The 62,203-nt window shown below is 33.5% G+C and overlaps 1 protein-coding gene across 2 annotated transcripts; it reads left to right on the top strand.

Moving 5' to 3' along the window:
- Window positions 1-27,529: 27,529 nt before the first annotated feature.
- On the top strand, window positions 27,530-61,953 carry LOC134241340 (thrombospondin type-1 domain-containing protein 4-like). Of its 2 annotated transcripts, XM_062723408.1 has the most exons (14): window positions 27,530-27,606; window positions 29,289-29,340; window positions 29,604-29,706; window positions 30,941-31,074; window positions 46,155-46,359; window positions 51,866-52,038; window positions 52,354-52,957; window positions 54,672-54,801; window positions 58,755-58,956; window positions 59,255-59,425; window positions 59,718-59,888; window positions 60,066-60,251; window positions 60,493-60,646; window positions 61,176-61,953. In XM_062723408.1, the coding sequence occupies exons 4-14, from the start codon at window positions 30,961-30,963 to the stop codon at window positions 61,310-61,312; spliced, it is 2,247 nt and encodes a 748-aa protein (XP_062579392.1). In that variant the 5' UTR covers window positions 27,530-27,606; window positions 29,289-29,340; window positions 29,604-29,706; window positions 30,941-30,960; the 3' UTR covers window positions 61,313-61,953. The 2 variants fall into 2 exon arrangements, with proteins under 2 accessions (XP_062579392.1, XP_062579393.1); XM_062723409.1 differs by lacking the exons at window positions 27,530-27,606; window positions 29,289-29,340; window positions 29,604-29,706; window positions 30,941-31,074 and adding an exon at window positions 40,583-40,926.
- The last annotated feature ends 250 nt before the right edge of the window (window positions 61,954-62,203 follow it).

Below are 62,203 nucleotides of genomic sequence, written 5' to 3'. Positions count from 1 at the left end.
TGCCACAGAATTGGTGGAAATTCCACTAAGAATAGGCATAGAAGCCTGAGGAACACTTCTCCGGTGTTCAGATTCTTGTTCCGCAATGCGGAGATAAGAGTTGGGGGTAGCTTGATCAGCGTGCCCCGCCATCTTCTGATGCTGGATTGGTGTCCCGAGCTCGATGTTGGAATTTGAAACGTTGTTTTCTTCTATATCCTTCACTTGTTCGATGATTATATATTGTTCCTTGATAGAATTGTCCATATTTTACACAAGAAAAAACGGGTAAAATAAATGATTCCGTGAAATAAAACTCAAACACACTGGGTTACGTAATTTGGTGGTCTATACTACGCGAGCACTGAATTAACTATGATGGGTAGTGGCGGGAAAACTTTTATTGTTTCTGTGAATTAGTGGTCATTATCTGCGCATGCGCTGGATACTGCATATTTAGCTATGAATGTACGTAAGAGGACGAAGGATAATTGATGCAATGTAGGTAGGTACTAATTGATGCAGCTGTGTGAAGTCTGACCTCCCCACATGATTAGATGGTGATAAGAGAATGGTTTATTAGTTACTGCAAATTTGTGAATAGGGCCAAACTAAGGAGAATTCTGTTTATGTTAATATTTTTTTTTCCTTAGAAATTAAGGCAACTTTATTTTTTTTTTTTGATTAAAAAAAATGTAAAGAGAAATTAAAAAAAGGAAAAATCAATACATTCGAACAATAATACATGTAATTTTATAATGAGGTAACACGTTTTCCTCTTTTATAACAATAAATACCCCCCCCCCCCCGGCCTCCCAAAAAATCCATGATAACCAATAAAGGATGGTTTTGGGTTACTGAACAATATATACTAAAACAATTACTCTCTGAATCATCAAACTCTTGTATTCAAAATCATGGCAAAAAACGTAGAATCCTCAAAGAAACGTCCACCAAATTTTAGACTTGAAATTCCAGGTGATGGAGAATTTAAAACTAAAATTCAAGGAAAACTCCAAGAGGTGAAAACATTTCTCACTTCAAAGCGCAATGCACCTGTAAACAATGCTGTTATTATTGAGGAACTTTTGGACTTTTGGCTAAAAAAACACTCAGAGGACCAAAGAGTGGAGCGGAATCAGACACAATTTCCATCAACATATCTTCAAGTCAGGAAGAGGGACGTAAATCAGAAAATGTTCGTTTGTGCAGAATCATCACTTCTGAATATATGTGAACTTTGTGAAGCTCATACCAAAACCTGTGATGGAAAATTGAAATTTTCAAAGAAAACTATGAAAGGACATGTCATCTCTTTGCGTCTCCAATGCTCCAAGGACAAAATGCATAGTTATTCCTGGTCATCATCACCATATCTACCCAATGATGAATATTTAGTCAACCACAGAATATGTCATGGTCTCATGTGTAGTGGAATGCTACCATCTCATTATACAAGATTCTCAAATGGAAGTGGATTAGGATGCATCAACTGGGCCAGGAGGAAACAATTTTTTGAAGAATATAAAAATTCTGTTGAGACCGAATATCAGGAATCCATTCAAGATGCTCTTCATGAAGAAATTGGAAGTTACGAAGATTTGGATGGAATTAACATTTTAACTGATGCTAGGCATGGATGGCGTAAAAACGCAAAAGACACATCTGTAGTGGCCATCGGTGAGAAATGTCATAAAGTTTTGGATTGTGTCCATGTCACAAAACAACAGGACCCAGTTTCTCAACGACATGAAAGAATTGGCACAGAAACCATTTATGAAAATTTCACCTCCCAAGACGTTACCGTCAAGATCCACTCTCACGACAGAAATCTCAGTATCAACAAATTCATCAAAGACTCACAAGAAACAACAAATCAAAACGACTTATGGCATTCAGTGAAAGCACTAAAAAAATCACTGAAAAATATTTCCAGTGGCAGTAAGAAGTCCGAGGGTTTTACCTGGAGTGAGCAGCTAGTTGACAAGACCGAACCAATTGCCACTCATATTCATTGGGCTGTTCGTCACTGTGAAGGACATCCAAAAAAACTACAAGAATTTATAGAGAATATAATTCCGCACTATGAAAACTTGCATGAAAAGTGCCATCCAGAGTCACGATGCAGAAAGGATGAAAAGTATGAACCTTCTCGAGTGGTGTTAACAAGTAAAATCGCCAAAAAACTTTTAGAAAATGCACTGAAAGGATCAGTAATCTATAAATATCCCGAGGATTATGTTTTAGGTAAAGATACTTTCTATGTAGAAAGTTTTAATAATGTCATGAAGATATTTCAAGACAAGAGAATAGTGTTTGGAGAAAACCAGTATAAACTCAGATCAAACTTAGCTGTGTGCCACTGGAATGAGAACGTTGACAGGGAGCACACCTCTGTGTATCATTCCAGGAATCCGAATGCCCCGAGAAACCAAAAAGGGAAGAAAGTGTACAAAAAACTAACATTTAGATACAGGGATAATATTTGGTGTAAATATGTAGAAAGCTTTTACTGAAATGAACTGTTATAATATTAATATTGAGTCCAGAAAATTTTGTACATATATGAAATATCAATATTATAATGTAATTGAAATAATTAATTTTTTTTTTATTTTAATCAGAATTTTATATAATCAATAATGTAATTAATCAATAAATCAGCAGTGTGTCTTGTAAATCCTGCTTTGTATTTGTTTATACTCTGTAAAGATTATCACAGTGGGCGACTTGTTTAGCCAAGTAACACATGTGCTGTCTTCTGTTATCAGCATGCTGGAGTTTATTTTTAACTTGGCTGCAGCAGTAAGCGCCGCCCTACACCAAATTTGCTTAATTGCACTACCACCGGATTTTCAAGTAGGTCAAGCTCGGCCTTTTACTTTCAATCTATGTCACTGGATTTCCCCCTCATTGGGGTGCCAAAAATATAAAATCTTGTAATGTTTATTCGAAGTGATTGCTCCTTTGTTTTTTTTGTATTCATAATTTCACAATATTGGTAAATTTAATGTTGGTGATCTTATTACTTCTAAAAAATCTAAACAAATTTTAAAAATCTCTCAAATTTGTAAAATTCAGTAATTATAAAACATAAGAAAATAATACTAGTATATGAAATTTTTATATATGTTTCAGTTTAAACGTACTCTGAATTGAAATCTACACGCCTATATGAATTAAAGAACGACAACTGCTGATGACGATACCATTCTAAATAGATAATGCAAGCTTATAATATCATACAAAGTATTTCAGAAAACACTTAAGCTTACTATATTTAAGAGTTTGATTCATATCATTAAAAGGTTTAACTTATTTTTATGCAGCAAAAATATTTTATACACTAGACAAAATTGCTAACGCACCACCTGTTAATTTTTATTTGTGACTTGAACATTTGCCGGATCAGTACTAGTCTATATAATATGCCATTATTTCCAAAACAGTGGAATTGACAAATATCTTGGTATCATGAAAAGACCCTTGAATGACCTTCTTGTCCGAAAACCAATTTCCAGCTGCATGTGCACTGCGCACCAATTTTGCACAGATTTGAAATTTTTGATCCCTAAAGGGGTCTGTGAGATTGCCACATGCAGGAGTAGTCCTCCAGTTAAAAATCAAATAACAGTCATTGACTCTCATATCTCCTAGTAATCATTTGATACCTTAGTGTCCATTCCAAATCCACTCCACCTCCGGTGGAACAATTTTCAACTTATTGTTTGCTGCTAACTTCATGCTGTGGTTATCTGTGGTAAACACTTTTATGTTTGTTAATCTATTTGGAACAATTTTTCATGAGTGTAATTCATAATGTATGAAATGCTCATAAACAGGTTTTTAAAAGTAAAATATTAATTCTCGTAGGAGGTGCGTTAGCAATTTTGTCTAGTGTACTAACATATATTACTTACATGTAAGAAATAACACATTTACTTATGTCAGCAGCTTTTTAATGCTGATATGAAAAAAAAAAATTGTTCAGGGTGGAAACGTTGCAATGAATTCCGTGGAAAAACTTGAATTAACGAGATGTGTTTGTGAAACACTAATGTCCCCGCATGGTCAAATAGTGAAGGTTAATTTTTTTAAAAATGCAAATCAAACATGTTTATATCCAAAGCAAGGCCTTCTCACAAGAAATACAAAAGATAAATATAAAACCCTAGCACCACTTGATCAAAAGTTATGCCCAAGGTTAACGTTTTTATAGGTAGGTCAAACTCTAGGGTCAAGGTCAAAGGGTCAATGGTGTTGGTTTCTAAAGAAAGGCCTTGTCACAGAGATTACTAGCTGCAGATCTGTAGCTCTCCGAAAAAAAATATATTGATAGACCGGTCTATCATATATATATATATATATATATATATATATATATATATATATATATATATATATATATATTTTTTTTTTTTTTTTTTTTTTTTTTTTTTTTTTTATATATATATATAATATATATATATATATATATATATATATATATATATATATATATATATATATATATATATATATATATATATATATATATATATATATATATATATATATATATATATATATATATATATATATATATATATATATATATATATATATATATATATATATATATATATATATATATATATATATATATATATATATATATATATATATATATATATATATATATATATATATATATATATATATATATATATATATATATATATATATATATATATATATATATATATATATATATATATATATATATATATATATATATATATATATATATATATATATATATATATATATATATATATATATATATATATATATATATATATATATATATATATATATATATATATATATATATATATATATATATATATATATATATATATATATATATATATATATATATATATATATATATATATATATATATATATATATATATATATATATATATATATATATATATATATATATATATATATATATATATATATATATATATATATATATATATATATATATATATATATATATATATATATATATATATATATATATATATATATATATATATATATATATATATATATATATATATATATATATATATATATATATATATATATATATATATATATATATATATATATATATATATATATATATATATATATATATATATATATATATATATATATATATATATATATATATATATATATATATATATATATATATATATATATATATATATATATATATATATATATATATATATATATATATATATATATATATATATATATATATATATATATATATATATATATTTTTTTTTTTTTTTTTTTTCCGGAGAGCTACAGCTCTGCAGCTGAAAGATTACATATGGGAACTTTGATAGCTGCAGAACTGTAGCTCTCCAAAACAAGAGGCCCACGGGCCTTATAGGTCACCTGAGTATTGTGCAACTACTTTCAAACAATTAAATTTGGTTCGTGTTTTTAACCAGAGGCCATGGAATTCACAATTTTGAAAGAGGCACCATTGCTTATCATAATCATTAACTTAGCATGCTTACTCTATTTACTTAATACCCAGAGGTAGATCAGAGTAACAAAGAGAAAATGCACTTCCACTTTATACCCAGTTATGCACCTCACCCCAAAGGAACCACTGACCCAAGGGCCACATATTTCAAAAATTTGCAAATTTTATCATAAAATGGTTGATTATTACCAAAGAGCAGATTTCAAAGCATTAATTTATTTTCAGACTATGTAACCACCCCTCCCCCCTCTGACCCAGGATGCATAAATAAACCACTTCGTCATAAATATATATACTTGGATCATTGGCATAAAACCCAGAAGCAAAAGAAAATATTTTCAAAGAATTATTGTATTTTTTGCTATATAATCAATAGAGCCCCACCCTAACACCAGAACCCCCTGACCCTGGGGCCATAAAATTCACAATTCTAGAAGAGGCACTCTTGCTCATCACTATTATCTACTTAGTTAGTTTATTTAATACCCAGAAGCAGAGAAGAAGATTCTTAAAGAATTAATGCATTTTCACTATATAATTAATAGAACCCCACCCTAACACCAGAACCCCTGACCCTGGGGCCATAAAATTCACAATTTTGAAAAAGGCACTTTTGCTTATCATTACTATGTGCTTAGTTAGTTTATTTAATACTCAGACGCTGAGAAGAAGATTATCAAAGAATAAATGCATTTTCACTATATAATCAATAGAACCCCACCCTAACACCAGAACCCCTGACCCTGGGGCCATAAAATTCACAATTTTGAAAAAGGCACTCTTGCTTATCATTACTATGTGCTTTGTTAGTTTAATATTTAATACTCAGAAGCTGAGAAGAAGATTTTCAAAGAATAAATGCATTTTCACTATATAATCAATAGAGCCCCACCCTAACACCAGAACCCCTGACCCTGGGGCCATAAAATTCACAATTTTGAAAAGGGCACTCTTGCTTATCATTACTATGTTCTTAGTTAGTTTATTTAATACTCAGAAGCTGAGAAGAAAATTTTCAAAGAATAAATGCATTTTCACTATATAATCTATAGAACCCCGCCCTAACACCAGAACCTCTGAACATGGGGCCATAAAATTCATAAATCTGGACGAGGCACTCTTGCTCATCATTACTATATTCTTAGTTAATTTATTTAATACCCAGTATCAGAGAAGAAGATTTTCAAAGAATTCATGTATTTTCACTATATAATCTATATAGCCCCGCTCTAGCACTAGAACCCCTGACCCTGGGGCCATGAACTTCACAATTTTGGTAGAGGACTCAATGCTTATAACATTCATGCCAACAATTTGCCTAGTTGATGTCAAGGAGTAAAGAAGAAGATTTTTAAAGATTGCAATAATATTAGTGGTTTTGGCCCCACTCCTCAGGCCCCAGGGGGGTGGGGACCATGAAATTCACAATTTTTGTTCCCCTTCACCCATAGATGCTCTATACCAAATTTGGTTGAAATTGGTTCAGTGGTTTTGGAGAAGAAGCTGAAAATGTTCAAATGTTAACACACGACGCACGACGACGGACGAAAACGAATAGCAATTGGTCACCTGAGTTACTCAGGTGACTTAAAAATATATATTGATAGACCGGAGAGCTACAGTGCCACCCATTGAAAAACTGTATATTCATTGCGCACAAAAAAGTGCGCTCGGATCTGTATTAATTCTTCCAAATTCTTACCTCAATTGCAAAAAATGCTAAATTTCAATAAAATCCTCACTACTCTTTCAATTGCTTTAGTAGTTTAGATCTGTACGAAGCGTGTTGGACCGAATTATCTTGCAAACCAAAATGGCAGTAGAAATAGGCGAAATTTTCGAAGATCTCAATTTCAGGGCCAGGAGGGCTATTAAAAACAATTATAAAAAACGTTCTGTTATGGAAACAGTGAAAGAATATGTTAGGAATACACGGTTAGTAATATTTTGAGATGACAGTTTTAAAAACATGGAGAAATAAATCGAGAAACGCGCACTTTTTTGTGCGCAATAAATATACAGTTTTTTCAATGGGTGGCACTGTAGCTCTCTGGTCTATTAATATATATTTTTTCGGAGAGCTACAGTTCTGCAGCTAGAACTATGACAGCCCTAACTGTTCAAAAGTTATTGCCAAGGTAAAAATTTTCAAAAAGTAGGTCAAACTCCAAGGTCAAGGTTAAAGGGTCAAAGTTATTGATATCGAATGAAAGATCTTGTCACAAGAATTACATATGTGAAGTTTCAAAGCCGTTGCTTTTACCGTCCAAAACTTAATGTCATGGTTAAAGTTTTTTCAAAGTAGGTCAATCTCCAAGGTCAAGGTCTTAAGGTCAAAATTGTGGGTGTCTAATCAAAGGTCTTGTCATAAAGAATAGATGTGTGAGGTATTAAAGAAGTAGCACTAATTTTTTTAATTTATGGACAAATTAAGTTTATAATTTTGGTTTAAAAGTGTGTAAAACTCGAAGGTCAAGAGGTCAAATTAGGTGGTACCCAAAGGAAGGTTTTGTCACACGGAATATACCTGTGAAATATGAAAGCCATAGTCCCACCAAGTCAAAAGTTATGGGCAAGGTTAAAGTTTTTGCGGACAAACAGACAAACAGACTGACAGACGGACGGACGGGGCAAAAACAATAGACCCCTGAAACTCCGTTTACGGGGGCATTAAAAAACATTTGAATGTTAACAAGCAAATTCAAAGAATTGTGGTCCCCCGCTTTCCTTGTCTTTATTGGTGAAATGTCATTTTTTTATGGCATATTGTGTCAAATATGGATGCCTTTTCTTATGTCATTCAGAAGTTATCACCGGAGTTGATTTTTTATGAAATTTAGGTCAATCATGAAGGTCAGGGTGTCAAAAATCATACAATTCTCGGAGATACACTCTGCCATCACAAGAAATACAAATGTCAAATATGAAAACCCTACCCGGTATTTTTCTTCCCAATCAAAAGTTATAAGGAAAATTAACATTTTTTTTTAATAAGATCAAACTTCAAGGACAAGGTCACAAGATCAAAATCATAGTGTATTAAAAAAGGTCTTGTCACAAGCAATTTAGATCGATCTTGTCACAGGTAATATACATGTACATGAGTAATATGAAAGTCTTATCTATTCTTATTCAAAGAATTGTGGTCCCCGCAATTGGTTTATTTGTGGATGAGAAGTCATTATTAGTGGCATACTGTGTCAAATATGAACGACTTTTCATTCGTCATTCAGAAGTTATCACCGAAGTTGATTTTGTTGAAAATTAGGTCAATCGTGAAGGTTCAGGGGTTATTTAAAAGTAGGTCAAACTTCAAGATCAAGAGGTAAAGAATCCTAGTGTATTTAGAAAGGACTTGTCACAGGAAATACACATATTTAATATGAAAGCCCCATCTCTTCTTATTCAAAAGCTGTGTTCCTCCGCGTGGCACAGTGATTAAAGCGTCGGCCAAGAGTCGCGAAGCAAGGAGCTGATTCTTATGTCGCGGCTTCGTATCCTACTGTGGGACGTGGAGACCAGTCCTTCGGATGAGACTGTATAAACCGAGGTCCCGTGTCGCAGTAGGTGCTGGCACGAAATAGATCCCTCCCTACTCAATGGCCCTGAATGCCGAATATAGGACAGAATTTGTAGCTTTCCATCGGCAAGTGATGGCGTCTCCGTATAAGTGAAAAATTCTCTAGAGGGACGTTAAACAGCATACAATCAATCAATAAATCAAAAGTTAAAGCCAATATAAAGTAATGTTTAATTTTTTTTTAAAAAGTAGGTCAAACATCAAGGTCAAGGGGTCAAAATTTATAGTGCATTTAGAAAGGTCTACAAAAAAAAAACCAACAGCAATAAGCAATGCCTTAGTTTATATTCTATAAAGGGCTAGGTAATGACGCAGTGAGTACACGCAGTTGCCGGTAAACAGCTGCCATTTGACTGTACGCAGTGAGAAGTTGGCAATTCGCAATTAGCTGTCGTATATGGAATTCCGTTTAGTTATTAATCTAATTGGCTGATAAATTTACTTGTTCAAAAATGAAATATTGACAGATATAATTACACTTTCAACAACTGATAAAAACACCTCTGTGGTATTCTGTAGCTATAAACCATCTGTTTCTGAAAAAAATAATAGAAGGGGGGGGGGGTTAAGGAGGTACTCATGCATGCCAGTATATTTCTTGATCTTAATATATATATTACATTGTATAATCAGTTTTTTAATGGAGAATTTTTCACTCATCTACAGACGCCACCACTTGCCGATAGAGAGCTGCTTTTGTCCTATGCTCGGCACTCAGTGTCTTTGAGCAGTGAGGGCTCTTTTTCGTGCCAGCACCTACTGTGACACGGGACCTCGGTTAATAGGGTCTTTTATGAAGGACCGGTCTCCACGTCTCACAGTGGGATTCGAACCTTCGATGAAAAGCCTTAGGATCAATTCTTTAAAACTGAATCTAGAGCAGACCCTCTAACCACTACGCCACAGCCACTATAATTTTATTTTAGAAAAACTAATTATTCAGCATTTCTTAAAATATCTTGGGAAATAGCGGACATGACCACATCGTATGCTATGTTACCATTACTGTTATAGTCGATGCCGCAATTATAATTGCGATAAATATAAATACGATATGATGGTGCGATGTCGATAACGCGATGGTGCGATCACATAATGCGATAGTGCGATGACGACCATAACAATTTATCAGTGGGTGAAAGATCTACAGCTAGGTTTCATGTCTACATTTTTTATTTACTGGGTGGTTGTATATACATGTACACATTTATTTAGAACATGACAAGGTTATACACTATAAAGCCTAACTTCTGACCTCCGTGGACGGAGATGAAAACCAAGATGCTTTCTTTGCTAGTATTTCGGCCATCTGTAGACATTGCAACTACATTACGAACCAAAGGATATCTCGTTACTAAAACGAAAAAAGCCTTTGATATACAATCGAGGTAAAATTATAATTATCATGAATCAAAGAAATCACATCTGCTTGTGTAATGTCCTTGTGTAGACGATTGAACACTCTGATTCATTTTCGCTCACCTGCTTAGGTCAAGAGTGACGTCAGTCTTCTAATACCAATTTATTTTGAAACTCTTCTGCCACCATGAAATTTGTACATACATGTAGCGCATCTTCCGGTAAATGAGAATCCGGTTTGATGAATAAAATCCATGCCTTCTTGATTTAAAAAGTTGAGGTTTTATTTTTAGGTCACCTGTTGCTATCCGTTTTCGTCCGTCGTCGTGTGTCGTGCGTTGTGTTAACATTTGAACATTTTCAGCTTCTTCTCTAAAACCACTGAACCAATTTAAACCAAATTTAGTATACAGCATTTATGGGTGAAGGGGAACAAAAATTATGAATTTTAAGGTCCTGCTTCGCTGGGGCCTGAGGGAGGGGGCTGAAACCATTAAAATTATTGAAATCTTACGAAAATCTTCTTTACTCCTGGACATCAAGAATTCAAATTGTTGGCTTGAATGTAATGAGCATTGAGTCCTCTACCAAAATTTCGAAATTCATGGCCCCGGGTTCAAGGGTGCTAGTGCTAGGGCGGGGCTACATGTATATAGATTATATAGTGAAAATGCATTGTTTCTTTGAAAATCTTCTTCTCTGCTTCTTGGTATGCAATAAACTAACTAAGTACATATTTATGATGAACAAGATTGCTTCTTCAAATATTGTGAATTTTATGGCTCCAGGGTCAGGGGTTCTCAGGTGTTAGGATGGGGCTCTATTGATTATATAGTGAAAATGCATTAATTTTTTGAAAATCTTCTTCTCTGCTTCTGGGTATAAAATAATAAACTAACTAAGTGCATAGTTATGATGAGCAAGAGTACCTCTAACAAAATTGTGAATTTATGGCCCCAGGGACAGGGGTTCTGGTGTTAAGGCGGGGCTCTATTGATTATATAGTGGAAATGCATTAATTCTTTGAAAATCTTCTCCTCTACTCCTGGGTATCAAATAAACCAACCGAGCACATAGTTATGATGAGCAAGAGTGTCTTTACCAAAATTATGAATTTTATGGCCTCATGGTTAGGGGTTCTGGTGTTAGTGCGGGGCTTTAGTGATTATATAGTGAAAATGCATTATTTCTTTGAAAATCTTCTTCTCTGCTTCTTGATATTAAATAAACTACATGTAACTATATATAGTTGTGATGAGCAAGAGTGCCTCTACCAAAATTGTGAATTTTATGACCCCAGGGTCAGGGGTTCTGTGGTTAGGACGGGGCTCTATTGATTATATAGTGAAAATACATGAATTCTTTGAAAATCTTCTTCTCTGCTTCTGGGTATTAAATAGACTAACTAAGTGCGTAGTTATGATGAGCAAGAGTGCCTCTTCCAAAATTTTGAATCTTATGGCCCAAGGGTCAGAGGTTCTGGTGTTAGGGTGGAGCTCTTTTGATTATATAGTGGAAATGCATTAATTCTTTGAAAATCTTTTTCTCTACTCCTGGGTATCAAATAAACCAACTGAGTACATAGTTCTGATGAGCAAGAGTGTCTTTACCAAAATTATGAATTTTATGGCCCCATGATTAGGGGTTTTGGTGTTAGGGCGGGGCTCTATTGATTATATAGTGAAAATGCATTAATTCTTTGAAAATATTCTTCTCTACTTCTGGATATGAAATAAACTAAGTGCATAGTTATGATGAGCAAGAGTGCCTCTACCAAAATTGTGCATTTTATGGCCCCAGGTTTAGGAGTTCTGGGGGGGGGCTCTTTTGAATATTATATAGTGAAAATACATTAAATCTTTAAAAATCTTCTTCTCTGCTTCTGGGTATCAAATAACCTAACTAAGTGCATAGTTATGATGAGCAAGAGTGCCTTTACCAAAATTGTAAATTTTATTGCCCCATGTTTAGGAGTTCTGGTGTTAGGGTGGGGCTCTATTGATTAATTATATAGTGAAAATACATTAACTCTTTGAAAATCTTCTCTGCTCCTGTGAAATAAGCAAATGAACTACCTATATAGTTATGATGAGCAAGGGCCCTTCTTCCAGAATTATGAATTTCAAGGCCCCTGGGAAAGTGGTACCATAGGGGGGCGGGGGTACAGATTTTCTGAATAATTAGTTCGTTTATCTTTCGAGAGGATTCTTCTTAAAAGAGCATCTATGCAAAATTAATCAAATAAGATTTCAATAACTAAGTAATACTAGTATATTTAATTTCATTCAGATAAATGACATGCATTCTGGGGTTAAGGTCTGTTTCATCAGGGGTAGGTAGTTACATATTTACACAGAAATAATGACATGAATATAGGAATAGAGGCTTTTAAATTATTCTTTCTTATTGATTTAAAAATGGACCCTGTTCATTTCACTTTGTTTTAAGACTAGGTTATTTTCTATCAATATGTAATATTTATTTGATCTTACCGGTTATTGGTTTAATATTAACGATCAGCGCCCATTTCTCTACTAATACTTTGAAGTTCCCATTCTCTTAATCGGTAACCTCTCCTTAAGTGCCATAGAAGTCAACTCCGCACGTGTTTTATTGCATTTTGTATACTTGTTATGGATTAGAAAAGATACCCCGAGGAAAAATCTAAAATAATCCCTAAAAATTTAGGAAATTAATGATCATTACTATAATCAGTTAGTCTGATACTAGCTAAAAATGGTACGAAAGTTTGTTCATGTACACCCATATTTTCTTTTTGAATAAAAAGCGGTTTCTGATTACCGTTAGTTAAAATATGTATCTATACTTTTTTTACTAAATACCGATGACTTTCGAATCGGTTTGTATGAGGACGTGTCTGTATTTAGCCGTATTTTCCATGTAATAGTATTAACATTTTAACTTATTAATACCATAAATTCTAATCTCATGGCCTATCAGCAGATTTAATCAAATTCTTAAACCCCCAAGACTCCTACATAAGTAAATATATAAATCTAACACACATTTAGACGATATGAAAAAAAGCTTTAATCACGCATGCCCGAGATAAAACGATGAGTTCGCTAAACATGTCTTTTTAAACTTTTTGAAGTTGTGACCTCGGCATTCTGTGCGTTTTTGACATGTTGATTTTAGTGCCATACTTATAACGGGTGCACGCTCAAGATCCCCTGTGCATGTCACATGTTTAAGATATAAAACTATTTATCATATAGGAGGAATTTATCACGTTTTCACATTACCACCGTTCGACTATACTGCATGTATTTTCAACATTGCAGAGATTTTTTAATGAATCAATATTTCTGTTATTAGATCAATTTTAATTTTCAAGAGCATGTACTAAGAAAATATTGACACTGGATTTTATACTATCAAAGACGACTTGGATACCATGAGGTAAGATCTATTTTAGAAACAATATTTTGTAACTTTATAAAAAGGGGGGCGGTGTGGTTTGATGCTTTAAATCTTTAGGAATTCAATTTTTAAAAAGATTGATATTAGCAACATCACCAAAATTCTTATTTACTCTTCCATCGATTGCTCAATTGCAATGGTGATGAAAAAAAAATCTGAAGTGTCGTGCGAGATGAATTTAGTTATATGAACCCAATTTGAAGTCGGACAAAGAATGCACCATTTAAATTAGCTGTCTGTGAAGTTTTCGATAAATGCTTTTTGAGGGACCCTGTCAATCTCAACACTTTTGGCTTGAACAAATATTACACTCGAAACATGTCAACATCGATCGCGCCTTAAATTTTAAGGTTTAACGTTAAAAGAGCTATTCCTTAAAAATACACCTCTTTCGACGATAAAAAGTAGAGGAATAAAAAAAAAATAAGCAATTTTTCATAAAGAGTTGTTTTGTACGAATTTTCTTTGTACCACTCTACCGTTGGTTCGGTCATACATTTTTTCTTTCGAACTGTAGTTATTCTTATGAAATTCATTGCGTGTCATATCGAAAGATTGCGAAGGAAGGGGGTATTTGCAGTGCCATAAATTAAGCCGTATTAAAGCCATGTCATTCCATATACTGTACACAGTGGTTTAAGGTGGAGCTCCCGAGCTCTGTATAAAAAGTATGTCAATGAAATTCATAGAGCCATTCGTCAAAGTTTAACGGGGTCTCAAATAATATATCCATGCATGTATTATACAGAAAGTAGAGATTAAACCCAAAGTTTTTTTTTTATATAAATAAAGATTCTTTTGTAAGACGAGAAGGTACATACAAAATACGAAAATTTTAAAATGAAAATACATGTATACGTCTAGGTTTTGTTAAATTGACATTGAAGTGAGAAATTCCATCATTTTATGACGTTTTTAACGATTAATTAATACAGCCGATGTGAAAGAAATTCTACACTATTCCTTCCTTATCGGTATGCCAGCCCCCCCCCCCCCCCATCCCCCGGTTAAAAAAAATCATCAAAAGTAATCAAATAAAAAAAAAATTGTTTGCGAAAAAGTAGTGTAAATAGGCTAATTCCTTTCGTAAATTTTATTCATGTCATGCTTAAATACAAATAACTTTCACAGATGTCAATGAAGATGTAACAAGCAAATTCAAAGAATTGTGGTCCCCCGCCTTTGGTGTCGTTGTGGGTGAGATGTCATTTTAATGGCATATTGTGTCAAATATGAACGCCCTATCACATGTCATTCATGATTTATCGCCGAAGTTGATTATTTTTTTAAATTCCAACTTCAAGGTCAAGGTCACGAAGTCAAAAATCATAGTATATTTACAAAGTTTTTGTCACAGATAATATACATCTTTAATATGAAAGCCACATCTCCTGTCATTTAAATCATACTACTACTAGTATGTACTACTACTATGCTGCTGTCTGTCGGTCGGTCTGTTTGTCGGTCCACCATTTCGTTCATTTTCTTCGCGGAGGTTGCACGTATTGAAATGAAATTTGGTATACAGATTTATCATAAGAATATCTAGGTCATGTTTTCTTTTGGGTATGGGCCATTTTGGACAGAGTTGCTCCCCTTGGACTTAAAAATTTCCCATTATTTGCAGTTTCTGATCATTTTCTTTGCAGAGGTTGCACATATTCAAATGGAATTTGGTATGCAGATTCATCATTATAAAATGTAGGTCAAGTTTTATTTTAAATACGATCTGGCCATTCTGGACAGAGTTATACACCTTGGACTTAGAAAAATTCCAACCATTTGGGGGGGGGGGCATCTGTGTAAAGAAATGTCTTGTCACAGGCATTACAAAGATTTAATATGGACGCCCTTTCTCCTCTCATTTAAATCATATTACTAAGTATATAAGGAAAGGTCTTGTCACAGACAATACACAGGTCTAATTTGAAAGCCCTATCTCTACTCATTCAAAAGTGATGACAAAGGTTAATTGTTTTAAAAGAAGGTCAAACTTTAAGGTCACAAGGTCAAAAATCTAAGCGTATTTATAGAAAGGTCTTGTCACAGATAAAACACATGTTTAATATGAAAGCCTTATCTTTTATTATGAAAAAATTGTGTCCAACTCAAAGTAATGTTCAAATTTTTTAAAAGTTGTTCAAATATCAAGGTCGAGGATTCAAAAATCATGAATTTAGAAAGGTCTTGTCACAGAAAATACACATCATTAATTTGAAAGTCATATGTCTTCTCATAAAAAAAGTATGGCCAATTTAAAGTAATGTTTAATTTTTCAAAGTAGGTCAAACGTCAAGGTCACGGGCTCAGAAATCATAGTTTATTTAGAAAGGTCTTGTCACAGGCATTACACAGCTTTTAAAACGAAAGCCCTAGGTTTAATATGAAATCTCTACTAATTCAAAAAAATCATGACCAAGGGTAAAGTTTTTGAAAAATCGGCCAAACTTCAAGGTTCAGGTAACGAGGTCAAAAATCTAAGTGTGTTTAGAAAGGCCTTGTCACAGGTAATACACATCTTCAAGGTGTATAATGTAACTGAGATTAAATTAAACTCTAAATATAAAAGAGAACACACTGTATAGGTTTTCCGAAAACGTATATACAGTTGTTTTAAAAAAATGTCAAACCCATGTACAGTTGAATTCCGGTACCTCGAAAACCATTTGGATATGTCGAAGTGATTCAAAATTCTTGACCACAGTACTTCTTTACGTATTTTACTCTGATTTCTCATATTCTTGGATGTATCGAAGTTTTTTCTCTCGACCCAATCGAGTTCGAGATGATAGGTTTTGACTGTATTTATACCAACTTAGTAATTTTGCGATAATTTTATTATGCAGCATTTATAAAGGGAAGTACGTTTTAACATTATATGTTAACAATTATTTTATTTATTATACAATTTATAGATGCATAGATTACCGGTATATCCATTTATTCTTCGTAAGTACATAATATGAATCAATGATACTTGTATACATATTTAATTTATATTTATGCTTTTCTGCTATGATCGTTAAGAAGTTTCTTTTACAATAATTGTTATATTGAATTGTCGACGGATTTTCCCGTTATTTCCCAGTCATGACGAGAAGCACACGGCGGGTGTGACCGGTCATCAGGCGATGCTCACTCCTCCATGGCACCTGATCCCACTTCTGATTTTTTGGAGGCCCGTGTTTATTCTGCTCCAATTTTGTTTTGTTTAATGCACTGACGTTTGAAGTTGAATATTGTTCGTAATCTCCATATATTTCTTCAGATGTAAGATACATGGGTCCCGTTTTAAACTAGAGGTACTGTGAGCAATGAGCTCACTAAATAATACCCCCCGCCTCACATATGAATATAATGGCAGTATCCATGTTTTCCTCTGGAAAATCCAAAATATATGTCAGATCAAAAAGTAAAATAGGAGGTGCACAGTGGCAATATGTAATAAAGATTCTGTGAAAGTTTCATCAAATTTCCTTCAGTGGTTTGAGAGGAGTTGCGGATAAGAGATGGGTACCCCAAAGCGAAACAAACGGACGGACGTACAGACGGACACTCTAAAAAAAGTTTTACTTGTTGTTTTTAAAATAAGATATTAGATTAAGAAAAACTAGTAATTATTAGTAATCCATTTAGTCAGAATAGCAAGTAAATGACTATCATGGTTAGTAATTGTAAACATAATTAGTAATAAGGATGAATTCATTTACTCATAAAATGATCTACTAAGTATCAATAGAATTACTTAAATTATAGGAATTGTATTACTTAAAGTTAGTAAATTAATTTTTGTTAAATTATTATTACAAAAATTATTAGTATAAATTATATTTTTAAATACTTCTAAATTGCTGTTAAAAAGATGAAAAAAAATATACTAGGGATGATCTACAAATTGATATCAGTTTAGATTATATTATTGTTTTAGTTTCAGAGTACGTTACATATTTGAAGTTTTGTCAAAATTTTGAAAGCTGATTTAACTTCTTTAAAACTCTATCGACAGTACATCTACAATTACTTGTTTTATCCTACAGAAAGGTTTTTTTTTAAAATAAAATATGTGTGGCACGTTGGTTATCCGTTCTTACCAAGGCTACTTCAAATAATATCCTTTGCAAAGCTTTTTAAAAGTGGGTTAAACTTGTGTGGCTTTTTGGATTACATATATGTAATAATATTTTCATAAGAATTTTTTCATGTATGTCAAGGTCAAAATTTCTAGCCTTATATGCATTGTCCAGGTGCTAAATTTATTAGAAAATCAAATTTTTCCACAACTGTCCGATTCTCCCAATCCTATTATAAAGTTTTAAAATTCCGCCTGACTCTTTAAAATGAATTCAAAATATTTTCCAATATTTTTTGGCTGCAAACATTTTGTCTACATATTAAGCTTAAAACACATTTAAAAACAAAACACTAGAAACAAGTAAGATTACTTGAGAGGCATTTACCAGAATTTACAAATACAGGTGCTCAGTGTATTTCTATACCATTATCTACTTGAGAAAAATCTTTTCACCTCCTTTTCATTTTGAAAATCTCATTGAAATTGAAATGAACTTGTGCACTGCATTTGCATTGTATTTTCTTTAGAAAATGAACATAATTGAAAATGTGCGATTTTAATTGTAGTCTTTCGTTGTGTGGGGTTAATCTCTAATGTGACTTTTGGTAATTTAGTCCAACCTGGTGTCGTAACACCTGTTCGGTATCAAATAATACGCTTACGGCTACGTAGGGTATTTAGTTAAACCTTGGATTCCTCAATAAAAGAAGCGACGAAAGTTTATTCTTTATTAACTTTTGTAATTCAGTTCTGTGGTTTTTATAACCTTGACTGTCCTTATTAAAGTTAATCTTAAAGATTATTAAAACCTGGCAAACATTTTGTCTACATAAAGCTTAAAACACATTTAAAAACAAAACACTAGAAACAAGTTTACTTGAACTGGCATTTACATGTTAAAAATACATTTTACTTTATATTTCATTTTGAAAATATTGAAATCGATAATTAAATAATACAAATATTAAATGTCCATTGATTTATGGATATATCAAAGTGCGCATTCCAAAAAATATCAATTTTTATGCCCCTCTTCGAAGAAGGGATCAAATAAGACGCTTAAAGTTTTAGTTAAACCTTGCTGTTAACTTTTGTAATTCAGTTCTGTGGTTTTTATAACCTTGACTGTCCTTATCAAAGTTTCTGTTTATTCCAAAGTCGCGCAGAGGTCATGCACATTTAAACTGAAATTTTACTTTATTTTTCGAAATAGTTCGATAATTAAATATTACAAATAATGTCAAATGATTTATAGCTATATCACAGTTCGCATTCACTTCAAACGTCTTTTAATTAATCAGAAAGTTTACCTTTACAACTGATCAAAACAGATTTACAAAAAGCTTTATTCCAGTCATCCATTTTATGCCCCTCTTCGGATGAGACCGTATAAACCGAGGCCCCGTGTCACAGCAGGTGTGGCACGATAAACATCCATCCCTGCTCAAAGGCCGTAAGTGCCGAGCATAGGCCTAAATTTGCAGCCCTTCACCGGCAATGGTGACGTCTCCATATTAGTGAAATATTCTGGAGAGGGACGTTAAACAGAAAACAATCAATATGCCCCTCTTCGAAGGAGGGAGGGCATAATGTTTTGCTGCTGTCGGTCTGTCCATCATCTGTTTCCTTTCATTCATTTCGCAGAGGTTGCACAGATTGAAATGAAATTTTGTATATAGATCTATCATAAGAATAACTAAATGTAGGTCAAGATCTGTTTCAGGGTTACCGGTACGATCGCGCCATTTTGGATAGAGTTATGCCCCTTGGACGTAGAAAAATTCCAATTAATATTAATATTTGCATTTTGCGTTCATTTTCTTTGCAGAGGTTGCACATATTGAAATGGAATTTAATAAACAGATTTTTGATGAGAATACCTAGGTCAAGTAGTGTTTTGGGTACGATAGAGCCATTTTTGACAGAGTTATGCCCCTTGGACGTCTTTGCGCATGCAGAGGTTGAACATATTGAGATGAAATTTGGCAAACAGATATCTAGGTCAAGTTGTGTTTGGGGTACGATCGAGCCACTTTTGACCAAGTATGTCCCTTGGACTTAGAAAAATAGTTTTGATATTGAATGATTGCATTTGGCGACACTTGACCCGAACGTGTAAATCAACATCCGCAGCATGGACAGGTATTGTCAAAGTAACTCGTCCAGGGATTTATTCGGCTATTAATTTCAGGAGCAAAGCAAACAATTGACACTGTAATCGATTTTCTTAATGGAAATATTTACTTTGCTCCCCAAATTCTCACAACTGAAAGATTAAAGTATTTTGATCTTATGATTTCTTCTGTGTGCAACAAACTGCGACTTTGACACACAATTTATTATTTAGGTGTGTAAAGGAGTGGGTTTTCTGCCCTGGAAGAGGGGTGTCGGACTAAAATCGTTTTCAATTTGAGTACTAGTATCCTTTTCTTTGCCTCTTATCCTCATACATTCATTAAAAGGTCTAATACATTTTGTTCTTAGGATAAAAAAAGAGTAATACTACCTTAAGATGAGATCTGAAATAAGCTTGGTTTTTATAATAAATGAACGAGATCTACATCCTGCATTAAAAGTATACGTCTTTTCGGCATCACACAGACTTTCTATAAGTGAATTTTATGGCTGTCAATTTTTCTGATGCTATCGACTGTCGAGCATAAAATTACTTAGGCCGTCTCTTTAAACATCAATAAGGCAGGAAAATTGAAATAATTTTATCTAAATCATCATTAAAGTGGCGATGCGTCGTTAATGGGATTTATCTGATCACCAAGAAGGGACGGCATGAAACTCAATGCCCCCAGACATCATAGAAATATAACAGTTTATATACACTTCCAAGGTCAACTACCGCAAAGTGACAAAATGAACTTTGTCACTGAGAGCTTTTGACAATTGCGCTGCATGGGCATTCATTGAATATTTTTTTCTCACTGTTCAAAATGAACTACATAAGGGTACATAAACACTTGAGTGAGTTTGGTCCTATAATTTAGTAACATTGAAAGACTGATATGTACAAAAATACAAAGAATCTCTCTCTCTCTCTCTCTCTCTCTCTCTCTCTCTCTCTCTCTCTCTCTCTCCTCTCTCTCTCTCTCTCCAATGCAACGCTACATATTCTTAACACCAATAGGATATGGCAGATTTTAATTTTCCATTTCAAATACAGTATTTTCAACAACAAAAATTATACACGTCAAGAATTTTACATTCACATGGTTTAAATTATTTTCGAAGAAAGGAGGAAAATGACGAAAAGATTCTGTTTGTCCAAGAGTTAGAGGTTAATAAGAGACACAGTATGGGCGTGTTGATATGATCCCAGACGTTAATTCTTTAATACAAGGACTTGATATGTATCTATCCAGGGACTGTTTGCTAAAATAACACAATATGTCTGTATAAACAAGAAACAGGCCAAATACACAAGACGCTGTTTATTTGGTAGACGACACTTTTCTTTTGGGGTATAAAGGACCACATAGTCAATGTTTTTGTTTCCATTTGATTCCATTTTTGCCATTTACAGATATGGCGGTATTTTTTCCTTTATCCTATGAGGAATAGATAATTTGATGTAGTTTTTGATTAATGACACTGGCATAAGTTGAATGGTTGTATGACAAACTATTACTAAGTTCTTTGAGGGGACCACAGAGCGTATTTTTGTAGAGATTGTTTGAACTGGCTTTCTTTTCTGGTGGTCAAGTTTTCTTTTAAAATAAACGAGATAATTTCATCATAATATCTTTTAACAAATTTCATTCCAAAAGTTTGTGATAAAGTAATTTGTAAAAGCGAAAACTTTATTGCATCCTCTCCACACGTTGTAAAGTTGTCTTAAGGTATCTGCGCCCTCATATGACGTCATATACTTTGTGCCCGATTGTAATAAATTTTCCTGGCCGGGTGGGGTATTATTGGTAGGAAAAGAAATTTTGAGACCCTAACAAAATGATTGATAAAAGAGTTTAGAAAAATATCGTTTCCTATTATATCAATCTAATACTTTTTATTCAAATGATAGTGCATAAAGAAAATAACATTTTTGATTTTTCTTCTTACTCAGTTATACGTTTATTGTAAAAGTTTGTATCCTTAATTCTGAAAGAATTTGTTAAAAAATATTGAATTTAATGAAATGCTGCCAAATGTTTCCTACTATTAAGCAGAGAATTGAAAACTCTTTCCTCGTAACATTATTTGAGATGAACCCGTAAATAAACATGCATCGCTTAAAGTACTTTCTGGAAATGTTGATTGAATAAAAGATTGCGTTGCTTTTTATATGTACATGTAGGTATATGTAAACAAGTGCATGAATTACTTGAACATAGATTTATGGACAATAAGTATGCAGTTCATATCTAAATAAATATCTAAAATGAATTCATTTACATAATATTGTAATTAAATACATGTCATGAGTAAAAGTATTAAGACTCCTTGACCAATTATAACCAATTCATTTTCCAACCAGCCATTGCATTTTTCTCAATGATAAAAAATGTAAATGATGTACTGAAATAATATCACGGGACATTCTCTTCATTCTTGTCCACCATAAACATTTTTTGTCAAATTTACTTAAAGGGAATACACTAATTTCTGGCCCCGACTGCTTATAGAAATTACTAAAAAGATGAACCCGCGTCGTACAGATGTTTAAAAGCCGGCAAGGTAGTAATTGTAGTCTTAAAGAGTATAGTTGAGATCACAGGTCATCTCGACACTGACCGACTGTTAATAGTCACCAGAATTCAGGTAAATAGCAGGTAGCTGATTTGATGATGTGTACTGGGATGTAAAACCATGTCCAGATATGCAAGGGATAACATAATGTCTGGGTCAGCCAGCATTCCCAGGTAGGGCTTTTGAATTTTCATGGCTTAGTATTAGGTTTAAACGTTAATCTTTAAGACTATTTATGTGGTCAGGGATATGTCAAAGGTAGATTAAGGTGTTACAGGGGAAAAAAATTAAAAATATGAATAAGGAGATATACCGTAAAGGCCTTTGCATTAGAGTTTAGTTTGCATTTTATTTAATATGAGTCAAATATTAGGCATGGTATTTTTTAGTAAACAAGTCTGCATGCAAATTTTTATCAAGTATTTGTAAAAAGAAGCGCAAACATTGATTTATGGAAATTTTCCGTTCAATTTTATAATTTTCCTTGAATTTCTTTTCAAGAAAAATTTTTAAATCATATTTGTATTGAATGTATTTTAAAATGTTTTCAAAGTTTACATTAATATAAGGAAATTAATTTACATGTACATTATATAGAACTTTGCATTTCATTTTTTCACATGCTCATTCTCGGGTATTCTAATCAAATTATCATTTCAGTAAATCTGAAGTCAAGTTGAAAATAGTCACATGACAGTCTGATATGTAATTAAATTCAACATCAGAATGATAATTAATTTATACATAAACCATAAGAAGTTAAATCTGAAGGTTATTCAGAATTTTTTTCCCATCATTGAGATTTGAAAACCGTTGAACTTTTTCGCTCTTTCGAATTGAAATAATTATTTTCGCATAACTGTGTCAAAAGTGTGAAATATATTATCTTAATGTGTCGCCTTCATACCTACATAAGTGAAAATGTCATGTCACTTAGGTCTGTTGTTTCTACTAATTAAGTCTAATTAGTTCTATTACGAGCTTCGCCAACTGCCCACGTTCGTGGTCATCGTCGTTCCGAACCATTTTTGGTTGGGTTTGTAATTCCATCAAGGGACAAATATATACATGTAGTTTCTTTATGGGGTAGATAATTGTATTATAATTATATTAGGTCTAGTTTTAGAATTGGAAATATTTTCATTTGTTAATGAACTGAGAATGTTATTGATGCTCTCATATGTTTAAATTATATTTTATAACACTTCCCCTTCAAAATTGAGAGAGAGAAGGGGGGGGGGCTATATCCAAATTATCAAATAAAGTATTTTCACAAGTTTTAATAAATCACCAAAAACAAAATGTTCACAAAAATTACCACTATATGTATACATCTTAAATATGCCGAGTTTTGCCAATTTTAAGTGTCGTTCGAGAGGATGAAAGTAAAAATCAATAAATGCATTTAAGTGTAGATTACATTATGATCCCTGAGGGTCGAGGATAAAGTGGTACAGAACAGAAATAATTTTATTATCACTTACAGATCATAGCACAAAGTAATGAAATAGCATCATATGTCAAACTGACCCTTGAACGAATGGGTGAAGACCATTCGCCTTTTGGAATGAGCTCAATGACTGTCTCTCTTACGCGAATTTTTTTTTTTGAATTCTCGTTTGTTCAAAATCTTTTTATCCCAAATTTCAAAGATTTTGAAAATAGGAATTCAGTATATTTCAAATCTTTTAATATGATTTTAAACAATCAATATTGATACATGTAACACGACTTTTTTTAAAAATTAAATTAAAATTCATTTTTAAAAATAAATCGATTCCAGTACTTGTATCATGCAAATTATAGCATGGGACCTATCTACATGTGTACATGCCCTAGTCCAGAGGAGTCAAATATAAAGGCACATATAATTCTTAACAATTTTAGCTGAACCCTACAAAGTACTTGAGATTAAAATACCGGTAGGATATCAATTCTTTGAGACACACTTGCAAAAAGAATTCTATATATGTTAAGGTAGTACTATATAACTGAAGTGCATTCTTATGCATGTATATACAAGTATATGAAAAGTTATTAATTGAAATGAAGATGTAAAAGGCAAACCCACAGTTATTGCAAAAAAACTTTGTTTATCCTTTGAAAATATAAAAATACGTCGCACATCGTGTCAAATAAAGTTCACAAAGAAAACAATGTAAGTGTTATGTACATGTATGTCATGTGAAATGCGAAAGAATGAACACTTAAAATTATACCCACGGGTTAAATCAACATTTTAAAGAAAACAAGTTTTTTTCCTCTATACATACATGTATGAAGATGAAGTGTCATATGATACGTGGAGGTTGAAAATTGTGAAGTTATAAAACTTTATGTACAATTCAAATCTTTAAAAAAGAACTAGATAGATTAAAGACCGTTTTTGGCCCTCTTTATTGACAATTGGGAAAAGAGTCAAAATCATTCCTTAAACAGCAAATGTCTGAGTTATTACCGTTTTCAAATTACATGTTACAATATTCACAGTCACATAATTTTAATGCATTTTTAATTTTCTTTCTTTTGAAATTTAATGTCCAATCTATCCCTGTATGAACTTCACCAATTGTCTTAACATCTTCCAATCACAATGTGCATTAAAAATGCCAAATTAAAAAGATCCGTCAGTGTTATCCCTCTCCCGAAGTTTTAGATTTATAGATGGGGTTTTTGTGTGAAAATAAGTTTAAGTTGCCCCCTTTCTACAAGGTTGGATGGGATGCAAAACTTGGATGTTGGATAAATAACTGACAATCTTGGAGTATTTGGAAGTAATGCCCCTCTCCCATCGGTAATTCGGAAGCTCTGATATTTCCAAAATGCAAAATTACAAATCTAACAAGTTTCCTCAAGCTCATTAAATCATTTTTTAAACTTTTTTTTTCAAGGAAGGGAGTGTGTTCGACCCCCCCCCCCTTTTTTTTTAAGAAGACTGGAATACATATACCTTCGCGAGTTTTAGTTTTTGAAACTTTGCTCATGGTCAAATATGTTTAAATTATACACATTTAAAAATTATATAAGTTCAACATATTAGAGATATAATACTTCATATGTATACATCATATATAAATAAATCTTAAAAAAAGGTCGCATTAGGGGGGGGGGGGGGGTGGGCGGTGTGCTTATCTCTTTTTTTATGCAAAACAAGAGGCAAGGTATACAGCTACTGTTTATTAAGGGTAGTCCTACCAAATCAGCTGGCCTCTCAGTGCGATAGCAATTTGACACCTACATGTATATAAGGTATATGGCCTACCTGGTATTTTATACATATAGGCCGCATTAAATCACCCAAATTGTTGATATTTAGAATATGTAAGGTATGCTAAACTTACATGTACGACTGACTCACAAGAACAGGGGTGTTCCTTTTTGCAGTAAAAATATATGTGTAAGACAAAATAAAATCCTGTTTTCAGATGATTTTTTAGTTCTATGCGGCGGATTAATAAGTTGATTCCCAGTATCAACATATATTTGATCAAGGAAGCACATGTTCACCCTCTTCAGAATTATCAATTAGTTACCTTGTCAATTCAGCACCATATTAATGACTTCAACTACATGTATACTGTAAAATTATATCTCCCAAAACTTCCTATTGATTTCTCGTCATTGATTTCTCGTCGTCGAATTTGATTGTTTTTGTAAGTAGTTATTAAAAATTGATTGATTGATATGTTTTTGATTTATAGATTTATTGTTGATTGGTTTTTTTTTATTGATTGATTTATTTTTTTATTGGAAGCTGATTGATTTGAAGTGGTCCACAGGTAAGTAAGCTGCTATATCTCGTGTAGTACGAACACAGATATTGCAAATTCACGGATATAGCTAAGTTATTTTCGGTCCCCAACTATATAAATTTAACGAATTCCTTATACGGATATAACGAATTACGGATATAGCGAAGTAATTTCAAAGGTCCCAGTGACTTCGTTTAAACCGATTTTTACTGTTATTCAAAATTGATCAGACTCTAAAGGAAATGAAGGGTTTTAAGAGTATATATGTAAAAATATACATTGATACTTAGCACTGCCTTTCGAACTAAAATTAAAGCAACCCCAACCCCCCCCCCCCCCTAGTTACCGACATATTACAAACAGTATAGTAACCTTATGACAAAAATGTCAATTTGAATGTATTCAGTAATGTGTCGTAAATCTTTTGTCAGTGACATCTGTTTTGACTTTTGATATGTGAGTTTGATTAAATTAATATACTAATATATACAATGTAGATTAATGATTCATTGTCAGAAAAATTATATAAAAAATTCAATTCACACAATGGTCGGATTTGAAATAAAAGAAAATTCGAGAGTATTTATCATTTGGTCGATAGTTCGATGACGCGATAACGATGAATTGATTGTGAGATGACGATGAATCGATGATCAAGTGCAATATCGCTATGTCGATGATACGACGACACGATGAAGCGATAGCGCGATGATTTGATGGTGATAATAACATGATGCGATGTCGAAGGCGCAATAATAGTCCGATGACGATGAAGCGATGTTCATTATCACTTTATTGTGCTATTGGACCATTGTCATCACATTGTCGCGCCATCGCATCATCGCCATCGTGCAATTGCACCATCGCTTCATTGACATCGCCTTATTGTTTCATCGTCACTGCACCATTATATTTTTGCGCCATCCACCTTTTAAAGCTTTTAAAAGATGCTCGATGATGCAATACATAGCGAACTGCATGGCATTATCGGGATTCAATAAATTTTTGTAATATACAATATTTTACTCATTTAGATATTTTTCACATGGAAATACATACTTACTGGTGTACATTTTTCAGCGTTCTTGGACTGACTGGTCACCTTGCACAGTCTCTTGTGGACCTGGGGTTCAACATAGATATCTACAGTGCTTACCAAAGTAAGTAGGGTTCCAGCATACATACACGTATAAGCGGCGGATCCAGGGAACTTGAAGGGGGCCAGTTTAAATTTGGGGTCGGGGTAGGGTCCACACGCTTTGTGGGTCAGTGCAGTTTACCCGGAAGTAGGACTTTATACGAACCTGTGTTTGAAATCTTTTTTAAGAAATACGTCTGAAAAACAATTGTTAGAAATGCTTAAAAGGCATTTTTATAGTTTGGTGGACGAAAAAGAAAACTATCTCTCTATCATGATAATTCTCTCAATGACAAATTTTCGATTTTTCTTGTTATATGAAGAAATCAGGATTCCTTATCGTACAATTACATGTATGCATGGGTTTTAATTTGTGCAAATATCCGTGTTTTTGTGTTTATCTTGGTTAACCTATTTTAAATGAATGTAGCATTCCATTTATATATAGCGTATGGATATCGCGTCCCGAGTAAGGTCAAGCAAAGAAAGGCCAAAAATACTAATCAAACGAAAATTGGGCGTTTTATCATTTGTTATTTGATAAAAACGAGATTAATTAAATGCCGCACCAAGTCTCATTCTTTAGAAAATATCAATTGAGCATTTATCGATCTTATAGTGGGAAACAGAATTATTTTCCATTCATAAAAATTCCAATATATTGTCAACAAAGTTCAGGACCTCTGGTAAAATTGAATTAGCCAACACGAAACAAAAAGATATTGATTTTTGTTTTTAATTTCACCTTGTTGGACCAAGGGTCAGAAGAACTATAGGTTTTGTGAAGCACAAAGCAGGTAGCCTTCTGTGGGATGTCTTGCTCTCTATTCTGCATCCACATTTTTTTTTCCATTTTCAGTGATTTTACGGGTAAAAAATAGAAAGATTGTAATTTCTTTTGTTAATTTTGAAATTCATTTGTTAAATTCTGAATTGCTGAAATTTTATTAAATCATATGAATCCATTGTATGTTGTTTTTGTCCCATTCGAGATTTTTTCACTCATATAGAGACGTCACCATATACATTGTACCGGTGAAGGGCTTCAAATTTTGACTTTTACTCGGCACTTACGCCATTGAGCAGTGAGGGTTTTTATCCTGCCATTGCCTGCCATGATCGTTGATGCCATACGAAGGACCCGCAACAAAAGTGCTAGGCATGGCGAAGGAACAGTTGCTGTATATGTTTTTGACATTTCGTCATGAAATAAAATTATAAGTTTATGGCGATACAGGCACGTTTTTTTTGAAAGGGGGCAGCCAGAATTTTTTTTTTATTTACCTGTAAAACTTAACAAGCAAAAAAAAAAAAAAAGAAATTCCCCAAATTCAAAAAACAAATTGGGGGGGGGGGCTCCGCCCACTTTCTTTCCCTTCCAATTATTTCACAAAGACAGTACCTTTCCTTGATATTACATGTTAACAAGTTAGGCAGCCAACCTTTCAATAGTAAAGGTAATGTTGGGGACCTTTCGCCCCCCCCCCCCCCTGTTGCTACGTGCCTACAATATACTGGTACATATATTGAATGTATACAGCGAAAGTTAACTTTTTTTTTTTACATATATAACATACATGTACATGCAACATGAGGAGAGGGTTCTTTTGTATAAATTAAAAATAAAAAATCTAGCCTTTTGATTATTCACTAAAGATTATGTTAAAAGGTTGATAAACTGTTTTTTTTTATTTTTAATTTCAGCGCCTTTAATTGTTATGGAAATCAAAAGCAGTATAAAGCTTGTAATGTCAAAGTAAGTTCATCTTATAACAGGACCTGTTATAATAAGTCAAGAAAATGCTCTACATGTAATAATCTGATAAAATCAAATTTTATATATTATTGCTGCATGTGCATAGTATTTTTACTATCATGAAAATCATGAAAAAGGGGAAGATGTTCCCAATTACACGTAGTCCATGCTTTTACAAAATAGGCTTAGACCACTGAAATACTAATTTAGCATTAGAATACTGTTGAAGTCTGTTCTGCATAACCATAAAAGTTTTATCATAGGCGTGCGAGGGAAAGGGACACGATTACCGACAAAGTGAATGTAGAAAGCAAAACTCCCGAAAATACAGGGGCAGATTCTTCCAATGGGAAAAACATATAGATCGTAAGTATAAAAATTATTTTATGTCAAATATCCTTTGCATTTAAAGTTATTCACTGGATTTAATTTTTTAATATATTAAATTTTTAGAAGTTTAGAAATTAAACATTTTTCAAATATTGTAATATAATTGTGCGCTTTCGTCAATTTTTTTTACACATTTACGAGTATAATAATCTACCAAACTGAAAAATAAATTGCTTTAAAAATCTTACCAGCTTATAAACCTACGATTTTGGTGAGGGTATTTCAGAAATAAAACATTTATGTATGGGTTTTAAATAATTTTAGTTCATTTTGTTCATGAATGACTTACAACAAATATTTCACGTTATCAAATGTGTAATATCGCTTGATTTTGCATCGGGCATGAAGTTCAAAATATTGGAAATCATTTCGCGGGAAAATGGGAAAACAGCTACTGAGCTAGGTCCACATCACAATGTTCAGTGACTGAGTGAGAACGCATGAATTTACAGTTGATGGCCATGTTACTATATACTTCATTAACAGAGAACAACACAATGTAAAATTCTGTTTTTTCTGCGCAATTGCAATCAAAGTTTTGAAAGTTTTGGGGCTATGTGTGACAGTTAGAGCAGTTACAAAAAAAACTTTAACACAAAATTGATATTGGCACAATGTGAAGTTTTCATGCCTCACCGCATGATAACCAAACAATGGAATTAAATGTTTTGCATTGACACAGTGGCAGTGACCTTACAGTTTTATTGCATGCTAATAATTTCATATACCATGATCATCAGTGTTAGTTGATTCAAACATAACCACTTATGGCACTCGATGGTGCAGTCATAAGGAAGGATAACTGTTCTAATCTTCAACAGCCTATTGCATAATTCTATCATTTACCTTGATCATGTTGAATTATTTAGATACATAACTGAATGAACAAATGATATCTGATGATTTATATGCATGAATCGATGTAGATGTCACCTTTATGTATGGAAATGTTGACCAATAAATTCATGATATTTTTCAAGTAAATTTTAATTTAACAATTCTCAAAAATTTCAAAACCTATAATTATAAAAGCCACAATGCAGGTAATTATTTAAAATCTTTCAAAAATGAGCACCTTGGAGCAGTGACCTTTTGACAAAATTTTCTCCTGTACAGTAGGGATCGAGGTGCCAACACCACCCCAAGAGTAAAGCAGAGCATGAACAATTGTTTTTTAAGAATTAATTTAATATGTTTTTGAATTTTTCAGCCTCTCGTCGGTGCTCCTTGATGTGTAGAGCTGTGTACTATGGGTTTTATGCTATGTTTAGTGGACAAGTCAGGGACGGAGTACCGTGTGATGATAAGTCCACAGACAGAGTCTGCATACAAGGACGCTGTATTGTGAGTACTTATAGAGGGTGATTCTTTCCTTTTTTCAGATGGCGCATGATGACATCTTTTTGTGGAATTAAAGTCTTAGCAGATTAATATTTGATTCTTTCAAGAAGAGCAAAAATTGATCCTGCACAGATATTTCAAATCTCTTTTGTTTAACCTACATGTATTTGTTCTGAATTTAAAATTACACATATATAATTACATGTATACCTGAACAATTAATGAAGTTTTGTTTACTGAGAGTAAATATCAGTGCAGAACCACTCTAATGTACATGTTCCAATATATTTGATTTAATCGACACTTTAATGTAAGCACCATTTTCATTATAAATGTCCACAGAGCCTTATTAAAGATTCAGTTTCCAGGTATAAATATGCATCTTAATCCCAAAATGTAACATGGAGACTCCCTCTATATATTTATACATATATAAACATTAATTAGTTTGGATTTGACACAGTAGGTTAGAAGTGTACTACCTCACTGTTTACATACAATTTATAAATGGCAGCGCGGGACTTGTCAATAATGGTGTCTGTAAGTCTGGTCATTGGCACAGTCTATGTAATGGACATTTAGCGGTCAGTCTAACTAACCTGATATGACAATTAATGACCAGTACATTTATTTCTAACTCTGAGGGTTTATAGATTGTAGCTCCTTTATTTAATAGAGAGTAGAGGTGATAAATGCCAGCTTCAGGTTTCATTTAGAATTTTATTTACCTGTTCAGGCCAAGATTCGGTGTTTTTTGAACTGTTGGGATTGCCACCTAGCTTATGTTGAAAAATTAATAAGGGATAAATTTATTACATGCAATTTTCTTTTAAAAGCTCTCATCGACTTTTTAAACTAAATATATGCTACTGAAAGGAAGGGTGCAGTTGTATTTGGAAGTTTTTGGTGGTCCAATGGTTTTCTGTGTTTCAATTTTAGATGTTCTGATCACAATACCAAGTTTATCTGAATTTTGTCATTACTTAATTCAGTTTTGTCTAATTTATAATTTGTTTATCCAGATGCTGGTTGAGTGTGCCTATACTACACATATATTATGTTAATTGTTATGTGCAGAACTAATTTGTTGATTTAATTGATTTTCTAATGGTTTATCATCAGTAATCAATCACCTTTAACCTAGATCAAGATTATACAAAACATGAAATTGTAAGTTAAATCAAATAGATAAATCTGTCTTTTCTGAACTGGCAAATGTATAAGTGATTTAAACACATTTATTATTACCTTATTAAAAATAGAGATGCTATCGTACCTCTATAGCTTTGAATAACCAGTGAAGTAGAAAATGTGCTAATCCTTCGACAAAACATATTTTTTCGAATGAGTTTTATTGCCTTCTCTTAAATTGAAAACATTGTAATGTTTAGAATATCAGACACAAAGTATGAGAGAGAGCTGTTTGTTTTTGGATGGAAATGTTTAAGAGAGAGAGAAGAAAAAAAATTTAATTATAGTGAAAAATCTATAATAACAAAGTATATGTGGATTAATATTTTATCAAGTATTGATAAGAATTTGAAAAATCTAATTTGGCTACCCTTGAAGTTGGGTATATATTATATATATTTAAAAATCTTGTTTTTCTGTATGTACCATACAAAATGTATATTTGCAATAATATGAAATGGGTGTAGCTATACATTAGTATGCAAAAAGACATTTTGGGAGTGTTGCAACACATGGAATTCTCATTTTCCTTCTTAGACTTGCATATGCCTGCATGACTGCACCTAACTTCTTTCGAAGAAAACTGAAACGCTCGTTTAATTACATGAAAATACTAATCAACCAATACAATTTTTATGCCACTGTCGCCATTACTATGGCCAAAGCATATATAGTTTTTTAGCTCACCTGAGCCGAAGGCTCAAGTGAGCTTTTCTGATCACATTTTGTCCGGTCCGTCACAATGTGTAGCTGTCTGTCATGTCTGTCCGTCTGTTTTCTGTTTCCGTAAACTTTTCACATTTTTTTGCCTTCTTCTCAAGAACCAGTGGGCCAATTTCAACCAACCGTGGCACAAAGCATCCTTGGGTGAAGGGGATTCAAGTTTGTTCAAATGAAGGGCCATGCCCTTTTCCAAGGGGAGATAATTATGAATTAGTGAAAAATTATTGGCATTTTTAAAAATCTTCTTCTAAAGAACCACTGGGCTAGGAAAGATGAAACTCATGTGGAATTATCCTCAGGTAGTGTAGATTCAAGTTTGTTCAAATCATGACCCCCGGGGGTAGGGCGGGGCCACAATGGCCGACCAAAGTTTTACATAGAAATATATAGGAAAATTCTTGAAAAATCTTCTTCTCAAGAATAACAAAGCCATGATTGGTCATATTTATATGGAAGCATCCTCAGATAGTGTAGATTCAAGTTTGTTCAAATCATGACCCTCAGGGGTAGGGCGGGGCCACAATGGCCAACCAAAGTTTTACATAGAAATATATAGGAAAATTCTTTAAAAATCTTCTTCTCAAGAATAGCAAAGCCATAATTCATCATATTTATATGGAAGCATCCCCAGGTAGTGTAAATTCAAGTTTGTTCAAATCATGACCCCCGAGAGTAGGGCGGGGCCACAATGGCCGACCAAAGTTTTACATAGAAATATATAGGAAAATTCTTGAAAAATCTTCTTCTCAAGTAATACAAAGTCATGATTGGTCATATTTATATGGAAGCATATATATATAGATTCAAGTTTGTTCAAATCATGACCCCCAGGGGTATATATCGGGGCCACAATGGCCGAAAAGTGTGTACATAGAAATATAAAGAAAAATTCTTTAAAAATCATCTTTTCAAGAATAGTAAAGCCATGATTGGTCATGGGACTTCTTTTGGATTAAAACTTTTCAATAATAAACCAATTTTCTACCTTTCCAAGCCACAGTGCTTAGGTGAGCAATGTGGCCCATGGGCCTCTTGTTGTGTCCATTCCCTCTGCCCTTCCATCGTGCTATGCATTTAGCTGGATCAGTTCAAAGCTAAGTTTTAAAGAAAAAAAATTGACTGGGTATATAAACACACTTTTGATATCGGTGTAGTGGTACTTATTTCTGAAAACTCATGATGAATGAGATGATTACACCAGAGGTTTTAAAGAATTGACTAATGTATCAATGTGTATGGGGGTAATTTATTGTTTCAGATTAAACTGTTTGACGAGGTAAAATATTAAACACCAATTACCTGTTAGGTGTAACAGCTGATGAATTTGGAGAGGAAATTTATTCACTCGTATATATTTCATAGGTATTTGTCTGGCCAAAGTCTGATAGATTTACTGCGAATTTGGCTTTTCATGAATTTGTTCAGTAAATATTTGTAGACTGCTTTGCCGAATTTGAGAGGAAACGTGTTGATTTGAAAAAATTGACAAAAAGATTACAAGAACGAAGGGAAGAATCTTGCGAGGTAATAAAAAGGTGAAACCCGAAGTCATGAGGCAGAATTTGGTCCCATATTTGTTGATGCGAGGGATTTTATTTTTGGCTGTGTTTAACTGCGCCTCGAAATACCCATGATCCTTTGATCATTATGTAATCTTAGCTCAATCAATATTTATTGATGCTACATAATAAAACGACAACTCAAACCTTGAAAGTCCCATAAATCTTTTTTTTTCCTTCAAGAGTTTCTCTCCTGAATGCTTTTGCAATAAGTGCGTATTTATTATCTGATAATGGCTGATGTGAGAAATATTGGCTTGGTGTAAAATGCGGAGGATGGAGTCATCCATGCATTCTTTCCTTTTTATACCCCCGTTTTACCTGGCATTTTTTAAACCTAGATGGTAGAGATGCTTTTAATACAAATTTTGAATTATTCCCTATTTCATTTGAACAACATATTACGACAAATAAAAAAGATATGACAGAAGTCCATTTTCTCGTATATATCTGCACCAAAAGATCACACCCCACCACATGTTGTGTGATGTCATTATTTTTTTATTACTGTTTCCTGTTTCTTTGTTTCTTATATAGTATTTTATGTTTATAAACAAATGTCCCTTTGAAATATCCACAAGGGCCAGGATTAAATTGGCAGTGACTGTGTTTACATTGTTGGAGTACATGTATATCTTTTCAATCTGTCAGTATCAAGAAACAGAGAATGTTACTTACTTCAGACTGTTAAAATTTCAAATTTTTAATCACTGTCATAAAGTGTTTGAGTTTTACTGCAATTTGCTGCCATGATAAGCTAAGAGAAATTACCATATTTATTTTACGTAGGTGTGATATTAAAATATTGGTACATGTATGATGATATTCTCGAAATGAGTTATAAATTTTATTTTGTTTCATTTGTCATTATGTCTCCCCATGGTAGGTGAAAGAGAGAATGATTTAACCAAGTTTGCCTGTCTGTCTATCTGTTATTCAATCTGTCTATCCATCCACCAGTGTGTCTGTATATCTGTTTGTTAATACATGTCATGCCTGCTGTACTTGACCTTTCATCCCTTGTTTGAAGGTCATCTTTCAGAGGTGAAGGTCACAATATTTGGAAAGTGGAAGACATATTTGCTTTTCTCCTATAATTCAAAATTTGAGAAAATGAAATCTAGCTTTATATTTGCATTAATTGACTGAGATTTGTATGCAACATTTCAAACATCTGTTTGTACCCTTAAAAATTCACCTTTTTCACACATGCATTTTTATGTAGCTGAAACATGATACAGGTGCAGAATCTGTGATGTAGCATATAATTCTCTGATTTATATACAAGATAAATTTGAAATACTATTAATGACCAGTAAAATTATCAAATTCCTTGCCATATGTTGGCATTTTGATTACAGGAAGACAATGAATTGTACCTGCGTAGTTTAGGCGAAACTTAAGTATTCTTCTGAATGCTTAATAAAGCAGTGCAGACCTGGGAGAGGAAAGGGAATCAATGAATCAGAAACATTTTCTCTGGGATATGTTACTTTGGCTTGAAATGAATGAGTCCTTACCTAAGGTGTTATGTAATTTTCTGGACCACACCTGAATTCATGCAAATTTACATGGCCGATAATTTCTGGAGTTTACATAGCATGAATTATTGGAGACGATTTCAAGAGGCCAATTTTTACTTCAATTGCCGCAGACTTAAACATTCGTTTAAGCTGGAAGAAGTTGAAGATGAAATCTATTTGGCATTTAAGATTGTTTTCTTAATTCTTAAATTAGCTAGAATGTCACCACATGTGTTGATTCATTTCATTATCATAAATCAATTATTCAAGGTGAAAATTTTTGAAGACGTTGAAATTCATAAGTCCCTAAATCTTGTGAACCCCCTTTTTATGCTCCTGTAATCGAAGATTCCCGGGTATATAGTTTTTGCCCTGTCTCTCTGTCTTTCTGTTTTTCTGCAAAGCCCTCTTGACGGTGACCTTGGAGTTTGACCTATGCACTTTTACCAAAAAAAATTTTCACACTTTAATGTTGGCCAATAATTTTTGAATAGTTGATGCTACTAGTGCTTTCATATTTTACAGGTTAATTCATATTGACAAAACATTTCAATTTATAAATATTTTTGACTTTTTGACCTTGACCTTAGAGTTGACCTACTTCTAAGAAACGGCCATAACTTTCACACATTTAGTCCTTGTGACAAGACCTTCTTTTGGATACCAACAATTTTAACCTTTGACCTTGACCTTTGGATTAATCATTTTGATTTGCATTTGAGAAACTTCAACCATTGCCTAAATGGCCCCATATGGGGGAATCGATGTTTCACAGACACATCTTGTTATGCCTTTGTTTCATTTTAATTATATTTATGAATGGAAATAATTAAAGTCTCTGAGTCATAGAATTATTAATTGTCAGTATCACCAGAAAGCTTTTCTTCTTTTAGTTTCAAACCTTCATCTGACCCAGAGTTTCTGTTCTTCATCTTGTTGCATAACAATGGAAGCATGTTGCAGATTTTTGCCATTCTTCACATTTCAGTTTAACAAGGCGGTGATGACATCCAGAACTTGTTGCAAGCTCCTGTGATAAATATACTACTGGTTAATATATAGACTCCCAAGTTTATTTACAAGATTTTAGCATAATTCTGCAATGGAGCCCATTAATCTCAGAGGTAGATATTTTAATTTGACACAAGAAAATATTTTCATTTGATAGGAGCTAATGTTATGAAAATATTTGTGAATTTGTCAACAACAGAGAATTTCTTAGTGAATCAGATGCAGAGCATTTGTATTTTACGGGCTTCTGTTTGCGGGATTTTTTAAAACATTGAAAAAAAAGCAAATTTTTTTTGCTTTAACAAAAGGCTACAGATGATTAACATTTAGATAATATATTAACTTTATAGTTGAGAGAAAAAAGAAAGGTTCATTAGCCTCTGTGCATGATCAACACATGAAACTTTGCTTTCAGGCTATAATGATTTAAAAACAAGAGGCCCAGGGGCCACATCGCTCACCTGAGCAATTGGCTAGGAAAAAGCACAAATCAGATTAGAACTGAAAGTTTACTGAGAGGGGGGGGGGGGCTTGATTTTTGACCCCCAGGGGATCATGATTTGAACAAAATAGGATCTACACTACCTGAGGATGATCCCCTATAAATATCACTAAGCATGGCTTTGAAGTACTTGAAAAGAAGATTTTAAAAGGTTTCCCTATATATTCCTATGTAAAACTTTCATTGGCCATTTGGCCCCACCCTACCCCCCGGGGGTCATGATTTGAACAAACTTGAATCTACACTACCTGTGGATGATTCCACATGAGTTTCATCTTTCCTGGCCCAGTGGTTCTTGAGAAGAAGATTTTTAAAGATTTTTCATATATTCCTATGTTAAACTTTGCTACCCCTGGGGGTCATGATTTGAACAAACTTGAATCTACACTACCTGAGGATGCTTCCACATGAGTTTCATCTTTCCTGGCCCAGTGGTTCTTGAGAAGAAGATTTTTAAAAAATTTTCCAATATATTCCTATGTAAAACTTTGATCGGCCATTTTGGCCCCACCCTACCCCTGGGGGTCATGATTTGAACAAACTTGAATTAACACTTTCTGAGGATGATGCCACATGAGTTTCATCTTTACTGGCCCAGTGGTTCTTGAGAAGATGATTTTTAAAGATTTTTCCTATATATTCCTATGTAAAACTTTGATCGGCCATTTTGGCCCCACCCTACCCCTGGGGGTCATGATTTGAACAAACTTGAATCTACACTACCTGAATGCTTCCACATGAGTTTCATCTTTCCTGGCCCAGGGGTTCAGGTTTATAAGATTTTTTAAAAATGCCAATAATTTTTCTCTAATTCATAATTATCTCCCCTTGCGTGGCCCTTCATTCAAACTTGAATCCCCTTTACCCAAGGATACTTTGTAGCAAGTTTGGTTGAAGCCAGCGGTTTTTGAGAAGAAGATGAAAATGTGAAAAGTTTACAACAACGACAACAACGACAACGACAGACAACGGACAAATTTTGATCAGAAAAGCTCACTTGAGCCTTTGGCTCAGGTGAGCTAAAAAGTAGATTAAAATTGAAATGCACATGTATTGTCATATTTCATCAAGTGAGAGTTATTTCCCTTGTTAGAGGGTCTAAGAACTTTAACACTTCCAAGATCTATGCATTCTACAAGCCAGTTCGATATAAAGAGCTTGCAGAAGATTATATTTGTATCAGTACCCACAGTTCTGTTGCACAAGCCAAGAAAATTGTCCATTTAGGGAAGAATGGGTGAAAATATTATAATTATGAATTATCAATATTAATAAAACATAAATTAGTTGCACTAGCTAATTAATATATGTATAAATTGTTCTTCATATTTGATCCTTTGGTTATATGAAAAAATCCTTGGTGGTTTGATAATATACGAGGGTTGTTCGAAAATTATTGAGACATTGTGTGTATTTTGCTTTCTAATGAATGTCTTTAGGTTAAATTTTGCATTTTCGTTTGACATACACCTAGAATTAATAAAAGCAAAAAATATTTTCTGTACAATGCTACATAAATGCATCAATAGTAGAGGTACCCGGAGCAGTCATGAAATCAGATATTGAAAAATGTAACACCAATGTTCTAACTCTTCGTGCACCCATAATAAGAGCGAAAATAATTCAGTTTATGTGTATAATTTTTCAGCTTCATTTCAAATTCATGTTGTGCAACTTTGTTAGAATTTTTATCACAAATACGGAGATAATTAAAAAATTAAGGCGCGGTAGAGAAATCTGCAAAGAACGAAAAAATGGATTTTGACGTCAAGGGCGGAGCAGCCAGCATACCTAAAATTGTGTGTATCGCAATGTGGAACTCTTTTCCAGACAGGACGACCTTCTAAAACAATAACAACAAGAAAATGAATAATGTATTGGTTTTTTTTTTTTTCATTGATATACTTTTTTTTTTACAATTAATTCAACGGTATTTCTATCGTTGACCCGCATTGCATAAATCGGCACTGCATGATTCTAGGTCATATCCTTTCCCACAAAAGAAAATTTTACACTGGGGTAGCAACGCCATACATTTTTAAAGAAAAGGTTGAGAAAAGAGACTGTTTGATATTTGTAAAGTTATATGTAATAACAAAGAACGAAAAGTATTAAACGCTTCGCGATCGTTTTACATGCGAAACCATCACCGGCTGACGTGACGTTAAATGACGAAGCGATGCTGCTCCGGGTCGATAGACATATGCATGTTTATCATTTCACCGAAACTTTAAGTATTATCATAGGAAATAGAAATTTCGCATAATTGTTTAATTCATTCTTTTTAAAATGTTGATGAATTTTCATGAAATTATCTCCGTCCTTTATGGAGTAAATGTAATTGTCTCAATAATTTCCAAACAGCCTTCGTATTTTTTCATTTTAAGCATGTCTACAGTCATTTAAATGCTCTATGTCCTTAATGTGGCATCAATTAAAATGTACTTTTAAACATGCAGTCATTTGATCTTCAACATTTTGTTAAACTGTAAACGGGATTAAAACCAACAAATACATGAAGATGGTGTCATTTTACAGGATAATTATTCAGAAATTTTGTTGTTCGCAGGCTTGTTTTCAGGTTTATTACATTTTCTTCTTTCTTATTTTGGCCGTACTATGTAAAGCTGGGGCTAAGATAAATGGATTGGGAGTGTATTGACCTGGCATCTTTAGTCCCAGTAACAACAAAGAGATACTCATCTCAGACAACTCCGAACATGTAATGTTATAGCCTAAATGTCTTTTCTGAGCACACCTTCACTAGTCGAGCCATGGTACTGACAAAACTTAAATGCAGGGCACAACATTAAAATTCCCCCGATCGAAGAGGGGGGAAGAAAAAAAATCCAGAAAATAACGTGCACAATCACAATGCAATTGCCTTTATTTTTTATCAATGCTCTACCTGTGTTGAAAAAGTAAAGAAGGCTAGCTCTTTAAGAAATTGTTGTTATCAACATTTGGCCAACCTCTCTCACATATAAGGTTTGTCAATACTTGTTAAAGCCACAGTGGTATTTTGGCAGTTGTGCAGGAGTGTTGGAAGATTTTTTATTTTATATTTCATTCTGACTTTTTTCCAGTTCTACCATTCATTGTGACAGTTGGGGAAATGCTTTAGCTTTCTTGTAATTGTTTTTTTTTTTCAAAAAATATTTTATTTTTTTTGTTTTACTTTCCACCAAAATTGTTCTGGTATGAAGACAGTCATTTGATAATGGTGGGTTGTAGAGGAGACAGCTACATGTAGGGTTCTAGCAGATTTCCAGCAAATCTTTTTTTTTTTCCTTTGTGCAGAAGAATGGATTTTACGTGTTATCTAACAATTCTTTTCATTTTGATGGTAAGTTTAATTTGTAACATTAATATTGTTTCATATTTTAACTTCATTAAAATTTTATGCAGGGATTATTTTTTATGTTGATGTTCTGAAGCTTTCTTCATTTAAAGGAATTTATGAATCATATATATAAATTATAATGAAATATAGTTTTTAAGGAGAATTAGGGTGACAAATTATTCACATCAGCATGTTATAAGCAGAGAAATATTTTTTACATAAAAAGTGCATGACTATGCCATGTTTCATTTGTTTTTAGGGTAATTACAAAGCACTTCTTATGATAAATGGTATCACTTGACCCCAAACTCATAAAATTTGTCCTTTTTCTTCTTTGAGATATTTTTTGTGTATGCTAGCTATCATTGCAGTAATCTTTCATTTCCCAGGTTGTACCAACTTCGTGCCTACACATTTAAAGAAAATGCTGCTTCAACATTCTTTGGTTTTCAGTTTTATAAATTTGATGGAAATGAGTTTTTTTCAAAAGTTTATTTCAACCTAATTTCTTAATGAAAAGTTTATTTCAACCTAATTTCTTAATGAAACAATTTACTTATAAAAAGAGATTATTCAAATACATAGAAAGATGACTAGTTTTGTTGCAGTATGGTACATGTATATTAAAAATATTATTAATTTATTAAATTGCAGCAGTTGAGTCACAGAGTTGTGCAATGAATAAAATGTGAATTTGAAAGAAAAAAGTAAGGTTATGACATGATAAATTGATTCTAATGGCATATATTTATTAAATATAAAAAACATAATGATAAGGCTTGTACAGACACATTCCTTGATACATTAATGTTTATTCAAAAAAGAGTATTCTTCATTGATTTTATTTTTAATGCTTAGCTAAATGTGTGCTTGCATTGTCATCAATGATTATCTTAATTAGCGCACCTTAGTCTGTTTGTCTGTAAATTCTCACCTGATTAAAGCATTCAATCAGGATTCAGCCCCCTCCCTTCAATATTACCCCCTCTCTCCCTACAATAAACCCCATCTAAAGATAGCAAACTGTCATCTTTTGAACCAATTAACAGTTTGTGGTTTGTAGTCATGTAATTTTAGTGCTTTTAACTGTCTCTAGCCCTTAAGAGGATCAATTTAACTCGGCTTTTGTTCTCGTCGTGTCAGGGAGGTTATCTCAGATTTTCATCTCTCTCTCTTGTTGATTTCACTTTATTCAATATTCTGTGTTGTTAAAAGACCACACAGGTAAAAAATGATAACTAAGCAATATCATATCACTAGGCACAAAAAAAAGAAAAAAATAATATTCAAATTTGAAATTTTTTAAATAGATCTTTATGAAAGTCTTTTTTTTAAGTATTTTTTAACATAGGCACCTTTTGCAAAATGAAGAAAAAAAATTTTTGAAAGCAAAAAAAAGGGGGAGGCCTGAAGTCCTACAGTAGTTATGAGAATCGATGCACTTAAGTCCTCATCATTGACTTTAATGCACCATTACCCCTCGACCAAAGTTTGACTTCTTCACTTAATCCCAAAACTTTGTGGACAAATCCAGCTTTAACAGAGTAACTTGTAATTATATTTTTTAAAGGAATAATGAAGGATCCCTAAAATTATATGGCTCTCTAAATCAGGTCTTTTTTTTTTGTCTGTTTTTGGAGATTCTAAGGGGCCTATAGTCATCAATTATCTCATTTTTAAGGGGCACATGTATCAAAAGATGTAATTATGGAAGAAGAAAAAAGTTTTTTCATTAAAGAAAATGGGGTTTAAAGAGGAAGTTTCTCTCTCTCTCTCTCTCTCTCCCCTAAAGAGCAAATTAACATATATTTTAACATCTTCAAGTGATTTTGTTTTTAAAACAAGATTGTAAATTGTACAGAAATGTAATTTTTAACTTGCATCCCAACCTAGATTAGGTTTTTAAATCTGATATCGGAACATTAATTGACTTTGCGTTTTCACACAAATGCCTGCCCTTACTAATTTTCATATTTATAGTGTTTTGTAAGCCTCTGTTTTTCAAAAGATTAGTGTCACAAGGAAAGACCAAAAGGGTTTGCCTCCAAGAGAAAACATTTATTGGGGTATCTACGTTTCTAAATGTAAGGAATCCGGGGTGACATTTTAATGCCGCCCTTCTGCTATAAAGGACGACCGCTGATTTCTCTAATGGCGTTCGGAATTGGAAGAAAATGGACATTATACGAATTTGTCATTCAATATATTCTCTTCTCCCACTGTCATTAAAAAGCGTTTTTAATGTGTACACAAAGTTTATCCAGTATAAATATCCACTGTCAGGAGAAGTTATTTTGAAAAGAGGGAGTGTCCCGAAATTAAAGAGAAATTTGTTTGACTGTGAGAGTCTAAAACAGCATTATAACCTCTTAAGAGGGGGAAAAACGGATCTCGGTATAAATGTTAGGTCTCCCTTTCTCTGAGACAAGACTAATAGGTCAAACAGGTGCCCTCTTTAAATAGTCTGGTGAGGTCTGGTCTTCTCTGTATTTAGGGTTGGGTCATTTAAGGTCATCAGAAATTTTCTTTTCTTTGATTTAAGTTTTAAGAGATTTTTACAAGTAAGAGGGGGGAAAATACAATTTATAGGAAAACTGAAGACATTATCTTTGTAAATCTGACAGACTGTACTCTATTAGATTCACAAACTGATATGGAAGTACATGTAGTACAGTGGAGTCTCAATATGAAAATTCGGATATTTCAGTAATCTGGACACCTCATAAATCTGGACAACTTGCTCAAGGCTCAATTAAGAGTTCTGAGTAATGAAGATTAATTGTACAGATTTTTTTTTTATTTTGGCAAAGATTGTAAAGAAATATAATTTTGGATTCAAACTTATATGTATATCAATGGTATTTGAGATGTTGATGCTTGATATAGCAAAGCTCAACATAATACAATACATTGAAGCTTATTGTACAGTATCTTATTATTAGAATATATGAGTAAGAAAATTTTTTTTATGTAAAAAAGGTGACAATATATCCCAGCTGATGCAGTAAGTACATCAAATCGAAGCCATGTCTAGTCTCAACTGACTCAGTAAGAATAAGGCATTACAATGTCACATCTGCGAATCTATAAATCACAAAATAGATTCCTTATGTCTTTCTAATGCAGGTTTTAATGAGGTAACACAATGAGATGCAGATCCTTTGAAGTAATGCTAAATGCATGCGATATACTACCCAGTAGGTGCACAAAAATCCGCCACTGTTCTGATTTTTGCAGCTCCATAATTTTGAAGGCTTATTTGATTTACAATGGAGATGAAATCTTTACCAAATTAACACCTATTATTTTGGCAGTTGGGTGGCACTAGCTGTTATATATCAGCATGCCATTTTCTTAAGCTTTCAGGTTGATCATTCGAAGGGGAGGGGAAGAAGCAGAAATAGCACTTTGAAAAGAATTCCCATTATGCAATTCAATCCTATTTGCACAGGTGCAATAGATTGCAGGTTTATATGCAAGGAAATGTGCATTCATTGAATTTAATTTGCACAGTCAAGTTTGTATTCATTTTAAACCGGTATTTGAGAAGGCTGTTAATAGTTTCAGAGATACGTAGATTAGATCATTGGAGAGGCTTTCTAGTTAAATAGATTTTACTTTAAGATTTACTTTAAGATTGTGATTTGATTTCAGAAATAAGAAAGGAATGTTAACTGCTGTAAAATAAACAAAATCCTAAGCGATATATCTTTTCTTCATTTATTGACTGCAATCAGTATTTCTAATTAATGCATTAAAATTAATTCCTTGATCAGAAAACTTTTGAAATATTCTGTAAATTATTTCTCTTTTAATATGAATTAAGTGTTAAATTTGACTTCCATGAAGTTGAGAACAATTTGAAATAAGCATATACCCAATAGCTGCAGACTCATATTTCAATTTTTAAAGTATGTAAAGACAAACCAGAACCAGTTCTATCAAAAGCATGCAATACTTATTATGCTAGTCAAGAATAAGATTGATCACCAAATTAACTTTACATTCCAAGGAAATTCTTGGTATTTCCATGTAATATGACCTGAGCATTTGCCATATACATGAAGGATTTGAAAATATACAAATTTAAAATAGATTAGGAATATTAATGATACATCAGTCCTGAGGTGGATATGTATGTAACTAGTTATACCAGAAATGGTCATAAATGTTGGCTATATAGGTTAGGATGCATTTTCTATTTACCACACACTAAAATAAGTTTCCAATTCATTGTATATTTCTCAATATACAATCACCCCCCACCCCCAGCTTGAAAATTATTCTTTGTGCAATTTCTATAATTGATCGGTAATGTGTACAGGTGATAGGAGAGACAGGTATTAATTTTAGCCGTACTAAATTGGCCCTGTCAGACCTGGGATAGAATCTAATGAGGGATGATGAGCGTAATTTGTTGGGGGGGTACCACGACTCCCTCCCTCAAATTCCCACATTGTTATTTGATCATTTAGAATGTCATCTTTTGTATTGTATTTTCACAGGTCTTGATCTTGAACTGCATGGAACTAATAATTTAAAATCGGGGGCTGCAAAGCAGGTTTTCAAAAAAGAACAAGACGTCTGTGAAAATCACAGAGAGTTCGGGTTTTTGGAATTCTGTGTTTAGTAAAGTTTGCTGTGATAATAGCCGATTAAAATATCTGTTTCATTTCAGTTCTACAAATATTGTCGGGTTTCTGTCTATTTTAAACCATTGTTGTTGAATGCTGAAGGAAATGTCAAACAGTGGAATTCCTCAATAAAACTTAAGTTTATCTTCATTTCTCCCATGCAGACTTTAATTTGTATTGAATGACTTTATTTATATAATCTGTAATCACACAGATTCTTTGTAAAATGAAACAGCTCAAAGTTAAAATTTGAACAAGATTTTAATTTCAAAAGTAAACTGTCTTCCTCTTTATATCCTTGAATGAATAACTGCTATATGAAAACCTATGTGAAAACAATTAGTTTGAAGACAATGTAACTGGTACATGTATACATTAAATTACTAAAACACCTTTAACGTATGCCAAAAAAAAAATTTACATACCTAATACTAATAAGGATGAAACATATATCAAGTGCTGCAATATTACTGGGATATATTAAAATAATTTAGCCTTATTGCTAATCTTAAATGTTTTCTGCAACTATGTTCTCTTGTAATTGAAAGACTGTCAAGAAGTTCAATCCTAATTTTTTTTTTACATTTCGTATTCCAGAAAGTTGGTTGTGATGGAATTGTGGGATCCGGTGCAGTGGTGGACCGGTGTGGTGTCTGTAATGGGAACAACCGGGATTGTCAGACCATCTCCGGGATCTACACCAGGGCCTCACTCCCGTATGGTTACAACCTCATCACCCGAATCCCAGAGGGGGCGTGTAACATCAACATCACAGAGCTGGGAACCAGCAGGAATTACTTAGGTAAGGGATCACAGAGCTGGGAACCAGCAGGAACTACTTAGGTAAGGGATCACAGAGCAGGGAACCAGCAGGAACTACTTAGGTAAGGGATTACAGAGCAGGGAACCAGCAGGAACTACTTAGGTAAGGGATCACAGAGCAGGGAACCAGCAGGAACTACTTAGGTAAGGGATCACAGAGCAGGGAACCAGCAGGAACTACTTAAATAAGGGAGTAAGAGCTGGGAACCAGCAGGAACTACTTAAGTAAGGGATCACAGAGCAGGGAACCAGCAGGAACTACTTAGGTAAGGGAGTAAAAGCGGGGAACCAGCAGGAACTACTTAGGTAAGGGATCACAGAGCTGGGAACCAACAGGAACTACTTAGGTAAGGGATCATAGAGCTGGGAACCAGTAGGAACTACTTAGGTAAGGGATCACAGAGCTGGGAACCAGCAGGAACTACTTAGGTAAGGGAGTAGGATCACAGACACTACTTAGGTCATGGAAGGAGAATTTATTGGAACAAGCAGGAACTACTTTAATAAGGGAGTAGGAGGTCTGTAATATCAACATCACAGAGCTGGGAACCAGCAGGAACTATGTAGGTAAGGGGGAGGAGGAGGAGGAGAGGGTTTTAGAGACTCAGCATATCAACTTACTTAAAGGGGTACTAATGGGAGGAAAGTACTTACTCAAGGGGGCACCCATGGACGTAGAGTTAATTGGAACTATAGTGGGAACTACGTAGGTATCAACCAAGATTCGAGTAGAAAGAGTGTTCCTATATCACATGTAAGAAACAACAGGAATAAGTTAATATGGAGTAGGAATGATACTGTAATATAACAGTTAAGAAACAGCAGAAACTTTGATCAGGAAGTAAAAGGCATATAATGTCAGAGAGCTGAAATGTAGGAAATAGAAGGGAATCATCTATGTATCAGAATCATCAAAAGTACAATGTCTTCTAAGAATTTTTTTCCCAAAGAAAGTTTTATGCCTGAAGAGCTACTTTCCATTATTAAAAAAGTGTGACTTAAAGCCAAAAAGAGGATGTCATGATGACTTGCATATATCCATCAAAATTAAAAAAAATTTATTGGGAATGTTAGAAGTTTGATGTACAATAATTCACACATTTTGATCAGCAACAAAACTATAAAAGGCAGCATAAAATGGCTCAGGGGCAAAAATTGTAGCAAAAGCATTAAAAAGAAGTAAACAAGGTTCATTCAACTTAGACACGATACTGCAATGATTGACATGAGCCAACATAACCCTTCACATCATTGGGTCATTGTTGTCAAGTTTGGGCAGACATTTGACGAAGACTTTTTTCCTTTGTAGTGCTGGACAAAAATGTCGGATTCACACATTGATTGCTTATCAAGTTAATTTGTTTCTTTCTTCGCACACCTGTTCTTTGATGGTTATATTAGTATTTTTTGTTATGTGCATTGCAAAATTATAGGTCACTTGATGAGTACAGAAAGATGCCCAAGATTATGCAAGTTAGAGAAACAATCTCTTGGGTGCAATAAAAATGTGTAGGGAATTGCACCATAATTCACTTAGCTTAAAAGCGTACCTGCACATTTATTATCAATTTTGAAAATCTATATCTCTCATTGGAAAAGAGGGATTTTCATATGAATTGTCAAATCTGTCAAATTTTCTTTTATCATTTGATTGCCCACTGTTTGCTGTCATTTTCAAATTTGGGATATAAGGGATGGGCCTCTTTAAAAGCATTAACATGTAATTTGGGGGACTCTCTGTTTATGAGACTACTTGCATCAAAAGGCTATCTAGAGTTGTGCAAACTAAGTAATCTGCCTAAAAACCTTTTTATTTATGTTTTGTAAACCAAAAGCTTTTAAGACTTGAAAAGCGGAGCTATCTCTTTTTAGATGTCTAGGGAAGACAGCAAATCATCGTGGTGTGAAAGGGTGACAGGTCAGCATTAGATTAAAAGAAGAATTTTCAGGCCATTGGCATAGAACAAAAAAAATTAAAATGTGAGGTGTTTTTTTGGTATAATACGATTCTCCTTATATCTTTAGCAGGGTATAAAGGTAAAAAAGTTTAATGGTCTAAACTGAAACTTGTCACTTTCCATTGTAGAAATTAGATGGGACAATTATCCACCTGCATGAGTGCATGCTGCATAAACAGGTGTAAATAACAAATTATTGTTAGCTGCACTCTGTACCCTTAAAGAATTTTATTGGTTGCACTCTCAGTTTGGGTGCAAGTTATACATCACATAGTATAATGAACTCTGCATATACCTTAAATTGTGCTTTCAGTATATAGATAAGAATTATTACGTAAATTCACTACAGCTAGGATATCGTATATAGTAATTAAAATGAAGAAGAATTCTACATGTAATTGAAAATTTAATTTTGAGATATTGGTGTTGGATTGGGAAAAAAATATTTCCTGCTTTTTATTTTTTCACTATATATTGTTTCATAAAAATTATACAATTAAAGCAATGAAATTTTGTTATTATGTAAGAAAAACAAATACAGGAAGTTAGTACGTAGGAGGGGAAGCTATCACTCAGAATTGAGTGTATTATTTTAGGAATAGTTATGATTGTTAAAATGAGCACCTTGACCTCTCAAAGAGATTTCCTTCACTGGTACTTGTAATATTATACCTGAGTCAGCAAGTCACATTATATATGTTAGCAAGGCCCATAAATTAGAATTCTGACATACTTGTATCTTTTTGTGACACCCTCCCCCACCCCACCTCTCCTTCAACCCCCTCAAAAAAAATCCAACTTGCAGTGAAAGATTTTCTGTATGAAATATATTTGCTTATACATGCAATGTTTATTCCCCAAGTCAGGAAAGCAAACTCAATATTGATGTTGAGAAAGGCTTTGATATTTGTCTATTCTGTATATTAGTGTTCACAATTTTAAGTTTATTTATTAATTTTCCTGGTTGCAATTGCACAATAAGTGACGACTTTTTATTTTAGGTACAAATGTTTTTAAATTTGAAAATTGAAATTTTTTTTAAAAATTTTATTTATTTAAAACTTTTTTACATTATATATGTTATATATAGCATTTTATTAAGGTATATCACGATTTTTTGTTGCACGTGATACGGAGACCTAAATACTGGTATTTAGGTACATATTATAAAGTCCAGAAATTATTCATTTATTTGTTCAATCTTTCAAATTACAATTACAGCAAGTCTAAAAAATGATGTAAAAGGTGAAAAGAAGGGCATCTTACCATCCAAACATAAATAATTTTAAGTACATACGAGGGGTTATCAAAAAGTTCGTGGACTGACGCAATAAAATTAAAACCGCTTTAGGTAGAGTAATGAATTTTAAAATATTTAATAAGCATCATCTTTTCTATCTATAGAAAAAACCACAAATCATAGATTTTATTTTTAGAAAAATTAATAATGTTTTTGTAAGCAATGGTTTGCAGTGAAAGATTTTCTGTATGAAATATATTTATTTCAGGTTTGTGATACATGCAAAATTTGCAATCTTTATTCCTATAAAATGTTATCGTACATTTTGTAGTCAGGAAAGACAAACTCAATTTCATTTTTGATGTTTTATACCTAGAAAATGTTAAATCTGGCTACAGGGAAATAAAATACATCCAGAGGACTTGTTTTTATGCCATTTGAGAGAAAAGGAATGAACAGTTTATGTCGATTTGTAATGTTAAATTATGTCAAAAAATGGCATATATTATAAAAGCAAACTGTTTGGCACAATTTCTCTCCCAAATTATTATCATATGATTTCACATTGTAGGTGCATACAAACAAGACGGGTTGCCTTACAATATAAATGTATGAGGTACCCTTTTAATTTTAATGTCGTTTTAATTTTATCATAATTTGGCAAGTAATGAACGTATGAAGTTAAAAATTTCAACATTTCTTTATTTTTTGTTGTTTTATGTTCCTTGCAATTTTTGAAAGCATTGTATTATTTTTCGCCTCAGACGAATTTTTGATAACCCCTCGTAATGATCAAAAAAGTGAAATTTTGTTTTTCTAGCATATTTTAAGAAAAAATAATGATTTTTCTTTTAAAAACATTGTAAAAATTGCTTGTAAAAATATCATGATATTATCGAGATATTCTGGGATAAAATAGTGATATATCGTGATATGAAAAATTTGGTGATACCCATCCCTAATATATAGTTCTCAGCAGGACTTGTAGTCCTATTAATTTACCGCTCCCTTTTGATACATAAGTCACCCCGTCTGACTTCATTTTGGCTCCTACAACCCTGATAAAACAAGGCCCTTCGCAAACAAATTTATTACACAAGTTCGACAGTTGGCGGCCTCAAATCACATTAAGATTGTGTCAAAATTCCACAAGACAACATTTGGTGTTGGCCGTGAAATGGTCCAGTCCTTTAAATAGGTAGGTTCCCCAGGGTGAGTGCTTAGTTCTGGCCTACGACTCTCGGGTTCATTACTGCGTCGTGTTAATAAATATGACAGACTTGTTACAGCTTTAAAAAGTCTACACAGTAAAGGCCATCAAAAGATTATCAATGAATTTACACTTTGTCCAAGTTTTTCCTTAAAAAAAAAACACTGGATTGTAACCCTTTTTAATTTCAATTTATCATTGCTGATAAAGGTGCATTATAATTTGGTTTTATACTTGTACATGTTTTAAGTGAACATTCTCTTCTATGGCAAGGGTAGCTTGTTTCTCTGTTGTGACCTGTTCATATTTATTTCTTTATTTCCTTATCTTGGCAAGAATTGCATTCAACAGATCATGATCAAAAGCACTGATTGGGTAATGTTGATCCTTGGTCAATCAATCATTTCATTTGTTTGAAATCATTTATCTTCACTTAAAGACAGATTCATGTAGAGAATTATATTTTGATTTCTTTCCCACCAATATTGAATGAAAGGTTTTAGCACCAATGATATGACTTACAGGTAAGTGATTTTGGTCAGGCACTGTTTTACCTGTGTTCTGTTTAAGTAATTGTTTCAAGATAAGCCAGTGATTGAATGAGTTGCTCTGCAAATTACTGGTCTAATAAAGTTTGTACAGAAGTGCTTTTTACCATTTTTCTACTTTCAATTTTAGTTCCTTCAAATATCCATCAGGTTTTTGGCTATATTGGCTATGTACATGTACACTGTGGCTCAATTGGTAATTCACTTAGAGCAGTTTAGAGTTCAGGGGTTCTGGGGTTGAATCCAAGTTTAGTTTTTCACATCTTCTCTCTCTTCCTGTTACATATATTGCTATATAGTCATAGAAGCGAGTGGACTAAGAATCGCCAGGGAATGGCTTTGGCCGGTTTCACCTGGAGGGTGGTGGTGGTGAAGGTGGGTGGGTGGGGGAAGTGGGGGGGGGGGGGGGGTTAGGACATAGGGATCGAGGGAGGAATATAATGATATAATGGTCGGGCAGGTTCATTTGCCCAATTTTTAGAGTTATTTTTTTTTTTTAAAGGAATTTAATATTAACTTCTTTTTTACAGCATTGAGACTTCAGAATGGAAGTTACATCACAAATGGTCGTCGGCGCCTGAGCAGAGTGGGGGAGTATGAGGCGGCGGGGACGACCTTCACCTACAGAAAAAGAGAGGGGGTGGGGTGTCCAGGGGAGTGTGTCAGGGCCAAGGGTCCAGTGAATCAAACCATTGATGTACAGGTATGTTAGGATTTGAGTTTGCCTAATTTGTGCATATATATTTCATATCATAACAAATAGTTGATTAACCCAGAGTGAATAAAATTTATCTTGCCAATGGATTTATTTTGTTAAACTGGCTAACATTTAGAAAGGAAAAAATATGCTGAGGCTGTGACATAAAGAATAAAAAATCTGCAAAATATCTACCCGTGGTTAAAAGTTTTCTAAATGTTAAAAATTAAATGTTTCAACCAAAAAGGCTGGTGTACAAAAGGTTTGATTGTTATTTATCACAGTTGCTAATTTTTAATGAGACATATCTCATGGTTTCAGTTGCTGTACTACAGAAATAGTCCCGGTATTCTGTACCAGTTCACAGTTCCTAAACACATGACAAAGGCAGCAATGGCAGCCATCATTCCAAGACTGAAGACAGGGCACCAGTTTAACCAGGCTGTAGATCAACCGGTGGCAGATAGCAGCGGGCAACCAGTTTATCAGACAGGGTACGAAAACATCCCCACGGGCAGTGGGGGTTATCCTCTGCCCAAGAGCTATAGACCCAGGATCATTCCAAAAATGAGGACCTCCGTGCAGTCTCCTCCCCGATACATTCCTTACGAAGACGTGAAGCCCGAACTTCAGAGTTTGACCTTAGGTCAAGGCAGAAATCTGAGCGAGTCACAGTACCATCTTTATTCCTCTTACTATGGACCATATCGTTCAAACCAGGCTGTGTCTGGAGATTATGGCAGAAGGTACGCGACAAGTCCAATAGGAGAGGCTCGGGAGAATGCAATCAGTCTGGGGAATTCCGTACAATATAATAACATGTTGGACAATAAACCTCGTCTTTCTGCCAATAATATTCCTGATCCTACGCTTTATGAATGGAGGATTGTGGGATTTACGGAATGTTCCCTAACCTGTGGGAGAGGTAAGGCAAGCAATGCTGATTTAGATATATTCATTGGCTGACAAGTTTTTTTTACAGTTTTATAGAAATGGGGCATAATGAGAAGATGGCCCTCTGCAACAAAAAATTAATGCTTACTGGTCCAATAATCTGAGGTCGAGGGCTAAGTTTGTCATACATTGAAATCCTGTTCAAGCTTCATAGAGTTAACCTATTATAATGATAGTCGCAGACATTTTAATTTTCACATTCCTAAGACTTATCTCCCAATGTCTATTTCTCTACATGTATATCCCATATTACTTACATTAAAATTATTTTCAATTTTCACTCAATACAATTTTGATCCATTCCTGTATTGCAATAGTAAGAGGCAACATAAAAAAAACAAAATGAACATATTCATACAGATTTCATTTGTATGAAAGGCATTGCCATATCAAGTTGATAATGTTATAGATGCGAAATCACTTCTGTATTAAAATTTGAAAGTCATCAGGTGAGCTTCAAAGCTCATATGGGCCTCTTGTTTTCAAAGAATTAAGTTATTACTATGAATCAACAGTTTGTAGTTTGCAAATTCATTCATGTTAAACATATCATCATGGAATTTATTTATATTTTTATCTCTATATATTTTTTTTCCTGTATGACGTAAATCTTTCTAATAAAATTGACAACATCCTGGATTTGCAATGAACGAGGATATAAATCCTGTAAAGCAGCAACATTAAAATTTAACTTTTATCAATGGCTTTATCTGAAAATAAGCAGTGGTTATCTAAGGCATAAAAAATATATAGGTCATATTCAATATTCACATTGTGTCGATTTCAGCTTATCTGAAGAATACCATTTGACATTAATGAGAATTTTAATGTAACTGCATCCTTAATATTTGTTGTAGCAATGAATGGAGTTATTTGCCATAGATTTTTATCACAGATGCCATCAGATTTGTTGATCCCTTGGGGTTAAAGCTTAATGTTTTCTCATTATAGCAATAATCTTACATTGTTTTAATCATTTTATAGAGCTTTGACCAAAAATAAAATATAGATTTTTTAACTCTCATCATTATGGCAATATAATCTTACAGTGTTTTTTATAAAACTTTGACAAAAAACAAAATTAATGTATTTCACTGGCTTCCATTAAAGAAACATGATAAAGATTTTAGTGAGGCCTTTTTTTAAACAGAAATTTCAAAGAAATGCATCCTGAAAAAAGTGTCTGGATTTTTGAAAATCTTTTGAATTGAATAAGGGTACTGGGTTGTGTCCCCTTTTCCTTGGTAATCTTATCCCACATTCTGTAAATAAATCTCTCTGTAATAGTATTAAGTTTTTAGGGTGTAACATATGGTGTAAATATGATATATTATATCGCCTAACTTCTACTGATGTTGGAGGGAGATAATGGTGGATGGTTTTGAGTACAAAATTATTTTCGTCTCATATCTGTATGGGTTTATAGATTCTCATGCAGTCCGTTCATATAGATCAAAGTCAGTTTTTTTATGGAGAGGTCAAGGCTTGAGAATTAATTTAGCATCCATGCAAGACTCATAAATAAAGCATTTTTCCCCATTAGTGAATTTCTCTATTCTGTATGGTGGGAAGATGCAAAACTATTGTTATACTGCTATGCAAATGCTGCATCAGCTGGGGTACAGTTCACATTTGATAAATATCAAGTGATTTAATGTTTTATATTTTTTCCCCGTACTTTTTAGGGGTACAGCAGACTAAGGTGGTGTGTGTGAAGAAGGATAGAAACCTGATTGTGACTCATGATAACTGTGTACCCAGCGCTCGCCCCGCCATACAGACCATTGAATGTAACACCAGAATCTGTCCGCCTGGGTAATTATCATCATCAGATGAATGAATGAATTTTCATTCATTTTTATATTCTTTTTTTAATCCCCTCGTGCAATGTGCAAAAATTTATTTTTTCCCCCTAAAATTTGATGAAAATTATAGAGATATTTAAAGCTTTTTTTTGCAAACTGAGAGAGTTTATGAATGAATGATCGAGGTTTTCATTAATGAATGAATGAATTTTTTACTTTTTTTTTTGCCTCTAAATTCTGATACAACTTGTAGAGACATTTAAAACTTTTTCTTGAGATAAAGAGCTTCATGAATTTCACTGTAACATTTTAACACTTTCTGTCTTGGTAACAGGGTAAATTTGATGCACTGAGAATTTTTCAGTAGAAAATTACAAAAGTATTTTTATAGCACAAACCTAAAAATTTTAACACAAACCCATTGAAGCTCTTGTTTAGGTGTCTTCTTGAGGATATCGTATAGTAGTTAGCAGTAGGAGTGATGGGGAGTTAGATTGAAAGTGAAGGGAAGTAATGAGTTCTCTGTCAAATATTATCTAAGCATCATCCATCTTGTGTAAATGATACCATTCAGAGGGGGGTAAAAAACTTTGTTGAAATCATTAAAATTGTTAAAGTAACTTAAAGAGTTTATTTTTTATGTATTTTCTTCTAGTGTTTCTTCTAGTGTTTGATTTATATCTGGCAAGGATAATGAATTGAAAACTGTGAATCATTTTCCCTTAAAAATTGTTACTATATACTAAAAAAATGAAACTTGGTATATGAGTATCAAATTCATACACTGTATGTCTTTAGGAAATACGAGATCATTATTTATTAATAAGAAAATGAAGAATACATACATGTACCTATTCAGAAGAAAAGTAGTAAAGCCAAAGGTACAATCCATAATGATTTAAGATTGAAATACATGTGGAGGGAAGGGTGAAATCATGATATGCCATTATGGTCAGGCTCTTGTTGAAGGATATGCTTTTAATTTTCAGTTTAGATTCCTTATTTCACATGTGTATTCCTTATGACAAGACTTAGCTACTTAGCTTTTTTAGTGTATCAACTTTTTTGACCTCATGACCTTGACCTTGGACTCTAACCTTGGTCATTTTGTCTTAATGGCTGGTGCTTTCATATTTTACATGTACTTGTTCTTTGTAACAAGAAATCCTTTTGGATTATGAACTTTTTTGAAACCTTTATAAATTTGCAGTTTAACCTACTTTTGAAAGACACAATTATAATCTAGACTCTGAGCTGAAGTACTGGGAAAATACATAAGAAAACACTTAATCTTGTTTATTAATTGTTAGCTCACCTGAGCCGAAGGCTCAAGTGCTTTTTCTGATATTTTACGTCGTCGTTGTCGTTGTAAACTTTTCACATTTTCATCTTCTTCTCAAGAACAAAATCAATTTCAACCAAACTTGCTACAAAGTGTCCTTGGGTGAACGGGATTCAAGTTTGTTCAAATAAAGGGCTTCGCCCTTTTCCAAGGGGAGATAATTATGAATTAGAGAAAAATTAATGGCATTTTAAAAAAATCTTCTTCTCAAAAACAACTGGGCCAGGAAAGATGAAACTCATGTGGAATCTTTAGTGTAGATTCAAGTTTGTTCAAATCATGACCCCTGGGGCTAGGGTGGGGCCAAAATGGCCGACCAAAGTTACACATAGGAATATATAGGAAAAATCTTTAAAAATCTTCTTCTCAAGAACCACTGGGCCAGGAAAGATGAAACTCACGTGGAATCATCCTCATGTAGTGTAGATTCAAGTTTGTTCAAATCATGACCCCTGGGGCTACTGTGCGGCCAAAATGGCCGACCAAAGTTTTACATAGGAATATGTAGGAAAAATCTTTAAAAATCTTCTTCTCAAGAACCACTGAGCCAGGAAAGATGAAGCTCATGTGGAATCATTCTCAGATAGTGTAGATTCAAGTTTGTTCAAATCATGACCCCCGGGGGGTAGGGTGGTGCCAAAATGGCCGACCAAAGTTTTACATAGGAATATATAGGAAAAATCTTTAAAAATCTTCTTCTCAAGAACCACTGGGCCAGGAAAGATGAAACTCATGTGGAATCATCCTCAGGTAGTGTAGATTCAAATTTGTTCAAATCATGACCCCTGGGGCTAGGGTGGGGCCAAAATGGCCGACCAAAATTTTACATAGGGATATATAGGCAAACCTTTTAAAATCTTCCTTTCAAGTATTTCAAAGCCATGATTAGTGATATTTTTCTATTTAAATGGAATCATCCTCAGGTAGTGTAGATTCTAATTTGTACGAATCATGACCCCCTGGGGGTTAAAATTCAAGCCCCCCCCCCCCCCCCCCCCCCCCCCCAGTAAACTTTCATGTCTGATCTGATATGTGCTTTTTATCTAGCCGATGTGCTCAGGTGAGCGCTGTGGCCCCTGGGCCTCTTGTTTTATTAGTATTTAAAAGAGTTCTAAGTTTATTTAGGAAGAATTTCTGTAAAGGACAGAAGGGTATTTATAAACTGTTGATAAAAGAAGGTTTACGCTCTCATTTGGCTTTGTCTCCTAATAGTCAGATTTTTTTTTAAGACTTCTCTTTTGATGATAAAAAGATGAATCAGTTAAAAAAGAAGCACGATCCAAAATCAATATTTGGTTTTGGAGTCCAAATTACCGAATTAGGATTTAAAGTGACAGTCCTGAGAATTAAACACTAATAATTTGTTATTTGAGATTTTTTATCCATCCCTCTTGAGATGTTTTCACATTGCATTGACCAATCAAATCATTTACGACCCATAATGTGATCTTTTATCGCATATTTTAGCACAATTCTTTAACGTTCTTCAAGTGCAAATATGTCATACAATTTATGTCACTGTTATTTTCAAGATATTAGTAATATTACAGGGGGTGCTCTGCACTTCAGTATAAAGTATTTATTAGATGGAAAGAGCAAGAGCCACTTTGGGCCTTATTTGGCCCTGAGAATTTCTGAAAAATCAAAACCCCTCAGTTTAGGTTGCAAATACAGTTTTTATCACTTGGAGTGTTGTTGACCAAATGTTAATTGTGACGTTTTTTTAGTCAATGCATTATGACGTAAAAATGATTTTACTCATATCCTGTAAATTCCTTTGAAAATGACTTAAAATTGATGCATTTTTTCAATATTTCACATAGAGCACAACCCCTGATCCAAAATATACAAATACATAATGAAAGCTCTGTTTCTGAGGATCAAAAAACATGGTTTATTTTTTGGATCGTGGGCTGTGCTCATATTTTAATTCATTGCTGAAGGTAGTCAAATACGCATGTTTTCTGCAAATTTCAAGAACATTGCAATTTCTCAAACCTGTTTTCCAATATCTGGATTCTCAAAACGAAATTGTATTATAGAAAATGAAAGCACTAAGTGTCTACTTTATTTTGATATATGAAATGGGAAAGAGGGTGATAGTTAAATAATTGATATAAGTACAGGGCCATTTTATGCATAAGATGGCTCTTGACCTTTCAGACAAAAATAAATTTGATAAAACTATTAAAATGTTTGATTTTTTTTAATGCTTTTAAATGATATTATGCTGTTAACAGAACAATTTATCATTATTCCTGAAGTTTTTGTTGAAAGAAATATGAGGTTAATTTTTAAGAATTTTATTTTGGCTGAAAAATGTGTTGGTATACACATGTAGGTTAATTATGCATGCCAGAAAGGAAATTTTCTATACTGTGATGTATATGTAGTATAAGAAATTACTTCTTGTACATGCAGGCATATAGACAATATAGTATAATTTTGTTGAAATTCATAGAAAATTTAAATAGTTAAATTTCAGAAGTTAACCATTAAACTATTATTTCTCTGTAAGAAAAACTTCTGACATAAAAACTGCAGCTCCTATTGATTTAATTAAGAGTCCATCATTTCAGATGTAGATATATAGTTATTTTTCATGTTCTTTAATGTTTTAGATGGGACATAGGTAACTGGTCAGACTGCAGTGTGTCCTGTGGGAGGGGCATGCAGACCCGCCCCGTGGTGTGTGTACAGAGGATTTCCTCCTCCTCCAGGTTAGACGTACAGTCCAGCAAGTGCCCCTCCCCCCGACCAGAGTCCTCACGGTCCTGTATGAATAAACCATGTGCTGAATGGAAGATAGGGGAATGGCAAAAGGTAAAAAATGGTGAAACCATATTTCTTCTGTTTTTTCTCTCTCATTATTCAAGTAATAAAAAAGAGGGGGAGCAATTTAAGGAAATTTAAACTTGGAATGCCAAATTTTTATCTTTATTAAAGTAGAAATATTTTTTTCATTGTGAGAGTCAGTGTTGATGGGCAACCAAAATTTTACTTGTTAGTTAGAACATATATTAAATGAACAGAATACAAAAGTAAACATCTGGAAGATTGAAATACATGTACTATTAAGGGTTTCTGACAAAGAGTTCAGAGGTTTCTTTTAACATTCCAGTGTTCCAGTGTGTGTGGGAAGGGGGAGAGGAGACGTACAGTGGTCTGTCAGAGTGTGGAGGGACAGAATGTCACAGGTGACCGGTGTGAGATCAACAAGCCTCCGGACACCCAGACCTGTGATATGGGGTCATGTGCCCAGGGCTGGTTCCACAGCCAGTGGTCAAGGAAGGTCAGTTAACCCTCAAAACAGGCTTAAGATGTCCAACATCAGCACTTAGTGATGTCAATTACAATTGAAGTTGGGTTATACTAGTCAAAAAGAAATTGAGAATAATTGCAAGATATTTTCCATTGTAAATTCATGCAGAGATTGTGTGCAAAATTGCCTTTATGATATTTATTTAAGATCAGACCAAGTAATCAAAATGTACATTAATTATTTAATGAAGTCGGCTAATTTATTGTGTGAAATTGCTCTTACTTTGAATTTATGGCTAACAATTTCATACCTATATCTCCAGTGCTACCCATCCTGTGGGAGAGGCCACCGCAGTAGAACGGTTTACTGCTCTGCCCCCGACGGAGCCCAGATGTCAGAGGCCAAATGTCAGACAAGGAAACCCAAACAGAAAAGGCCCTGTCGCAACAAGAGACCTTGTGGAGGATACTGGTTCGCAGGGCCCTGGTCAGAGGTTTGTGAAATCTTATTTCTGGAAAGAAAAGCTAGAAGTCCAAGAAAGATAACTCCGGATGATGGAAAATATTGCTCAGACGCTAAAATTTAGGATTGATAAATTTTAAGATTTTGAAGAGCAGAAGAGTTGATTTTGTGAGACTTATATTCTTTACTATTTTTTTTTCTTTGGCAGTGTTCATCAACCTGTGGGTCTGGCAAGAAGGAGAGAAGTGTCATATGTGTGAAGAAGCTGGACAAAAAATTATTCACCATTGTGGGTAAAGAAAACTGTCGAGGGAGGGACAAACCCAAAACAGAGGCTCCTTGTGAGCAGTTACCTCCCTGTCAGCCATCTTGGTTCATGACCCCCTGGTCAAAGGTAACTGAGCTGTATTATACTGTAAAGAAACTTTTTACATAGTTACATGTACAGCCCTTTCATTGTGAATATTAGTTGATGCAGACTGGTTTTCACTTGGCAATTCATGAAAAAAATTGCTTTATATAATGATTTGTTTATAGTATCCTGTGTGATGTATATGTATTAATGAAATTGATGTCAAAAAATTATTTCCTTATAAAAGAAAAATTTCCCCATGCATTTACATTTGTTTTTGCAGTGCTCTGCTAGTTGTGGTACAGGCACCAAGACCCGCGAGATTCGCTGTATGGACCCAGACCTAGCGCCCAGTTCTACATGTCCCGCAAACAAAAAACCTAGTCAGCGTAATATCTGTAACACACAGCCATGTCCAGACGAAAGTATTCAGCAAGGTATAAAAATCAAACTAGATCATAAAGTATGTGATTTATAGCTATTTGTGTAAATGTGCTGATCAAGTTATTCATAAATATAGACCATCATCATCGCAGCTTAAGAGATACAGTAAAACCTTGTTAGAACTCAATTGGGGTCAAAGGAAAACTGAGTGGTACTAGAATACCGGTATTTAAAATAGTTTGGTTTAAATGTCTTAAGAAATTGTATGTGTAGTTGGAAATTCCAAATCACTTCGACATATATCCATGGCATTCAAGGTATTGAATTTTGAGTAAATTTGATAACTTAGTTCATGTAGTACTTATTATCCCTTAGCTACAGAGTTGGAGGGGGATATAGTAACTTGCTCATGTGTCGTTGTGGGTGAGTTAGACGTTGTAAAAGGGACATACCGTAAGTTGCGGGAGGATCGATGTTGAATGTTGCCTTGATTAACAGATATTCGAGGAGATGCTCCCCATTTGGGGTACATTTTCTAGTTAAACTTAGTTCTGGATATACTTTAATCCTTCCTTGTTTCAGATCCCAGCTGTAAGGATGGATACAAATTCTGTCAACTTGCTGGACCAGCCAGACTTTGTTCTTATCCGTTTTACCAAGAAAATTGCTGTTCCTCCTGTCAAGCATATCAACACAGAAAAACGAAAGAAAAACCATAAACTCTTCTAAATATAGTCTTAATTTTACTTGAAATACTTTAAAAGTATACTAAGTAGGGTAATAGGTCTGTGATCTTAAAGATCAAGAATCCCTTTGTTGGCTGTAGAGCTGCAGCTCATCAGAGATGACAAAACAATTGGTGCACAGACAAAGGGAGAGAACTGCTTTAAATTTACGAGGACTGGAAATCTCATGTACAAGATAGAATCTGTATGACTTAGGACTCTTTGAATAGTGACTCAGAGTAAGAAAAAATTGTACTGTTATGGGTACTCTAGAAAAATGGCAGAATTAGTGCTTGAAATCTGTGACTTTTTTGTTGTTTTTTATATTCCTATGTTTTTTTGTTTGCAAGTGTGGATGAAAGAGATGAAAAAAGTTGCATAGCATTACTTGGAATTGTTGATAATGCTGAGAGTTTTGTAATTTTACAAGTGAGTATGAGAGAATGTAATGATGTGTGAGAATTATTTATGTTTTGTATAATGTTTTTGAAGTATTATTATATACATTTATACTAATTATTGTTGCAGCAGCTTATATTTGTAAATCCACAATCAAGTATGGAGATTTTACATGGTTGTAATTTGCTATTCACCAAGACCAAAGCATTTTATCATAAATTTGATTTTAAACTTTATGTTTTCTTTGTTTTGCTTTTTCTCTGGGTATAGAATTCAAAGTTAAAAAGAAATGATCTCAATACCAGTATATTATATAAATATGTATATTTATACATATACTGTATACAGGGTTATTTTCGCACTGTTATTTTTGCCCTCAAACGCTTGCAAGCAAGTTTGCCCTGTTTTAAATTGGCCCAGTCACTGTTCTGTTTGGGAAATTAAACCATATTCTTTAAGTTGGCCCCACTTTATATCATTCACACA

The sequence above is a fragment of the Saccostrea cucullata genome, unplaced genomic scaffold (assembly GCF_032062105.1).
Source record: "Saccostrea cucullata isolate Sc308-1 unplaced genomic scaffold, CSIRO_AGI_Scuc_v1 ctg206, whole genome shotgun sequence".
NCBI classification, from domain to species: Eukaryota; Metazoa; Mollusca; class Bivalvia; order Ostreida; family Ostreidae; genus Saccostrea; species Saccostrea cuccullata.
The sequence above is the reverse complement of the archived record's forward strand: the minus strand, read 5'-3'. Positions and strand labels throughout refer to the sequence as shown.

Excerpts from the sequence above, each read along its gene's own strand:
- LOC134241340 (XM_062723408.1), top strand. The coding sequence starts at position 30,961 with ATGTGTAGAGCTGTGTACTATGGGTTTTATGCTATGTTTAGTGGACAA. Across the intron at positions 52,958-54,671 it reads TTCCCTAACCTGTGGGAGAG|GGGTACAGCAGACTAAGGTG; the intron begins GTAAGGCAAGCA and ends CGTACTTTTTAG. Across the intron at positions 54,802-58,754 it reads ACCAGAATCTGTCCGCCTGG|ATGGGACATAGGTAACTGGT; the intron begins GTAATTATCATC and ends TTAATGTTTTAG.